Consider the following 72,089-nt stretch of genomic DNA (forward strand, 5'->3'; position numbering starts at 1 on the left):
CAAAGTTTGTAAAGCGGTGTCACTACAAAGTTTAAAATGTCCTTAACATTTTCTTCCAAGAATGGTTTGGTTTTAGAGGAAAAAGTAGGAAAAATGTGTGTAAATTTCAAAGAAATTCCTTACAGATTATTTTGAACAAGCAGATTTACCCCAGAGTGCCAATGGCTGGCCTTCCTCCTTGAAGTGCACCGGAATAACATCACTATGTTGGAATTAAGGTACAGTGTATCCAACTTTGGCTAATCAGAAGGAGGAGGAGGAGGAGGAGGAGGAGGAGGAGGAGGAGGAGGAGGAGGAGGAGGAGGAGGAGGAGGAGCTCAAAAGACTCTACCATAGGTTGGGCCCAAATAGGGCAAAGATATCACTCCTACTATTTTATCTTTTTTTTTTTTTAACCAAAAAAAAAGTATTTTTTATCATTTTGATGCTGCAATAATATTCCATTGCATTAAAAATACAATTTATTTAGTCCTTCCCTTCCTAATGGCTACTTAATTTCCATTTTCTGACTACAACAAAAAGTGTGTGTGTGTGTGTGTGTGTGTGTGTGTGTGTGTGTGTGTATTGTACATGATTCCTTTCACACAATCTTTTACTGTTTAGGCTAATGTACCAACTAATGGCACAGCTGGTAATGTCCAGTTTAGTAACTTGGGGTTTAGTTACTTCTTTTTTTCCAAAGTGATTATATTAATCCACAGCTCTACCAACAGTATATTACTGTTCCAGTCCTCTCAACCCCTCCTACAGTTGTCATTTTCATTTATTGTCATCTTGGCCCACCTGATGTAAATAGGCTCATGAGTTTTCAGCTATTATCTGAGACCTGAGTGATCCCCTTTTCCCATTTTGTCCTCACAGAGAATAGATCTTGATTCTTTACCAATAATTTTTAGAGCTGTTTGATGGATACACTTCTGGAAGGAGAAATTGAAATCCTTTTCAGATGTAAATTCTGAATCATCAGCTCATGAATCACCTTTTATGCAAAGCAACATCATTCATTCAACCTTCCTACATGAAGTGACAAATGTAGAAATGATTAAAAAAAAATATGGCTGGGAAAGAGAGCAAAGTTTTTTGGGAGGCAATCTGACACCATGAGAAAAAATTGGTTTTCAGACCCTCGGCTCTGCTTGCCCAGGGAGCCTTTCCATCACAGGAAGACATTTGGGCCATTCTAAACCCAGAGTGTGTAGTGGCTAAACAATCAAATATTTCAATTCTCTACCAAAGAGTGCTTTGACCTCTTAAATCTTATTCCAGTAGGTCAAGAGAACCAGTGTCTGGACAAAAGGATAGAGAAATAGGTGAACAAAAAATGGAGGAGGAAAAAGAGTGTTTTTGAAATAGTGGGCAATAAAAAATAATGATTGAGATAGACTGGTGACAGTCCCTTGATGAATAATTGGAAAAAACACAAAACTAGATGGTCCATAGGTTTCCTTCCAGAACTAACATCCTATAATTAGATATAAAGATATTTGACTATAAACCATGGAAATGTCTCATGGAAGCAGTTACTGTAGGAGAGCATCACAAATGGTCAAACAATAAAAAATTCATGTCATTTCACTGAATTTTCTGTCTAACAATATTAATACTAATACTAATACTAAGCAAGCTATGTAGGCTTGCTTTCCAGTCATTGCGTTGGTTGGTAAATCTTGGTGCATTCATTTAGTAAGCATTTGTTAAATTAAGAAATGGACATGTTATCACCTCTGATCAATAAATTTGAATGTCATCTTATTTCTTTAAATCCATTATAAACTTCTATGTCATTTAAAACTCTTTACAAATTGGCCCCCAACCTGCCCTTCTAGTCTTATTATTGTCCTTCATGTACTCATTAAGTTGGCCTTTTGTACATTTGGTTCTTTGTACATAGCAATTTATTTCTTCTCTTTGTGGCTTGATGAATCCCATTTTTAATGCAAATTCTCCCTTTCCCTGTCCCTCCTGCCTCTTGAAATCCCTTCCTGTTCCTTGGAATTATTTTAAAGAGTTGGCTTGTGGCACAGTGGATAGAGCACCTCCAGAAGCCAGGAGGAGATGAGTTCAAATCTAGCCTCAGACACCTAATACTTCCTGGCTGTGTGACCCTGGGCAAGTCACTTAACCCCAATTGTCTCTGCAAAAACAAAATAAAACAAAAAACAACAACAACAAAAACTTGGTTCCAGTACTACCTTGTACACAATACTTTTATGGAGCACCTTTATCCCGACTGTACCACTGTCTCTTCTTCACCTCCTGCCCTGGAGGATTTACTAGATCTTCAATAGTTTTTTGAAGCAATAATTGTTTTACTTTTGCTTTTTTATCACTGGCAACCAGGGCAGTTCCTCAAACATAACAGGCACTTTCTAAATATTTATTGATTTGTGGAAGCTCCTCCAATATTCTAGGTAGTGTGCTACATATTATAGAGGTGTAGATCAAAAAGCTTAACAAACAAAAACCAGTTCCTGTCTTTAATGAGCTTGTAATCTATTGAAGAGGGGAGCATCTACATGGGCAAATGTGCACACACAGAGACAAACCAACACACACATGACAAATGCAGAACAACTGCTAAAAAAGTTGGAGAAAACTTGGGAGATTAGGACAGTTAGGACTTGCACTGGTCCTGAAGGGAAGTTGGGCATTCTAAGGGGTAGAGTTGAAGAGGGAGCAAATTTGAATAAAAGGTCACAGACTATATGAGGCAAGAGGATATGATTTGTATAAAGGCCAGGAGATCAATCATCCAATCGCCTCCACTCCAATTTTAAAGGAACTGATGAGATGTTAGGAAGAAGCAGTAAGTCCAGTCTAGCCTGGCCCCCAACAACTTCTCCAAAGAGTCGGAAAGTGTACCAGAGAGGGCCTTAAAATTCAAGAAAAGAAAATAATAGTCATTTTTTTCCTGCCACAAGACATTACTAAAAATGTGGGGTCAGTTAGGATCACTCCAACAAAGCAACTCAACAAGGACTGAGACTTTAGACCAGACCAAGAAGTTCTGGAACCTCACAAAAACCTTAATCATCTACAAGGTGAAGGAAGAGGTCCCCGTTGGCAGTTTTGTTTCTTACTCCCCAGTTTATAGTCCTATATTCAGGGTGAGTGCTCTGAGGTGAGTGGTAGGATTTCAGGATTAGGAGTGATTACAGGCCCTAGGCCTGGAGGAATAAGAGAAAGGTTCAAAAAGAAGTAAAATGAGGGTTCTGGGGAAGATGGCAGAATTGGTTAGAATTTTTCAGGTTCCACAGATTTCCTCCACAAACAGACAGAAAACCACCACAAAATGAACATGGAACAGTCAAGGGGTAAAGCAATTGCTTTCTTGGGACATCTTCCAAGAACCTCAGAGAAGACTCCAGAGACTGAGACTTGGTCAGAATTGTCAACTCCAGTAAATCTCTAAACAGTAGGTCCTGAGGCAAGCAGACTAAGCTTCTTGAAATTTTACTGCAGGAATTTTTACCTCACAAACTTTCCTATAAAGATCCGCAGATGCTGAGAGAGGGATGCCTTGTTATTTCTGGAAGCCAGACCGGGCAGTGCTGATTATGTGTGGTCCCTGAGTATAGCTGTGGGTGCAGGGGGCAAGCACAAGCCCTCTATGTGCAGTATCACCTGGAGCAAGAACATTTTGGGGACAGTGTGGCTGGGATTTAATAGAGGAAAAGAGGCCGGGAAGAATCCAGACAACAAGAGTAAGAAGGAACTAAGACCTAGGACATTTTTCACAACGTGGGATTAAAATGTAATAATATTCATATTTTATATCAATAATAATATTAATGGATATAATAATTATATTATTTTATAATAAAATAATGGATAATAAAATTAAACTATTAAAAATAAAATAAGACTAATAAAATTTTTTTTTTAAATGAGTAAGCAAAGGAAAAAAAACAAGAACTATAGATAGCTACTTTGGTTTAAAAGAAGATCCTGGCTCATATGCAGAGAAAGATAGTGAGGTAAAAAAGCTGTTCCTTCCCTAAAGAGTAACATCAAATGGTCACAAGCCCCTAAAGAAATCTTAGAAGAACTTAAAAGGAAATAAAAAATCAAGTAAGTGAGAACAAGGGAAAATTGGGATAGGTAAAGCAATTCAAGAAAATTATCAAAAGAAAGTTAACCAATTGGAAAAAAAGAGATACGAAACCTTAATGAATAAAATAACTCTATGAAAATTAGAATTGGTCAAGTGAAATCAAATGGTGTTATAAGACATCAAGTTATATTAAAACTAGAGAAATTAGTAGATAATCTGAAACATCTTATTAGAAATAAAATTGCTCTGAAGAAAAGAATAAGAATCAAATTATGAATTGTCAGACCATATGAAAATTATGATCAAAAAAGAATCTGGATACAATATTACAACAAAGTATTAAGGACATTTTCCTGAAGTGCTGGAATAAGAAAGTAAAGTAAAAACAGAATTCACCAACCATCATCTGAAAGAGATCCTAGGAAGAAAACTTACCATTGTCATTGTCATTGCCAAGTTAACAAAAATTCCTAGGTTCAAGAAAAAACATTGCCAAGTAACAAGAAAGAAACACAACATTCTAAATACTGCAGAAAAACAATCAGGATTTCACAAGACATAGCAGTTTCTATATTAAGAGAGCACAAGTCTTTGAACATTAAATTTCGAAGAGCAAAGAGCTGGGGTTGCATCCAAGAATAACTTATCCAGTAAAGTTAAGCATAATCTTGAATGGAAAAAACTGACATTTGAGGAACTGAAATATTTTCAACTATTTGTAACAAAAACCTCAGAACTCAATGGAAAATTTGATAAAAAAAGGTCCAGAAGAAATATCAGGAAATCTTTAAAACAAATTGTAAAGTACTGGTTAAAGTCAAACTGTTTACTTGTGATATACAAAAATGTTATGAATATTGGTCATTATTAGTTGTTATTATTGTAATAATACTCTTAAAACTGTTATCATTACTAATGTAGTTTGAAAGAAAGGTTGGGACTGAATTGTTTATGATAAGGTGATTCTAAAAAAGAAAATTGGATAAGAAAAGTTTAAGGTGAAAAATTATCCCCAAAATGGGTTATGATAGGAAGAACTAATATAGAGGAAGCTGGTGGGGTGGAGGGCTAGTAATACAGGAACCTTCTTCTCATCTGAGTTGAAAAAGAAACAAACAATGTATACATCTAAAAAGATTTAGAAATCTAAATTTTTAGGTGAAAAAACTGGGAGATAAGGTGGGGAAATATTTTTAGAACTGCTTATAGATTAAGCTAAGGAGGTTTGGGTAAATAGATAAGGAAGGGAGAGTTAGACAAAGGAGAAAAGATAAGGTAATAGAGACTGTGAAAAGAGAGACTAAGAAGAAAAATAGTGAATAAAAATAAGATGGAGGAAATTCACACGTAGTAATCATAACTTTGAATGTGAAGAGGATGAACTCACCCATAAAACAAAAATGGGTAGCAGAATGGATTAAAAATCAGAATCCAACAATATATTGTTTATAAGAAACCTTTTTTAAAAATGAAAAATACGTACAAAGTTAAAATGGAAGGCTGGAGTAGACTTTGTTATGTTTTAACTGATGCAAAAAATACAATGCTGATCTCGGACAAAGTTATGGCTAAAATATATTTAATTAAAATAGATAAAAAAGTAACTACATTTTGACAGAAGGTACCAGAAACAATGAAGCAATATCAATTTCGAACCTATGTGCACTAAATCCTATAATATCTATATTTTTAAAAGAAAAGTTAAATGAATTATAAGTGGAGATAGTAGTACTGTAAATATTGAGACTTTAATTTTCCCCTCTAAAAATTAGATAAATCTAACCAAAATATAAATGAGTAGTAAGTTAAGGAAATGAATAGAATTTTAATTAAAAATGATATGATAGATATTTGGAGAGAAGTAGATGGAAATAGGAAAAAAAATGTACCTTTTTTTTCCTAGAAGTTAATAGTACCTTTACAAAGATCAACCATATTTTTTTTTTTGTGTAGTTAAAAGCAGAAAAGTAGAAATAATAAAAATATCATTTTCAGTTCATAATGCAATAAAAATTATATTTAACAAAGGGCCTAGGAAAAATCTATTAAAACTAATTAAAAAAACTGCTTATCTTAAAGAATGAGTGAGTGAAACAACAAACCATAGAAACAATTATTTCATTAAAGAGAATAACAAAATTGAGACATCAAAACCTATGGCATACAGTAAAAGCAGTAATTAGAAGGAAATGTATATTTCTAAAGGCTTACATCAGTGAAATAAAGAGCAGACTAATGAATTGGCTATGCAATTGAAAAAAAACAAAACAAATTGAGAATCCCCAATTAAACACTAAATTGGAAATCCTAAAATTGAAAGTAAGATTAACAAAATTGAGAGTAAAAAAAACACATTAAATTAATAAATAAAACTAAAATTTAATTTTTGAAAAAATAAACAATTGGTTAATTTAATTTTTTAAAAAAGATAAGAAAACCACATTACCAGTATTAAAAACAAAAAGGGTGAATATATGACCAAATGAAGATGAAACCAAAGCAATTATAAAGAGTTTTATTGCGCAATTATATATCAATAAATTTAATAATTTAAGCAAAAGGAAATAATATTTGCAAAAAATATAAATTGCCTAGATTAGCAGAAGAGGAAATGAAATATTTAAATAGACCTATTTTCCTTTAATAGTGAATTATATATAAAGAATTCCAAAATTTTCTTCCTCCTTATCTTTCTTCCTCTCTCCACAAGGCAGCAAGCAATTCAATATACGCTATACATTGACAGTCATGTATTTCCATCATAGTCATATTATGAGAAAAGAATCAGAACAAAAGGGAAAAACAAAAAAAAAAAAAAAGAAAAAAAACAAAACATTTTTAAAATAATAGTTTTTATTTACCAGATATATGCATGGGTAATTTTACAACATTGACAATTGCCAAACTTTTTGTTCTAATTTTTCCCCTGCTTCCCCCCTCCCCCCGCCGCCCCGATGGTAGGTTGACCAATCTATGTTAAATATGTTAGAGTATAAATTAAAAACAATATATGTATACATGACCAAACAGTTGAAAAACAAAACATTTTCAAAAGAGAAAGAAGTATGCTCTGATCTTCATTTACAATCCATAGTATTTTTCTCTGGATGTGGATGACATTTTCCATCACATCACACATCACATCACATATTGCCTTGGATCAGTGTATTGCTGAGAAGAGCTAAATGTTTTTGATGATTGCCACATTATAATACAGCTTTAGATCTGGTAGAGCTAGGCCACCATTCTTGCATTTTTCCTTATTAATTTCTTTGCTATTCTTGACCTTTTATTTCTCCAGATGAATCTTTTTCTAGGTCTGTAAAGTTAATTTTGGGTAGTTTGGTATGCTACTGAATGAATAGATTAATTTAGGTAGAATTATAATTTTTATTATATTAGCTCATTTTATCCAAAAGCAATTGATAGTTTTCTATTGCTTAGGTCTGACTTTATTTGTTTAAAAATGTTTTATAATTGTGTTCATATTTGGGTTTGTCTTGGCAAGTAGACTTCCAAATACTTTATTACTTTAAAAGGAATTTATCTCTTGATACTAGACTTTATTAGCAATATATAGAAATGCTTATGGTTTATGTGGGTTTATTTTCTATTCTGCAATTTTGCTAAATTTGTTAATTATTACAAGTAGTTTTTAAATTGATTCTCTAGGATTCTCTAAGTATACCCTCTTTTCATCTGTGAAGAGTGATAGTTTTGTTTCTTCATTGCTTATTATAATTCCTTCAATTTATTTTTATTCTCCTATTGCTAAAGCTTATATTTCTAGTATAATATTGAATCATACTGATAATGGGCATCCTTGTTTCACCCCTGATCTTATTTAGGAAAGCTTCCAGCTTATCCCTCTTAGATATAATGCTTGCTGATAGTTTTATATAGATGCTGCCTGTCTTTTTAAGGAAAACTCCATTTATTCCCAGGGCCTCTGGTATTTTTATAGGAATTAGTACTATATTTTCTCAAAAGCTTTTTTTTTTCCATCTATTGGAATTAATTATATGGGTTTTTTTAGTTTTGTTATTGATATAGATAATTATATGATAGTTTTAAAAATATTAATAATAATTAGTGTTCCTGATATAAATCCTCCCTAGTCATAGTATATTAATAACCTCATTATATATAATTTATCAAGCGCCACATGAAAAAAATGCTTTCACTAATAGATAATTCTGAGTTTCCATTTCATATTCTTCTGACTGACAAATATGATCAAAAAAGAGAAAGAAAATGAGAAATGCTAGTTGGGGTGTGCAGAATTTTAATTCCATTGGTGGATTTGTCAACTGGTGAAATAATTCTGGAAAGAAACTTGAAAGTATATGCTCAAATTATTAAAATTTGTGTTCCCCTTGAGCCAGTAATATTACTACTAGGACAATAGGCTAAACAAATAAAAAAGTGGAGGCCCAGGTATACAAAATATACATACATACATACATGCAAATATATATATATACATACATACATGCAAATATATATATATATATATATATATATATATATATATATATATATATATTTACACACATTTTGGTATTTTCCTGGCAAAAATTATTGAATGGTTTGCCATTTCTCATCAGTTGGGGATGGTTGATCCAGTTAGGCTATATGAATGTGAAGAAAAACTATTTTACTATTAGAAATGATGAAAAGGATGATTTAAAAAAGACACCTGGGAAGATGTGAATTGATGCCAAATAAAGTTAATGGATCCAGGAGAACAATGTGTATTGTAAAAACAATATTGAAAAGAAAACTTTGAAAAACTTAGAAACTCTTATCAACACAATGACCAAGTAAAATTAATATTGCTATCTGTCTGACCAGGGAAGCAGGGGAAAGGAATGAGAAGGGAGGCATGTGTGATACAAGGGAGTGAAGATGAAAGGAGTCAGTGGTCAAAAGGAAAGCATAAATATTAAGCGCAACCTTTGTCAATCATAATGTAATTGAAATTATATTTAACAAAAGGTTGTGGAAACATGATTAAACACGAAAACAAAATCATCTAAACATAAAGAATGAGTTAAAGAATAAATCAAAGAAACAATATTTTCATTAAAGAGAATGACAATGAAACAATATACTAAAACCAGTGAAATGCAGATGAAGCAGTACTTAGCAGAAAACATGTCTTTAAATATGACAGTAAAATAGAGAAGAAGAATATCATTGAATGGGGGTTACAATGAAAAAACTAGAAAATGGATAAATTTATAATCCTCAATTAAAAACCAAAATGGAAATCCTAAAGAAAAACTACAAGAACAAAGAGGTAAATAAAATTGAAAGTGGAACTGATTGAACTATTGAACTAATAAAACAAGAAGCTAGTTTTATGGGAAAAGAAGCCCTAATATGGTTAAATCACAAGTTAGCTTGCTTAGAAAAAGGAAAACTAAATTACCAGATTCAAAAATGAAGAGGACAAATACAACACCAAAGAAAATGAAGTTAAAACAATCATTAGGAGCTATTTTGCCCACATATATGCCAATAGATTTGATGATCTAAGTGAAATGGATGAATATTTATAAAAATAAAAATTGCCCAGATTAACAGAAGAGGGAAAAGAATGCTTAAAAACCCTGTATAAGAAAAAAAATCAAGTAATTCAAGAATGATCTCTCTAAGAAAAAATTCCCAGGACCAGATGTATTAACAGGTGAATTCTACTGAACATTTCGAAAAAAAAAATCCCAACATTATATAAATTATCTAAAAAGTCAGCATAGGAGTTCTACCAAATTCCTTTTATGGCATAAAAATGTTTTTGATACCTAAATCAAGAACAACAAAAACAGAGAAAGAAAATAATGAGCTCAGAATGTTCTGGCACAGGTGGGACACAAAGTCCCTATTTGGGTGGATTCTCTAACTTTGAGCATCTGGCATTTCTCCTGAGTTAATTCAATTCTGCTTTACTCATAAAGCACAGCACCTTCTCTGATGAGAACATACCATGCTGGGTGGTCTCTGTCAGAGTATCTCATGTCATACAATCAATTCTCAATTTCTTAAGAGAGATCTGGAGAATGTCCTTGGTGAGTTCTCCATGAAACAATCTTTTTGGCAAGCGTACATTTGGCATTCAGACAATGTGGTCAGTTCAATGGAGTTGTGCTCTCTGTGGTAGAGTTGGAATGTTTAGCAATTTAGTTTAAAAAAGGATGTTGGTGTCTGATATCTTCTCTGGACAGATTATCTTCAGAATCTTCCTATGTCAATTCAAATGGACGGAAAAGGAAAATGATAAATATCGGAGGGAATGGGGAAAATTGGACCACCAATGTACTGTTGGAGGAGTTGTCATCTGGTCCAGCCATTCTGGAAAATTTGTAACCATGCTCAAAGGGCAATAAAACTGTGCATGCCCTTTGGCACAGTAATACCTCCTCTATATTTCTATATCCCAAAGTGATCAAAGAAAAAAATTAGCATGTTTGTATGAAAATACTTAAAGCACATTTTTTTGTGTTGGTAAAGAATTGGAAGTTGAGGGTATCATTTGGGGAATGCTTGAACAAATTGTGGTACATGTTTGTGCTATAAGAAATGACAAGGGAATGGTGTCAGAAAAACCTGTCTTATATGAACCCATGCAAAATGAAGTGAGCAGAAATAAAAGAACATTATACAGAACAAGAATAAGGTAATGATGATCAATTGTGCAATATTTAGGATTTCTGATTAATTCAATGTTTTAAGATAATTCCAAAAAATCTATGATAAAAATGCTACACATTACTACATAGAAAACTGATCAACTCTAAGTGCAGGCAGAAGCACACTCTTTAAAATTTTTTCTCTCTACATATGTGTAAGTACTTTGCAACACGACTAACATGGAAATGTGTTTTGCATGACTTCACATGTATAATCAACATCATATTGCTTGCCTTCTCAAAGGGCGGGGGAGGTACCCAAGGGAGAAAATTTAGAATTCAAAATTTGAAAAGAGGATATTAAATTTTTTAAATGAAATAAAATACATTAAACAGACAATAATTGATAACAGAGTTTGATTTATTTTTGTTTTGATTTTTTGATGTTGAAAAAGGGCAATATAGTGAAATGATTATGTTATATGGTGTTGGTTAAAATTATCATTAAATCCAAGTTCCACTCACTACAGTCTCAGGTTGCCATTGACATATGGGAGCACAGGATTTTCCTCTGATATGTAGGAGGATGAATTTCTTTTTGCCTCTTCATTCTGACTTTTGGCACATCATTCCTAAGTATGAGATCTGATCACACTGATAAGAGAGAATGAGAAAGAATGAATTGTGACTGGATGTGTCAATTTGATAATAATTCCTATTTCATATCTTCAATGGAGAGCAACCAAAATTGATAGATTTCAAAAGATATCAATCTTCAGCTAACCATATCTTAGACAATTATAAGTTTATTTCAGACCATATATAGTTTCATGTTTTATGGACTCCTAGGCTTCTTTTAAGGACTTAGGCTGATAGAGGACACTGTGGAGATATTTAAGAGTGGGATATAGATAATAGGGTCAGGTAGAATAATGGTATCACCAATGGGAAATTAGTCTTCACAAGGTACTGAAATATTTGGACTTAATTTGCTGTTTTTTTTTTCAAATAAAATTTTTCATTTGGCTACACATATTTTAATTTATTTTCCTCTATTACACAACTGTCCTAATTCAACAATCTTACTTGATTCACTTATATTCAAATGACTGGGATTTATTTTTTTTAAATGCAAGTATTTTATAATTTATTTTTGTATTACTATTGCTTTTTCTCTGGTTGTAATTTTTTTTTAGTTCCAAATTTTCTCCCTCACTCTCCTCCCTCTTAACCTATTGAGAAGACAAAAATATAATATATATGCAGTCATACAAGACACATTTTCATATTAGTCATGGTTTTAAAAAGCAAGAAAAATTAAGAAATTGGAAGAATATGCTTCAATATGCACTCAGAATTAGTCTGTTTTCTCTCTGGAGATGGATAACATTTTTCATCATGAATTTTCTAGAATTATTCTGGATCATTTTATGATCAGAGTTGCTAAGTTTTTCACAATTGATTATCATTACAATACTGCAGTTCTTGTGGACAATCTCTTTGTTGTGATGACTTCACTTTACATTGATTCATATAAGTTTTCCCAGGTTTTTTTCTGAAGCCATCCAATTTGTCATTTTTTTTCTAGGACAAGTGTATTTTATCACAGTCATTTAACACCTTGTTTAGTCATTTCTCAACTGATGGAAATCCCTTCAATTTATAAATTTTCCACCACAACAGAATCAGCTACATCCAGAAAAGGAACACTGGGAAATGAGTGTAAACTGTGAGCATTGTTTTTTTTTTTATTTGTTTTTTGTTTTGTTTTTGTTTTTCTTCCCAGATTATTTTTACCTTCCGAATACAATCCTTCCTTTGCAACAACAACAATTTGGTTCTGCACATATATATTGTACCTAGAGTATACTATAAGATATTTAATATGTGTGGGAATGCCTGCCATCTAGGGGAGAGGGTGGAGGGAAGGAGGGGAAAAACTCGGAACAGAAGGGAGTACAAGGGATAATATTGTTAAAAAAAAATTACCTATGCATATGTACTGTCAAAGAAAATGTTATAATTATAAAAATTAAAAAAAATTTCCACCACAAAAAAAAGAGCTACTTTATATATTTTGGGATAAAAAAGTTCTTTTCCTTCTTTCATCCCTTTGATATACAGATCTTGAGATCGTATTGCTGAGTTTAAGGGTATGCAGAGATTTTGTAAAAATTATTTAAATTTATTAGTTCTTTCTCTGGCAATACATAGCCTCTTCCTCCATGGATCCTTTGTAGTTGATTTGAATATTTATAATATTCAGAAGAGCTTAGTCATTCATAATTGCTCTTTGAATAATATTACTGTTACTATATACAATGTTCCCTTTGTTCTGTTCATTCCATTCTTCATTATTTCATGCAGGTCTCTCCATTATTTCTAAAATCAACCTGCTCATCATTTCTTGCAGCACAATAGTTTTTCATCACTATCATATACCACGACTTTTTTTTAGCTATTCCTCAATTGATGGGTATACCTTCAATTTCTATTTCTTTGCCGCAACCAAGAGGGCATTTATAAATATTTTAGTATGTGTAGGTTCTTTTCCTTTTCGTCTGATCATCTTGGGAAATAGACCTAATAAAGGAATTGCTAGGTCTAAAAGTTTTATAGCCCTGTAGGCATAGTTCCAATCTGTTCTTCAGAGTGGTTAGAATAGTCCATAGCTATATTAACAGTTGACTAGTGTACCTGTTTTTCCACTCAAATATTTGTCATTTTCCTTTTCTTATAGGTATGAGGTATAAAGATGTTTTAATGTGATTTCCCTAATTATTAATGATTTAGAACATTATTATGTGACTATGGGTAGCTTTGAATTTTTCTTCTGAAAATCATCTTTTCATATTCTTTGACCATTTTCATTCTTTGTTTGTTTGTTTTTCCTGAGGCTGGGGTTAAGTGACTTGCCCAGGGTCACACAGCTAGGAAGTGTTAAGTGTCTGAGACCAGATTTGAACTCAGGTCCTCCTGAATTCAAGGCTGGTGCTCTATCCACTGTGCCACCTAGCTGCCCCTCTTTGACCACTTTTTCGACTTATTTATTTAGACTTAATTCTCTCTTTATTTGAAAAATGAGGTCTTTATTAGAGAAGCTTTCTGTTTTCCATCTAATTTTGGCTGCACTGGTCTTGTTTGTGCAATAAGTTTTAATTTCATGCAATCAAAATTATCCATTTTATCTCCTATAATAAGTCTATCTCTCTCTCTCTGTCTCTATCTCTGTTTCTGACTCTCTCTCTGTCTCTGTCTCTTTGATTATTGTGTTGTGTGTTTCTATAACCTATCCCACTGATTCATCACTCTATTTTTTAGCTGGTACCAAATGATTTTGAGGACTGATGCTTTATAATATAGTTTTAGGTTTGGTACTGCTAGATCAAAATACTATGTATTTTAAAAATTAAATCTATTGACATTTTTTACCTTTTGTTCTTCCAGATGTATTTTGTTATTTTTGTTTAGTTCTATCAAACTTTTTTGGCAGTTTGTTTGGTGTGACATTGAACAAGTAGACCAATTTGGGCACAATTGTCATTTTTATTCTATTAACTTGACCTACTCATCAGCAATTGATATTTTTCCCATTGTTTAGATCTAACTTTATTTGCTGAAAAGTCTTTTGTAATTGTATTCATATAATTCCTGAGTTTGTCTTGGTAGATAGACACCCAAATGTTTTATTTTGTCTACAAGTATTTTAAATGGAATTTCTCTTTGTATCGCTTGCTAGTAGGCTTTGTTACAAAATATACAGAAATACTGATGATTTGTCGTGGGTTTATTTTATATTCTGCAACTTTGCTAAAGCTGTTAATTGTTTCAAGTAGAGTTTGGGATTTTTATATCTTTATTTGAATTGCATGTGTTTGGTGGTTGCTGTTATATAGTTCCTGAGTCTGTCTTGGCAGATAGACTCTGAAGTATTTTATACAGTCCACTGTTATCTTAAAAGGAATTTCTATCTTTGCCTACTGGGATTTTTTAATAATATGCTATTGATTTAAGTGGGTTATTTATAGCTGCAACTTTACTAAAGTTGTTTTTAGTTGATTATTTAGAATTCTTTAAATACATCATCATATCATCTGCCAAGAAAGACAGTTTTGTTTCCTCATTGCCTGTTCTAATTCTTCAATTTCATTTTCTTGTCTTATTGCTATAGTTAGCATTTCTAGAGCAACATTGAATAATAATGATGATAATTAACACCCTAGCTTCAATTGTTATGATAACTGCACTAGCACCCTGGGTACCTTGGAATCAGCTGGAGTCAGGATAAGCAAAAAGTCTTTAGACTTGGTCTTTAATGGTAGAAGTGAAGAGAGTAGATGCGTGGGATCTCTGCAACCTCACTGCCTCTTCTCTCTCTCTCTCTCTCTCTCTCTCTCTCTCTCTCTCTCTCTCTCTCTCTCTCTCAGTAACCTTGGCTAGTCTCACTGCACCTCCTAGTCCCTCCCACAATTCTCTGTATACACCAAATGATTGGGCCAGCACAGGATAGTAGGAAGGGCCATTTTCCAAGCATATTCTTATAGAGTATTTTCCAATCAGTAATTAGCCTCAAGTGCTCTATTGTCTGACCCTAGTGCATTGATTCAAGAGTTTCAGCCCCTTACAATTCGTGATCTTATTGGGAAGGTTTCTAACTTATCCCCATTACAAATAATACCTGCTCATGCTTTTAGGTAGATATTATTTATCACTTAAATAAAACTTTATCCATTTCTATGCTTTCTCGTGATTTCTTTATTTTTTTTCTTTGTTTCCAATTTCCTTTTTAAATTTTTATTAAAGCTTTTTATTTTTCAAAACATATGCATGGACAATTCAACATTAGCCCTTTCAAAACCTTGTGTTCCAATTTCTCCTCCCCTCTGCTTCTACCACCTCCTCCCCTAGATGGTAAGTAGTCCAATGTATGTTAAACATGGTAGAAATGTATGTTAAATCCAATATATACATACATATTTATATAATTATCTTGCCACACAAGAAAAATCAAATCAAACCAGAAAAAAATGTGAAGCAAAATAAAATACAAGCAAACAACAACATAAAGAGTGGAAATGCTATGTTGTGGTCCACACTAAGATCCCATAGTTCTCTCTCTGGGAGTAGATGGCTTTCTTCTTCACTGACCAAGTTGAGCTGGTTTGAATCATCTCATTGTTGAAGAGAACCACGCCCATTGGAACTGATACTTATATAGTATTGTTGTTGAAGTGTACAATGGTCTCCTGGTCCTGCTCATTTCACTTAGCATCAGTTCATGTAAGTTTCTCCAGGCCTTTCTGAAATCATCCTTTCTTAGAGAACAATAATATTCCATAACATGTATATACCATAATTTATTCATCCATTCTCTGATGGGCATCCATTCAGTTTCCAGTTTCTTGCACATTTTTCCACATGTGGGTCCCTTTCCTTCCTTTAAGATCTCTTTGGGGTATGAACCTAGTAGGAACACTATTGGGTCAAAAGGGATGCACATTTTGATAACTTTTTGAGCATAGTTCCAAATTATTCTTCAGAATGGTTGGCTCTGTTCACAGTTCCACCAACAATGTATTAGTGTCCCATTTTTCATATATCCCCTTCCAACATTCGTCATTATCTTTTCCTGTCAACTTAGCCAATCTGAGAGGTGTGTAATGGCATCTCAAAATTGTTTTAATTTGCATTTCTCTGATCAAATGATTTAGAGCACCTTTTCATATGACTAAAAATAGTTTGAATTTCTTCATCTGAAGATTGTCTGTTCATATCCTTTGACCATTTATCAACTGGAGAATGGCTTGCATTCTGATAAATATGACTCAATTCTCTATATTTTAGAAATGAGGCCTTTATCAGAACCTTTAAATGTAAAACATTTTCCCAGTTTATTGCTTCCCTCCTAACCTTGTCTGCATTAATTTTGTTTGTACAAAAGCTTTTTAACTTGATATAATCAAAATTATCTATTTTGTGATCAGTAATGATCTCCAGTTCTTCTTTGGTCACAGATTCCTTCATTCTCCACCTTTCTGAGAGGCGAACTATCATATGTTCTTCTAATTTGTTTATAATATTCTTTATGTCTAGATCATGAACCTATTTTGACTTTACCTTGGTATATATGGTGTTAAGTGTGGGACAATGCCTAATTTCTGCTTCTGTTTCCAATTTTCCTAGCAGTTTTTATCAAATAGTGAATTTTTATCCCAAAAGCTGGAGTCTTTGGGTTTGTCAAACACTAGATTACTATAGTCCTTGATTATTTTGTCCTGTGAACCTAACCTATTCCACTGATTGACTACTCTCTTTCTTAACCAGTACTAAATTGTTTTGATGACCATTGCTTTATAAAATAGTTTTAGATCTGGTACAGCTAGGCCACCTTCATTTGCGTTTTTTCCCACTAATTCCCTTGAAATTCTTGACCTTTTTTTCTTCCACGTGAATTTTGTTGTTATTTTTTCTAGGTCTGTAAAATAATTTCTTAGGAATTTGATTGGTATAACACTAAATATATAGATTAGTTTAGATAGTATTGTCATCTTTATTATATTTGCTTGACTTATCCAAGAGCACTTGATATTTTTTTTTTTCAGTTGTTTAGACCTGACTTTATTTGTATGGAAAGTGTTTTATAGTTGTGTTCATATAGTTCCTGACGTTCCTTTGGCAGATAGATTTGCAAATATTTTATACTATCGACAATTATTTTAAATGGAATTTCTCTTTGTATCTCTTGCTGTTGGACTTTTTAAGTGATATATAAAAATGCTGATGTTTTATGTGGATTTATATTGTGTCTTGCAACTTTGCTAGGTTTGTGGATTATTTCTAATAGTTATTTAATTGATTCTCTAGGGTTCTTTAAGTATACCATCATATCATCTGCAAAGAATGATAATTTGGTTTCCTCATTACCTACTCTAATTCCTTTAATTTCTTTTTCTTCTCTTGTTGACAAAGCTAACATTTCTAATACAATATTGAATAGTAATGGTGATAGTGGGCAACCTTGTTTCACTCCTGATCTTACAGGGAATGGTTCTAGTTTATCTCATTACATATGATGCTTGATGATGGTTTTAAAGAGATGCTACTGACTGTTTTAAGGTCCATTTATGACTATTCTCTCTATTGTTTTTAATAGGAATGGGTGTTGGATTTTATCAAATGCTTTTTCTGCATCTAGTGACACTCATATGGTTTTTGTTAGTTTGGTTATTGATATAGTCAATTATGCTAATAGTCTTCCTAATATTGAACTACCCTGCATTCATGGTATAAATCCTACTTGGCCATGGTGTGTTATCCTGAGGATAATTAACTGTAATTTCTTTGCTAATATTTTATTTAAGATTTTTACATCAATATTCATTAGGGAAATTGGTCTATTTTCCTCCTATCTGGTTTAGGTATCAGTACCATGCCTATGTCATCACCTCTTTCACAAAATAGCCCTTCAAATCCTGGATGCCAGCTCTCCTATCCCTCTCTAAATATTTTGCAGGCTGAACATCCTCATCAATCCATCCTCCTATGCTTTATATAAACTCAATACTTCACTCTCATGGTTGCCCTCTGCTGGACACTCCAGATTATAAATCTCCTTCCTAAATTGTAGTATCCAGGAGTGAACATAGTCCTGTAGAAGTAGGCTGACTAGACACAGTAAAAACAGACTCTAACCTCTTTATTCATTGGTAGTGTGATAACTCTTGATACAATGCAAAATTTCATTTTTTTTCCTCCAAGGGGAGAAAAAGGCTGGGTGGGGGGAGTCATCACTGAGTTCTATTAAAATTGCAGTCTATTAAAACCCATAGATTTTTAAATTAAACTTGTTGGACAATATCTAAACTTATATTTATGGAGATTTTTTTTAATGTAAAATTCTCCATTCAGTCTTAATGAAAATCATCTCATTAGATTTATATGCTCTGGCCTTTCAAGATCTTTTTGGAACCTGACTTTATCATTCAATAGATTAACTCTCCCTCTCAGTTGAGTGCAAATTAAATAAGTATATCATATAAAATACCTTTATTCAAATCAGGTCAAAATATCAAGTGGTACAAAATCAAACCCAAATCCTTGGGGAAGCCCACTAGAAACCTCCTGTCAATTTGAAGCTGATATCTATGAATCCAATCATTCAAATTTTTTGAAATCTGATTAACATTGTTATCACTTAATCTGCATGCTTACCATTATGTATGTGTGTGTCTGTGTGTATATATATATATATATATATATATATATATATATATATATATATATATACACATACATATATATGTACATGTCTATATAATCCATTTATAGATACATATTTACAATATATACATGTGTGTATAAATACATATGTATATATATATGGGTATGTATATGTACACACATACTCTTCTGACCTGGGTTAATGATTTTGTCCTTTAAAGACGGTAAGTTTATTGTGATGTACTATCCTTCATCAAACCATTTTTGGGGAAGTAATTTGTAATTGTTACTTCTTTTTTCTTGCTATTTGGCCTTGATATTTACTGACCGCCATAATTTGTCCCAGGTTCTAAGTCAAGGTCACTATCCTGTGATTCATAAAATGTATTTTTCTTTTTTTAGACACTGGGGCAGTTGCCCTTCTCCTGTTCCCTTGTATCTCCACTGCTCTCCATGATCTTTCCAACATCACAGTAAGTGACTCAGCTATCACATCTGCAGAACTTTATGATCACCTTCATCTGTTTGAAGTTGCCAAGAACATCTGGAGGCTTTTTTGTTTATCCCATTCCTTATCATGGATGCCCACTCTCCAAAATGTCAACCACTTTTCCTTGTCCTTTCCAAGGTAAAAGTCATCTCCCTTGATAAAGAAAACAAGAAAACTAACAATCTCTTTATTTCTGTGATCTTCATCATCATCCTGTTTACCTTGAACCATGATCCTCCCTTTTTTTTTTTTTTCAAAAAATAGCTAAAACTGCTTTTTCATTTACCTGAACTTCCCTTCCCAGCCTTGACTCGTTCTTGGTACATCTGATTATGATACTGAGGACATTTTTAGTACTTCTGACTCTATTGTTATTGAATTGTGTCCAGGTCTTCCCTTCGTCCTTTGGGGTCTGCCTTTGATTTCACCTTCAGTTCATGGGAGAATATCATCTGATCCACATTCATGAATTTTCCCAACAGATAAATAGCAAAGCTGTGAGGATTCCTGGAGAAGCAGTTTGAGAATATTTCCAGCAGATGGCAGTGGTGGCTTGGAAAGGTGGGCTACCCTCAGCTCAAGATGTGGGAGAGAACTCTCTGTCCCTCTTCAGTGGGTAGAACTATTCTCTCTTCCTAATAGAGAACTATTTTGGGGAGAAAGGGGACAATGAAAGTGCTTCTTTTTCTGACCACCTGCAAGATGGAAACCTTCATCAAGGAATATCTAAGTCATAGTTTATTACCTGGAGCAATTGTTCTGGATAACAAGATTATTCAGGTGGTCTGGCCATTGGGAAACATTTAATCTCAGCAGTGATAACAGTGATGTGCTTATCTCTTGGGTTTATTCTCACAATGACTGACCTGTTCACTCCTCCTCCCCAATACCCTACAAGCCACAAAGCTGGAGCAGAGTCATAACCAGGAATTCTGACTTGGGCAGACTCCTCTCTTCTCCCACAAATCTTGAGCTGAATGTAGCCCATCTGGAGAAGGAAGTGGCAAATCACTCTGCTGTCCTTGCCAGGAGCGGACTCTGTGGGCCATGGGGTCATAAAGTGTCAGACACGGCGTGCAACAAGAACAGCTGCAATGCGTCCTCTCAGTTTTTGGGTGATGGCTCATCTCTGTGTTTCACTGGTGCTGGGCTGGCCCAATGGGCCCCTTTTCCTGAAGTCAGTGAAAGCTAAGCCAGTAGCCATGTCTGGAGTCTTTTCCTCCTGGGCATGGGATCAGTTCCCCAAAACAGTTTTGACAGCAGGTTCTCCTTGTGGGGTTTCCTGATTCAGACCCATTCTTATAAGGATCTCATCCTTTTTCTTTTCAGGAATTGCTACTGATTTGTAAATATGAGATGCATTTTAGGATTATGGGAATCTAAGAGCCAAAGACAAAATACTACTCAGTTTGTGAGCGCAATGGGAGCTATGCTTTTCTGGCAATGGATGACCCCCTACAGTCAGTTTTTAACAACATAATTAATCAACATGCATTTATGAAGCACTTGCTGTATACAAGTTACTGTCTTTATTCTGGGATTTCAAAATCAAAGTTAAAGAGTCCTTGTCTTCAAGGAACTTTCTAATGGAAGAGAAGACAACCTGTAACACATCATCTCTCTAAACAAAAGCTAGGTCTTTTGGGTAGGGAGGGTCCCAGAAGCTTGGAGAAGCTTCTTTGAGTGAAAGGAAATCAGGGATCGCAAGAGGCAGTGGAACATCCAAGGCAAGGAAAATAGCAAGTGCAAAGGCGTGTAGTCAGGAGGCAGAGAGGCGTGTGTAGAACAAGGAGCCCAGTGTGGCTGAACGTAGGATGCAAGGAGGGGAATGAAGTAAAAGGAGGCTGGAAATTCAGGAAGAGTCCAGCCTTTGCAGAGCTTTTAAGGGCGCAAACAGGGGAGAAATGGAATCTGATGCTTGGGGCTACAGGGAATCACTGTTGGGTGATTAAGTGTTGAGTAGACAAAGGGAGGGGGATGCCATAGCCAGACCTGAAAGCTGTGCTGACCAATTTGGTAGCTGAGGAGGGAAGGTGGATTTGGAAGAGATTGGAGACATGGAGATCCAGTAGGAGATCCTGGCTGTGTGAGCAGATAAGAGATTCAGATGAGCTCTACTGAAGAGCTAGAACTTATAAACTATGGCAATAGATTGGAGTGAGTGTGAGAGAGGAATTGGGGGACCCTGGGGTTATGAATCTGGGTGCATGAGACAATAGAGGCAAAAATACTGAGTTTGAGAGGAAGATAATGGACTCCGCTTTAAATGTGTTCTAGATGTATCTGGGACATCCAATGGCGAGTCAGTGATGGTAGAGGGAAGCTCAGGGGAAACATTGAGACAGGGTACAGAGATCTAGGAGTCATCTGCATAGAGATTATAATTGAGCCCTTGGGAGGCGATGGCACCACACAATTTGATGCCTAGTTAGCAGGAATAATTAGTTGAAATAGGTAGCTGCCAGATGCCAGATTGGCATGAGCTCCCCCTTTGCCATGTTCTTGTCCCTGAAATGAGGGTGTATTCCCTGCTGCTTGTTGTTACATTGCCATGGACCCCGACCATGGGGAGCTCTCCTTGGGCAAAGTGGATTTCCAGGAGGAGAGGGAGAGCTGCGGGCTTCTTTCTTGTGACTGGGGAGGAATAAAGGCTGTTTTCACCCATTCACTCCCTTCATTCAACATTTATCTGGTGATGAGCTAAAGGCCTTGATGGTTTCATGTGACCCAGATTTAGGAGGGGTCAGACTCATATGCTGAACAACACGCTCAGGATCTGATTCTTACAGATTGTCACCATCAATCCAAGTGATTTAGACAACGTGGAAAAAGGGTGAAGGCGGCTTCTTCCCCCTCTGAGTCCTGCTTCCAGGCCCCCCTCACTGGTGCATGAAAATGACAGGGGGCACCTAAAGACTGCATCAGAGGATTACACTGGCTGGTGGGTTTGGCTGGAAAGATCTTGAGTGTAGCCAGGGCTGCAGTTTCAGTCTCGTTGTCTGAAGGAGCAGGGAGCTTTGCCACGTTCACGATGAGGATGGCCAACGGGACAATATGAAAATAATTTCAAATTGAAACATTAGCACTAGTCACAATGGAATTCTACAAAATCCTTCAAAAATATAAGATTGAAATTGTTCCCCCAAATTCCCAACATCTTCATAATGTCTTCTATGCAAAGTTGTTGTGCCATTGAACCCGATCCAACAAGCATTTAAGCGTCAGTCATGGTCAAGACATGATGCTTCTATAAAATGATGATAAAATGAGAAGAACCAAGAAAACGCTGTATACAGTCAGAGCAACATTGTTTTAAGAACAACTTTGAGTGACTATAATAGGCACCCAAATTAACTACAAAGGATACTGAAAGGACGATGTTCTCTGCATCCAGGGAAAGAACTGAGAAGTAGAAATATGTATAGAACAGTCTTACATACATACACACACACACACACACACACACACACACACACACACACACACACACTAAGGTCTAATGGTAGAAATCTCTTGGTCAGGGGAGGAGGGAAGAAAAAAAGAAATTTATAGGAGAACATTATTATATTTTTAAAAAGGAATACAAGTTGTACACAAAAATTTGCATGTTCATGTGCAACTATCTTTTTACTATTCTATTGTGTTATGAAAATGCTGTTTTGTTTCATAAAGCTAAAATAAATGTTAAAAAAAAAGACATGCTAAGTGCAGCTAGACAGCAAAGTGGCTGGAGATCCAGGCTTTGGGTCTTCCTGAGTTCAAATTTTACCTCAGATACTTACTAGTGGTGTGATACTGTGCAAGTCACTTACTCCTATTTGCCTCAGTTTCCCCATCTGTAAATTGAGCTGAAGAAGCAAATGACAAACCAGTTCTTAGCTTTCCCAAGAAAACCTCAAATGGGACCTGAGAGAAAGGACTGAACAACAACTAGCTAGGTGACAGGGATACAAGAAACAACAAAATCAGGCCCTGCCTTCAAGGACTTTTCACACTATGGATACCTTGATACACAGTCACTTTAATGAGAAGTTAGACTAGATTAAATGGTCAAAAGGAAGCAGGGGAGTGGGGTTCAAGTGCAAGGAACAAGAGGCTCTAGTTTATGTCCCTGACTGGAGATCTCTCCTGGGCATGTGCCATTGCAGCTGCTTCTGGGGACCCAGAGGTTTGCAGGAAGACTTGCCACTCCTCCAATGGTCAAACCAATGAACATTTATCCTAGACACAACCAGCCTCCCATTTACTGAGAGACAATGTAGTGCAGTGGGAGGCAGCCTCCATGTCCAAGCCTGACAAGGAGCTCCTGCCTTTGACTCCCTACTTGTGTGAAAAAAAATTTCCAAATCTCAGTTTTATCATCACAGCAACTCAATTCAACAAATACTAAGCAGCTGGTGGGGCTATTCTGTGAAATAACAACATGGCACTGAACTATGAGTCAGGCTAGCTAGACCTGGATTCAATTCCTGCCTCCAATAACTTACTATGTGATCCTGGGCAAATCATTTATTTTCTTTCTGCCTCAGTTTCCTCATTTGTAAAATTGTATATAATAGTACCTCCCTCACAGAGTTGTGATGATTAAATGAGATAACATGTAACGTGTTTTGCAAACTTTAAAGACTTTATAACTGTTAGTTATTATTAGCACATAGACAAAATTACCAATTCCCATAGGGACTACATCATAAAACTTTCTTTAATGGAACAAAATGAGATAATAGACACCTGGTCCTTTGAAAACTTTAAAGGCTTATGAAAGCCAACTACTCTTGGGATCTGTGATCAATGAGAAGACTGATAAGTTGGTCCCAGAGGAGCCAGGGAAGAGTTCGTAAAGAGCTGGGATTTGAGTTGAGTCTTGAAGAATAGGAGGAGGAGCTCCAGGACTCCGAGGGGGAGAAGGATGTCAAGGGCCCAAAACAGTGACTGGTATCTGGGGGCCAGGAAGTGAGGGGTCTGGCTGGGTCTTAGAGCAATGAGGAATCCCTTCCGATATTTCCGTAGAGAAATGATCATGAAAGCCGTGGAGGAGGAAGTGGTGAAAGTCCTATTTTCTCCAAATTCATCTTGTGCTTGTGGAGAGAGGGAGGTTTGAGGAAAGTCTAGAAGAGGAGAGACTTTTAAGAGGCTATTAAAACAGTCCAGGAATGAGGTGATGGGAATCTGCTGTGGCAGGTTGGCAGGAGGAAAGAAATCGATGGGCCCCAGGAATGGCACAGTGACAAGGGGGTGGGATTGGGACTTGCGCTTAATTCCCACCATATTTAGGACCCCAAGAAAGTTCCTTTATATCTCTCTGGGCCTCAGTTTCCCGGGAGGGTTAGACATGGCAGCCTCCAAAGTCTCTTCCAAAGTCTGTGATCCTATGATCCAACAAAAAGGCCTTGGCCATCGATTGGGTGTGAAAGGCAAAGGAGAGAAAATAAAGATGGCTTCAAATGACTTCAAATCTTCCATCAGACACTTGCTGTGAGCTCCTGGATAAGTCACTCAAACTTTAATTCCCTCATCTGGTAAATGAGGACAATCACGGCCTCTCACTCCTGGGTTTGTTGTTAAAATCCAGTGAGATTATTTGACAGAAAAGGAAACTGAGGCTTAAAGTGGGGAAGTGACTTGCCCAAGATGAGACAGATGGCGAAGCAAAGAGCAAAGTCAGGATTTCACCCCTTGCTCTCATACTTATCATGACATCACACTCCTCCAAATTCTGTGACTTCTCCCCTTTTACCCTAAGATCCACAAACATCCCCTTGTCCCCATCTGCCTTGCACGGCACCCAGTAAAGATATAATTAATCTCACCCATTATTTGAACTATATTCACAATGCCTGACTACCGTGTTTTCTGTTTCCTTCCACCCAAACACGTTCACAGCCCAAATAACTGGGTGCAATTCAATCAGTGGATTATTCCCAAAACAATTAAGGTAGAATTCATGTTGCAGGTTTAGACCTGGGCTTTATCTTTTATCTTGCCTCTTCCCTTTCTGGGGCTATACATGATCTCTCAGTATTTAAAGCTTAGTGAAGATGAAACAGATTTAGATTAGTTTTCTCTCCTTACAGAATAGCTATTTCTAATAATCTGATAAATAAAATTAATAATTTAATTAATAAACCCTTTCATGTTAAACCAAAACCACAATCTACTATTTCTGATAAAAAGGAATTCAGCAAATTGATAATGAGCATTTTAAAAATTAATTTTTCTCACTCAATGAACTTCTTCTTTTTCTTGCTCTTGCCCTTTTTATGGAGAAAGAAAGAAAAAAACCACCATTGCCACCCCATTACAAACAAGTATAAACAAGCAAAAGAAATGGCCACATTGGCCACAGTGATTACCTCTAAGTTGGAAAGGGAGCAGCCTCTTTCTATCTTGAATCCCCTTGAAATGGCGTGATTAGGATCTCTTAGGCTCCTCTTATGATCCAGGCTCTGGGCTAGCTGCTGAGATTTACTTTTTACTAGAGCTTACAATTTACTAGAAAGGCAAGGACAATAGCAAAACAAGGTGGATGTAGTGGGAACAGACTAGCAGCTTCAAGGGGGCAGTTTCAGGAATGACTCGGGTAAGGGGCCATGTTTAGTCGGACTGGTCAGGTTTTGTTCTCCAAACAACAACTTTGCACTTGAAATAATGATAAAAATACAGTCCAAAATTGACCTTCCATCCCCAAGCCTTGGTAGGGAGCATGGGAAAGAGCACCAAAGCTGGAGACCAAGAGTTTCAGTTTAATTTCTCCATTTCTACCTGTGTGACTCTGGCCAAATCACTCAGTTTCCTCATCATGAAGTAAGTGAATCGGGCTAGATAATTTCTAAAATCCCAATGTCTATGGTCCCATAATCCTATAATCTCTGACCCCATTCCCTGTTCCTGGCAGGTGCTTTCTGCTTGTCTTTGACTCACAGCTCCCTAACTTCCTCCAAAATAATGTCCAGGTGGAATCTCCTCCACTAAAGACTGGGACAAACACTGTCTCTCTCCTCAGAAACTAATCTTTTATTTCTCTATCTATGGCCATCCTCAGAATAGAAATCTAGATTACTCTGCATTTATTGTGTATATTTCTTGAATGTATTTCTATATATGCAAATTGTCATCCCAATAAAACACAAGCTCCCCAAAGGTAGAGATTGTGTCAGTTTTCTCTTGTAAGCCCAGTGCTAAGCTGGAAACATTAAAGGAGCACTTAATCCACGTTTGTTGAGACGTGCTCTTTTCCCCTAAGGAACGGAAGCTCCTCGATTACAAAAACGGTCTCATTTTTTGACTTCGTGTCCCCAGTGCCTAGCACAGTGCCTGGCATGGAACAGGCCCTTAATAACTGGATGGATGAATGATTGAATAAGGCTTTATTAAATGCTTACTCTGTGCAAAGCACCATTCTCAGCATTGGGGATCCACGAGCAAAAAAATAAAACGTTGAAATGAATTGAAACAAGCCATTTGTGACTGCTCACTGGGTTCAGTTATTCACCTGCTTCCAAAACAGGGTTGTAGAGCTGAATTCTACTGAAAATGGAAGGCAGAAATGTGTTTTCCTCTGGCCCAGGTAGAGAGATCCTTCACCCAAGCTTCCCCCCTTCCCCGGCTGGCCCCGCGCTCCAGGAGGGGCTCCATAACGCGGCACAGTTACAAGTTATGGATGTGCCTTTGCTCACAACTGCCCCCGGATGGTTTGCTAGTCTGTGTTTTATTGCCGCATTCCGGCATGGAGCCGCGGAAGCCCGGCTGAGATTTGGCTCCTGCTCGGCTCCAGGAGTCGTGGGGGACTTCATTGCTGTTCCACAGGCGTGGAGGACGTTCCAGATTGAAAGTGTAAACATCTCATATTAAAACCCATCCATTACCCACACACATGCACACCACCTCCCCGAGTTAAGGAGGGGGGCCTGGGGCTGGTCAGATGCATGGATGTTCACACCTAGGAGACCCCAGGAGGAGAGGAGCCATGGGATCTGGGGCCTCCTCCAGAGAAGGGATATGAATTAGGTTTGGGGAAGGTTAGTCCTTCTGGACTGATGGCAACATGGAAAGACCTCAGAGCAGAGCAGAGTTGTGTTTTTTTGGCAAACACAAGCTTTGCTCATATTAGGAAAAAATAGATTTTCTAGGATATTGTATTCTTAAATCCCTCAGAAGAGAGACTGTTATAGATTTGGACAAAGGGAAAAGTCAGTTGGGTGGGCCAATTATTGTTGTTGTTATTATTACCAAGACCATCATTACGCCACTAAGATCATGGTGGCGATGATCAATATTATTATTATTACTATTACTACTACCCTTCTTCCTAACTCTAAGATCCCTCCACTAATCCATCCCAGCCTTGGTAGAATAAGGGCTGAAGGACGGCTGCTGCTACTCTGAGGGGCTGAGGAGGTAACCCTGGTAATGATTGTCCTGAACTAGTCCCTACCAATGTGTAGCCACAAAATAGCTTAGATCAGTTCCCGGGAATGGCAGGGGGAGGCTAGTGTTATAAAGCTTTAAAGTAATCTCCTCCAAACCAGGGACACACATAAATACACACTCATTCATATGGGGAGGGGGAATCGAGTATAAAGTCAGGAAAGACAAGGGAAGAGAACAAACATTTAAACAAAGCATTGGTGTCTCGCTAGCATTTGTCATTTTTATTTTTCACTCCTGTTAACCAATCTGAAAGGTATAAGGTGGTACCTCAGTGTATTTCTCCAATAGTGATTCAGAACACTTTATGTGACTATTGATAGCTCTGAATTCTTCTGAAAACTGCCCCTTTTGGTATCTTTTAACTCCTTATCAATTGGAGAATGGCTCTTATTTTTATAAATTTGGCTGATATAAGATATTTGAGAAATAAGATTTTTGTTAGAAGGAAACTTGCTGTAAACCACTTTCCTACTTTACCTTGAATTTTGACTGCAAAATAGATTTCATGTAATCAACTTTTTTTCTTTTTACCCCTTGTGATCCTCCCGATCTCTTGTTTGGTCATAAATTCTTCCTCTATCCATGTATCTGACAGTTAACATTTTTCCATGCTCCTGAGTTTGCTTATAGTATCTGCCTTTATGTCTCAATCATGTTCTCATTTCAATCTTATTTTGGTAATTAGTCTAAGTCAAGGTTCTTCCAAATAACCTTCTAGTTTCCCTAGAAATTTCTGTCAAATGGTGAGTTCTTTTCCAAAAGCTTAGACTTTTATTCATCATTCTGTTCTATGGTCACTATTTGTCCTGTACCAAAATTATGTGTATATATATATATATATGTATATATATATATATATATATATATATATATATATATATATATATATATATATATATATATATATATGTGTGTGTGTGTGTGTGTGCATATGTGCATATACATATGCACACACATATATATATATTATTTGTTGTATACCAAATCTCTTTCACAGATCTACCTATTTATTAGCCAATACCAAATTGTTTTGTTTATTACCATTTTGTGAGATAGTTTGAAATCTAGTGCTGCTAGTCCTCTTTCCTTCATTTTTTCCATTGATTCCTAGTCTATTCCTGGATCATTTAATTGCTATTTTGTTCTCCCAGATTAATTTTACTATTATATTTCTAGTTTTGTAAAATAATTTTTAGTAGTTTGATTGTTATAGCATTAAATAAATTAATTAATTTATATAAAATTGTCATTTTTATTATAATGGTTCAGCCTCTCTGTATGCAATTAACATTTTCAGTTGTTTAGATCTGTCTTTATTTGTATGAGAAGTATTTTATAATTGTGTTCATATAATTTCTAGGTTTGTCTTGACAGGTAGAATCCCAAGTATTTTATAATGTCTACAGACATTTTAAATACCAAGTTCTTTTCTATCTCTTCTTGCTGGGCTGAATTTTTTGTTAGTGAAAATGCTGACTAGAAGTATTAAGGCTCTTCTTTTAAAACAAAAACAAAAACAAAACCCTGAAATTTTCTGTCTGGATACTTATCAAAAGAACAAATGTTTTCTCTTATAGGGAAAGAGGGAGCATTCCCCTGAGGAATAGAGCTAAAGTTCATTAGGTACTGATAGATAATATAAGCATGGAAAAGTCTTAAAATGTCCAGTGCTGAGCAGGATCAGTGGAAAATTAAATGGAATCAATACAAATGAAATGACCTTACTAGATACTCTGAGTGGCTTTGCAGTAACACAGATACAAGTTGCCTCTTTACATGTGTAACCTGACCATATATATTCCCCATGAACATGGAACCCATAATTCCTATGTATATTAACCATAACTGATGAATTTGTGGGAGAAAATGATCCAATTTGTGACTGGGAGGGTTATGTTAATACTGCTACTTTTTTTCTTACTATGCTATTTCATCAAATGTCTTTACTTTGAACTGATTTGTGTTTATTGACTAGAAAAAATAAACACGAGATAAGATTTTTACTATTAAACTATGGAGTATTTTTTTTTTAACCTGGGAGTGGGGAGCAGCTTTTCTGAGGGCTCAGCATGAAAGATAGGGGCTCTCAGAGTGCTCCTTCAGCAAATAAAGAACAGAATTATGAAGTCGATAAGCTTATGGTAAGAGTCGAATTTGCAAAGCCTTTCTTAAGAGAGTGTTTTACAAAACACGATTTACATTTTGTATTTTCCCTCCTCCAAGGCTATATCTATGGAATATAGGAATAATCGCCCATTCTTCTTGCACATAGCCAGAAGAGCATGCTAATTGTTGGTCTTTTGAAAAAAAATATTCTTAAAACATTCATTTAATACTAGATTTAAGAATAATACTGAATTTATAATCTACACTGTCCTTCAAGGAGTCAGATTTTGTTGGATGGACTCATTTGGTAAATAGAATTGGTTCATCTGGAGTCCTGTATCGCTGGATACTTTCGAGTTAGATCAAAAGCTCTCTCACATGATCAGTAATGGAACAGGGCTAGTTTAGATTTATATATTAACTGTGTCTTTGATAATATACGTATCATGGAGTTTTCTGAATTCTATTTGCACATTCATGACTTGTAAGGGGTCCGAGCACATCGTAGGTCCAAAGGTAGCCTAGAATCTAGAATATTAATTACAAAAGGGCAACTTTAAGTTAACAGAAATAATTGCATTCCATTTTCCAAACCACATGCTCTCCCAATCTATCCCGGTTTCAGATCACATCAGCAACAACACAGGCAGCTAAAAGAAATTGCATTTGAAAGAAAACTCTGCTTGAGTCCTTTATGACGCTCCTTCCAAATTATCCCACAATAACTCCAGTCTGCCTAAGTGATAATTAGGCATCAGAAGTCTGCTGCTGTGATCTCTGCCAATGGCTTTGAAAGGGGGCTGGGATTCAAAGGAGGGCTAGAACGTTCCCTGGCATTTTTGAAGTACAGCAAAGTCTCACAAATTTCCTGGCTCTTGTCCTCATGGAAACCCAAATTTGGTGAGCAGTTTCCTGCTGCAGTTGGCCAATTAGAGTCGGGGCCCCTTTCATTAGGGAAATGGCTTCTTTTGGGGTGAACTAGTAGGTAGAGTTTTCTTTGATGTCTGTGGGTGTTCTTTTCAGGAAATGCTGCCTCTAAAATGAAGGCGGAAATTATCTGAGAAGGTCCCACTAATCCTTAATGATGATAATAACGATAACCCATATTTATATAAAAATGCCTTACCCTTAATTCCATCTGTCCCATTATCCTGAATGGTATATGGCACATTGTAAGTGCCTAATAAATGTTTATTCATTCATTTTCATTATCCAGAAATGGATAACCAATGGGCAGAAGCAAATTCCCTTTGGTTTACAAGGCGCAGGGGAATGTGTAGATATTTCTTCCTTCCCTAAACTTTCAGAGCACTCTGTTTCTCTCTCATTAATTTTTTCACACTAAAACTTGCTTTATGAGTTCTTTTTGTAGATTTCTTTTCTTCTCGTTAAAGATATTTCTTACTTTCCTCCTTATCCCTCAGCTCTCACAGAGCCATTCCCTGGATGAGGACAAGGATGTGCTAGTGTATCCCCAAATGTAGTACATAATCTCTGGAAAGGAGTAAGAGCTCAACTGATATTGATTGAATTAATGGTGTCATAAATCACGGGAACCTCTTTGTGCCTTTGACGGATCAAGAGTCTCCTCTTGATGTGAATGTAATTATTATAAAGTTAGTTGCTTTATGAAGTTCATCGAATATTGTGTCATTTAAAAATCATTTATTAAAGCACCTATTATGTGCCAGACATTGTGACAAGCCCTATAGACACAAAGGGGAAATATAGTCCCTGCCCTCCAAGAGCTTACATTGTAATGTATGTACAAGATGTGTAGAGAGTAGTCAGAAAGTAACTCTAGTTAAAACTAAGGATACGAAGAAGCTGGGGTGAGGAAAAAGAGCATTCCTGGTAGTAAGGACAGTGAGAACAAAGTTCTGTGTCTGTAGGGTTGTGTTCTAGAGTCAAGTGATGTTTTCTGATCATCCCAAAGTTCCCATGGATGCTCTGGATGAGATATGTGGACTCACCCCATTGTTAAAACATGAATCCAACCTCTCACAAGCATGTCTTAGCAAGCTCTGTGGGTCCATCACATCCGTCTTGTTATTTTGTATATTTTTGTATATTTGGCTGATGGCAGGTTGGTCGAATGTTCTATGCTCCAGCAGCAACCTGGCCCTAAACTGTCAATGACACTATCAGAAGTCACACTGATTAATAGGGTAATTAATAGTAAGTGAAGGTTGAGTTGAGGGGGATTGGAAATCAGGAAGGGGATTAAAAGTGATACTTATCATTGATCTACACAATAGTAAGAAAATACTAATGAGGAGTAAGATAAAAAAATCAGAATTATTTTTGATCTGATATATATGTATAAACATACATATGTGTGTGTCAGAATTACTTTCCATCATATGTGTATATGTGTGATCAAAGAAGAGTAGCTCTAGAAGGTTGACGATGGGAAAACAGGCTTAGAAAGACATGTTTGTACACTGGGTCTCTATTGAAAACCATTCTAGCCAATTCACGAGAAGTTTTAGAGGGAAAAATACTCTAGAAAGGAAGCTTTTCTCCATCCTTTTCTTCATCTTCCATAATCACTTTATGTCTTTCTTCTTGGAGAAGCCTAACACCTATAAAACAAAACAACACAAAACACAAATCTGGGATTAGGGATCTTTTTTGAGTAAATTAGAAAATTTCTGAGATGTTACATGAAATAACATGTAAAAATGAAATCAGTCTAGGTCTGTCCTCTTACTAATGGGATAACTTAGGGCAATGGAAAGAACTCTGGATTTGGAGCTGGAACTTCTGAGTGTGAATCTTGGTAATGAAAAAGATCAAGTGTTTTTCTCCTTTTAAGTCACTTAAACTTTATTTGGACCTCAATTTCCTCATCTGTAAAATGAGAATTTGTACTAAAATTAGTTCTAAGGTCCCTTTCAGATGTCACTCTGGGAACTGATTGTCTAGCATTAATATTAGCTAGCACATCGTGCTTTGGGATTTGAAAAATAATTTATAAATATCTCATTTTATCTACACAACAATCTGGAGTAGAGGGCCACTGCCAAATATAAGGCAGGATCTGAACCTGGATCTTCCGAGTTCCAAGTCCAAAAATGCATTCGCTAGACTATCTTGCTGCCTTCATCTAAACAAGTTTCTTTGGTCCTTTCTCTTCCAGCCAGCTTGCAGAGATGAATCTGATACATTTAGTCATCTGCCTATAAAAGGGTGAGGATGAGGGAAACTAAGGAGCACGGTTACCATTTCTCTCTTCTCTTTGATTTTTAACATCTGCATTCTTTTAAAACCTTCAGGATCACTTGCTTTTTGAAAAGATGGGGTGATTCTAACCAGAGATTGCGCAGGGCTATTTATTGCCTGTGTGGGTACAAAGATATACCAGTGTATTCCCTGACCCAATACATGATCTCGAGAAAGAACTGAGAGCTAAGTTGTTATCAATTGAATGAATGGTTCCATAAATCAGGGGAACCACTTCGGTGCCTTTGACTCTCAAAGGGCTTGAGCCAAACTGAACTTGCCATTGAGAAAACCCAGCCTTCTGGAGTCAGGAGACCTAGGTCCTTGGCTTGGTCAATCTAAGTTCCTGGGAAAGTCATCTGTCCTCTCTGACCCGCAGTATCTTCATCCCGAATCAACAGTTGGCTTGGTGTAGATCATCTTTAACCGGCCTCCGAGTACTAATTCTATGATTCTAGCTTTTATTGTGCTAAAACATTTCTAGTAAATGAGAAAAATGCATCTGAGCTCAGGGGAAGGGAAAATGAGCAAGGATCAAGGCTCACCCTTCCATCCCCTCTGCATCACAGGCTGCCAAATCCCTCCTTCTCCTCCACCTGCACTGCTGCCTTTTCCCCTTCTCTCTTTTATGATTCAAGGTCTTTTAACACTTGGAGCATCTCCCTGAGATCTACAACTGAACAAAGAAGTTGTAACCCCCCCCCCCAGAGACCTTCCTTCAGGACTGGATCCCATTCAAAGTGGAAGCAAATTAATGAACCTGCCTGGCCGCCTTAATGACGAGTCATTTGATTCCATCCCTGCTTGGTTTGTGTGGGATCTTCACCAATTAGCTCATATTTGTTGGAGAAGAAAAACAGTTTCAAAAGCCTAGTTGAAGAGAAAGCTTTCACATAATTCACTTTTGGAACACTGTGGGAGGTAGTTCCCATCGGTGCCAGCTGAAAAGTGGTTCAGACTTTCTGTGGAAACCAGAGTTGAGAATGACAATGATGAAGATGATGATAATAACTTACATTTATATAGTGCTTTATGATTTCTAAAATGCTTTTATAAACATTATTATCCTCCCAACAACCTGGAGAGGTGGGTGCTATTATAGTCATAGTTCCCATTTTATAGATGAGAAAACTGAGGCTGAGAATGATTGCCTAGAGCAAACTAGTGAATGGCTGAGGCAGGATTTAAACTGATTCTTGGTCCAGAGCTCTAATAATTAGCCATTAGCTGCTTCTTATAAAGCTTACCTCACGTTTCTCCTATTTTCTGGACTCTCCTCTTAGTTGAGCTCATCATTTGCACAATTCCAGCTGATACATCATAGAGGAGAGGTCCTAGATTTCTGAAGGCTGACACCTGAATTACCCCCAAAATCCAGGCTTTCCTGGGGTGTGTGTATGGAGGTGAAGCTGAAAACTTGCTCCCCAATATCTGGGACTTTGTCATGGATCCCTATTGTATGCAAGTGTGTCTGACCCTGGGCCGAGGAAGGCACAGTACTGGAGAACGGTGCTGAATTTGCACCTGAGACAGTCACACCTGAATCTGATCTCGCTTCTGCTTCCTATCACCTGGACAACCTTCAGGTAGAGTGTTTAACATGATTAATTGGGCTTTGGTTTTGATGATCTAAAAAACGAAGGGGATGAACAAAAAAACTCCAAAGATCCCTTTCAGCTCCTAGAGAATTCTATAACTCTATGATTTTATAAGCTTTTCCAATCCTTCTCTCTTGCACTGGGCGCCTTGCCGGTGATTATTGTCGTTGCCACTCATATTGAGCCGTCACAGAATCGGTCTCAGCATGGGAAGAGACACTAACCCCCCTTCTTCTAGCCTTCCTGGTTGGCCATCACCCAAGCCATTCCAAAGGGGAGGAAGTCAACCTATTCCCTTCTGAGGCCGCTCATTCCACCCGTCGATTGCTCTCACCCTTAAAAGATTTCCTTACAGTAAGCCAAAATTTCTTTTTTCACCATAAATTTAGAGGGAAAAGTCTTTCAGAGGTCTTCCCCTTTGTAGATAAGAAAATGGAAGGTAATCAAAGAGCTTAAGAGACTTGTCCATTGTAGCAGAAATGGCCCAACTTGAGTTTCCTTGACTCCCAATCTTGCCTCCTTTCTAAGTGTCCCAGAGTTCCTCCCTACATGATGGAAAACAGCCCATAGTCTTCTGAGTAGTTAGTAGAGTTAAAGGACAACCCATTTTATTTCATCCTGTTGTTTAATGGAAACCCAGAATAATTCCTCATGACATTGTAGAGAGAATACACTGCACATGAGATGGAAGACTGGTTTTAGTATTAGTCATGTGATCTTGGGCAAGTCATACCACCCTGAGTTACAATTTCCTAAAATGTAGTATTTGTACTACTGATCTCCTGGGGTGACTGTGAGGGAAAAGTCTTGTAGACTCTAGACTTCAGCTGTATTTATGGCAAGTGCAAATTGTCTATGCTGATATGGTAACCTACTTACAGAAGACAATTTAAGGTAATCAAGACCCAATAAATGTGTAGTCAAAGGCTGTGACTAGGTACTTTTCACAAAAGAAAATACAAGGGCAACTAGGTGGCAGAGTGGATAGAGCACCAGCCCTGAAGTCAGGAGGACCCGAGTTCAAATCTGGTCTCAGACACTTAACACTTCCTAGCTGTGTGACCCTGGGGAAGTCACTTAACCCCAATTGCCTCAGGGAAAAAAAAGATAAAAAAGAAAATGCAACTTCTTAAGGTATGAAAGAAGCTACAAATTGCTAGTAACAAGACAACTATATATGCATATAAATTCATATATGTATATTTATATATATTTCAATTTTCAATCATCTGATTAGTAAAGATGGAAAACCATAAAAATAGTATAAATACTGATGGGATTGTGGGAAGACAGAGGCAACAGCGTTGGAGCTGTGAATTGGTTCAACCATTGGGGGGGGGAGGAACCAAGCAATTCACATAGGAATATGCCCTGATATGCTCTTTGATAATATGATAAATATATACCCAAAGGAAGTCAAAGAAGTCCAATATGCACAAAATATTAAATCACCTATATCTGCACACATCAAACAAAGTTGGTTTCTATCCATCTATCCATCCATCCATCCATCCATCCATCCATCCATCCATCCATCTATAGAAAGAAAGCTGTCCAAATAGTGGTATATGGCAATATTGGAATGTTATTGGGCAGCTGGGTGGCAGAGGAGACAGAATGCTGGGCCTGGAATCACAAAGACCTGAGTTCAAATACAGCCTCAGAAACTTACTAGCTGTGTCTCAATCTGCTTGCCTTAGTTTCTTCACTTATAAAATAAGCTAAAGAAGGAAATGTTTCCTTCCTTCACTGTTTCCAAAAAAAAACCCCAAATTGGGTTAGGAAGAGCCTGACATGGCTGAAACAATTGAATGACAACATCATTTTGCTGTAGGGACAAAAAACCAAACAAGCATGAAGAATCGGGGGAAATATAGGGAGAACTGTACAAACTGACACAGAGCATAATAAGGAGAACTAAGGGAGCAAGTTCTATAGTGAGCACAATAATATAAAGGGAAATAACACCAAAGACATTAGAACTATGATAAATGATCAGCCTTGCATTCAGATGTTAGTCTTGGTAAAAACAAACAAACAAAAAAACAAAGTAATAAAAAGATAAGTATAGAATTATGATGATAAAACAATTTTGCTTTTTCATGTGATCATAAATTTATATGTGATCCTGACCAGAGCCCTAGAAGGCAAGTGCCATGGTCACCCCCATTTGATAGATGAAGAAACTGAGGCACAGAGCTGTGATGTGATCTGTTCGGGGTCGGACAGGTAGTAAATGTCTGAAGCAGAATTGAAACCCAGATCTTCCTGGCTCCAGCTTCAGCACCGTGTCCACTCTATAAGCTGCTTCTAATAAGACCCACATAGGGCCAAGGTGTTAGATTTATATCCTTACTATGTGTCTTTGTTATAAAAGAAAATTCTATCATGGGAGGAGGAATCTTAAGGAAGTGATAAAGGCTATTTTTAAAGGCTCAACAAAACACTGACTTAAAACATATGTTAAAGAAGTTCTAGCTTTCCAAGTGAGAGGGATGAAGGAAATTCTAAGCTTTCCGGCGGAGATTTCTGATTTCGCTCTTACCCTCCTAGAGCTCAGGGAGGACTTTCATCTTGGATCACTTCCTTCTGGCCCAGCAAGAATAATCCAAGGACCCTCAGCAGGCTAGATTGTATGAAGTGCTCCTGCTCTCTAAGAGCGGGCACCATATGTCTTATTCATCAGGATGGGGAGCGGTGACAGCTGGAGGCCTTTGGGGACAGACCTTGGCTTGGCCCGGGATCTGCAGACAATCTGTGACTGGGGGAGGGTATGGTGGGGAGGGGAAGGGGGGCAGAAGAGGATGCTGGGAGGAAGGTCCTTGGCCCTGGAGGATAAGGGTACTTAGCGGGAGATTTATGGGTGAAGGGAACCAAGGCCCTGTTTTCAGGCTGTTGAGGGCTAATGAGGAGGGGCCATCTCTAGAGTGTTTTTGCTTATGAGTTCTCCTTTGCACCCTTATTAGAACCCCTGTCTAACTCTTTGAACATCTGCCTCAGGCCATTTTCTGATCATTATCGCTGGCAACTCCACTCCTGCCAAATCTTCAGCTACTCAGAGGCTCTTCAAAAATACAATACTTCAGTTAATATGCTAATAAAAACAAGGATCATAGAACAATGTGTATGGATAAATAAATAGAATTGGGTCTGCCCGTGCATACAAATGTGCTGGAGCAAGGGATTTTGTTTTATGTGTGTAAATGGAGAACTAAGGAAATCCAGTGGTTGGCATCTCAGGCTTGCATGTATTAAGCCTTAGCCTCCTACTCTAGCTCTGGTGCTTCCTAAGCACGTGGCCCTGCACCAGTCCCTTAATCCCTGTATGGCTCAGGGCTTGTCTACTAGATACCTTCAGAGCTGGAAGGGACCTGAGAATCATAAAAACCAACATTTTCATTAAAATTTTTTTTTCAAATAAAAAATTCAATTTCTCTCCATTCTTTCCTCTTTCCATTCCCACTGGGGGAAAAAAAGGAAAGAAAAAATATCCTTGCAGCAAATATCTCTGGTCAAACAAGAGAAATCCCCCAATCTGCCGTATCCAAAAAACATGGAGTCCATCACCTCTTGGTCAGAAAATAAACATTCTGCTTTACCACAGCTCCTGGAATCAAGCTCTCAAGTCTTTCTAAACTTTTTCTTTATAAAACTGTCCCAAATCCTAAGTTTGAGGCCTAAGGTACCCCCAAAATGTCAGAGACACCCAGATAGGTGTCTCAGGTATGGTGAAAGAAATTTGCAAGCTCAATGTGTCTCCAAGTTTAGGGACAAGGATTCATTTATGCAAAAGTTAGCAAAGAATCAGAAGCAGGAAGGTAAATTTAGAGGAAAAAGTTAGAGAGACCAGGAGCTTCAAGTTAGTGATATACTAATTTTAAGGCTTAGAAGTGATGTTGAAGAGTGGTCTGGTTCTGACTTGGAGCAAAAGGGCAGGACCCATAGTCCTCTGGGCGGAACTCATGGCGGACCTTCTGGTCCTGAAACATCACTAGGTCCACTGGTGGGCATTCAATTTTGTTCTGCACCTGTGTGAACTTTAAGAACCTCATTATGGTGGCTCATTAGTGTCAGAAACTCAGTTATCACTGACCGATAGGCTGTTATCTGACAGCCAGCTATATTTGTGGCTTCAGCATCTGGTCAGAGAGAGTAAATTGGGGCCGGTTAGCCTGAGGGAAGCAATATATCATTTTTAACTACAACATTCCCAAGGCCAGGTAGTCTTAGGGTTATCAGTACTTCTACCCAAAGAGCTGTACCAGTTCACCATTCATTTTAAAGCTGAGGAATTGAATCACAGAAAGGCCAAGAGGCTCGTTCAGAATCCTACCCTCAGCTTTTCCTGACTCCCAAATCCAGCACACTGTCTACTATATTATCGAGGCACTTCTAAGTCTGGGTTCTTAACCTTTTGTATGTCTGACCCCTGAGGCAATCCGTGGGATATAGACTATGGAAGTCCATGAAAGACTATGGTCTTCTTAAAATAATATTTTAAATGAATATTATAAAGTACCTAAAATTAAAGGAAAACAATGATGTATAGGGAAACAGTTTTCAAAATATTAAAAAGAAAGAAAAAAAAACACAAATGTTTGTACTTCAGGTTAAAAACACCTGAATTAAGCTGTAAATAGCCTGAGTTCTGTATTGACGGGTGGTATTTCCACAGTGGGAGTTCCCAGTGTGAAATCATTAGTCTCCTTCATATCTTATATACATAAATATAAAGTAGCTCTCTGTCTGTCTGTCTGTCTCTCTCTGTCTTTCTTTCTCTTTCTATTCATTTATCCATTCACCTGTCCTATGCTCTCTCTTTCTCTCTCTCTTTCTCTCTTTCTCTTTCCATATATGTGTAGATATATGTATTATATATACATAAATAGTTTAATATATATATTTATGTATATGACTATAGTTTAGAGCTAGTTTCTATGCTTTATAATCTTATCTGATCAAGTCACCGGGGCAATATACATACAAAAATGTGTGGGAATGTTGGCGTAGAAGGAAATGGACACTATGAAATTCTATGAATTGACAGATTTTTATAATGAGAGAAAGAGAAAAAATAAATAATGGGCAGCAAAATCTCAATCTTTGGAAAGGGGTTGACCCTCTGTGACAACACCCAATTTCTCCTGCCCTTATTTGTACACTTGTTGACATGCTGACTCCCCCATTAGACTGTGAGCTCCTTGAGAGCTCTTTGTATTCCCAGAACTTACTAAGCACAGTGCCTGGCACATAGTGGATGCTTTAAAAATGCTGATGGACTACAATTTTAACTTATCTATAAATTTAAGGATTGGATCAAATGATCTTGAAGTTGCTTTAGATATAAATCTATCACCTTGTAACAGACAGCCAGATAAACAGATAGCTGGATGATATAGATAATTAGATAGATAAATAAATGAATATATAGATAGAAATAGCATTTTTAATGCAATTACTCTGTATCCATCATTATGCTTAATGGCTGGGGTACAAATAGAAGCAAACAAAACATACCCTGTTCCCAAGGAGACAGGAAGAAGATGCCGCATAGGAACTATGGGTTATAGAAAGCCAAAGCTGGCCAATCAGAATCCAGGGTAGTTGGAATGGGGTTCCCACTTTGGGGATATGATCCTTTGGGGAAAAAGTTGTTTCTTAGAATTCTATTTGTTTTGCTTAAAGAGAACGCAGAGACACAATTTAGTATAACATTGGGATTTAGAGAGGGGAGATTGAGTCCTCTAGATCCCAAACAGAGTTATAATTTTTTTTCCCATTTCATATTCCTTCCCTTCACATCTTTTCCCTTCACAAACTAACCTGCTAGCTGCTCCTGAACAAAATGACAGCCAAATTTCCACCTCCTGACTTTTGCCAGAGCAGTCTCTCTTTTCCTTCACCTTGAACTTCATCAGTCTGTACATTAACCTTTCCTGCCCCCCCCCCCCAATACATAGATGTTCCATCTACATTTACTTAAATTGCATTTTTTTTCCAGGTAAAACCTGAGTTCTTCAAAGGATGGACTGCTTAGTTCTGGTTTCTGCATCTTGAGCTCTGAGCGCCCAATATTAAACACCTCGTGGGCACTTACTAGATAGTTGTTGCTTTGTATTCTATTGAGATAGAGAAACCCCCCCCAGAAAAATGGCCAGCTGTGTGGAGCCATTGGCTATTGATTATATAATGTGTGTTATAAATAATACATAGTGTGTAGAATTAGCTTAATTTTCCCCCCTACTGGGGCTTTTACGTCACCTTATAGAAGTCAAGAGAAGCTTTAACTGTGTAAACAATGTGATAAAGAAATCATATGAGTGCAGGGAGGGCTAAGCTAGTCCCAGAGCAGTATGTTCTGGGGCCTGGAGGAAGGAGGGAGAAAGGCCATTTGGTCTTCTGCTTCAACTTACTATCATTTTTCTGAGGAGAGAGAACAGGAACAGCGCGTGTTTTCATTTTGGGGGAGCACTGCTGGGAGGAGGCAATCCTATGGTGTCAGTACATCTACCCTCCCCACCGTTCTTCCGGAGTTTTTTATCAGTAACATGGAATGCAATTCATCCTTAAGCAAAACCAGGGAGAAGCAAAAAAGGGTAATTTCAAGTAGAAGCTGAGGTACCTCAGACAGCATGGTGTGATGTAAGAGCATAGTACTGACTGGGGAATGAGGGAGGCCCATAGTTCTACAATAATAATAACTAATATTTATATAGTCCCTACTCTGTGTAAAATCCCGTAAATACTTCATAATTATTATCTCACTTGAAGCTCACAACAATCCTGGGAGAGAAATGCTAGCATTTCTCATCCTCATTTGATAGATGAAGAAATTGAGGCAAAAAGAGATTAAATAAATATATATGCCCAGGCTTCCGTAGCTTGTAAATGTCTGAGGCTGGATTTGAACTCAAGTCTTCTTGATTCCACTTGAGAGTGCTCTGTTCACCATGGAACCACCTGGCTGCCTTTGACTGCCAATCCTTTGAGTCTCCATTCTCTCATCAGTGAAAGGGGAATATTTATGTGTACAGGAGGGGTAAAGATTAGAGATGAAGGAAGAAAAGGATTTTGAAAATCTTAAACTGCCATGGAAATGGGAGATACTATTGTCTTTAGTCAGATCTAATGTGTCATTTCTTATCATTTTGGACATTTATTTATGTCTTTGTTCATCCCACAAATATTTATTTTTAGCTTTCTTTGCAGGAGAGGAAGACTAATATGGCTCTGTCAGTGCTCCAGGTAACTTGCTAAGATTTTTAAGTTGGAGAAAAGGCACAAGGTTATATTTATTTGGTGCTCTGAATTGTATGTCTGCTCTGTTCCACTGATCTACCTTTCTGTTTCTTAGCCAGTATCAGATAGTTTCGAAAATTACTCCCTAGTAAGATAGTTTAAGATCTGGTACTGATAAACCTCCTAGAATTACATTTTTTCTGTTAGTTTCTTTGATATTCTTGACTTTTTACCCTTCCAAATGAATTTTTTATTATTTTTTCTAACTCAATAAGATAATTTTTGATAATTTAATTGGATGAAATTGAAAATATAAATTAGTTTAGTAAAATTTTATGTTATTGTCCCTGTCTACCCATGAACAATGAATATATCTCCAAATCTGATTTTATTTTTATAAAAATGTTTGGGTTTTAAAATTTTGTTTATGTAGTTATTGGGTTTGTTTTGGTAGGTGAATTACCGGGTATTTTATGTTATCTGCTCCTATTTTAAATGGGTTCTCTCTTATTATCTTTTCCTGCAAGATTTTGTTTGTGATATATAGGAATAGCCTTCTTTCAGAAATGATTAGAGAAAAAGAAAAATAACCCATATGTTTTAATTTTCTTTGTAGTGATGAAGAATTGGAGATTTCAGGGATGTCCATCACTTGGGCAATAATTGAACAAAATTGTGATGAATACTATTGTTATATAAGAAGTAATGAGCTCAATAATCTAGGAAAAAACATGGAAAGATTTGCATGAAATAATGAAGAGAGAGATGAGAAGAAACAAGAAAACATTGTATACAGTAATAGCAATTATGTTCTAAGAACAATTTTGAGATATATATATATATATGTATATACAAGAAAACATTGTATACAGTAATAGCAACTATGTTCTAAGAACAACTTTGAGATATTTATATATATATACATATATATATATAAACAATAAAACATTGTATACAGTAATAGCAATTATGTTCTAAGAACAACTTTATATATAAATATATATATATGTGTGTGTGTATATATATAAACTATAACACCTTATAGTTGTGTGACCCTGAGCAAGTCATTTAACTTCCCTAGAGTCATTTGGTGGCTAGAAGACTAGACTTGGAGTCAGGAAAATTTGGTTTCAGACCCTGCCTCTGCTGCTAGCTGTGTGACTGTGGACCTCAGTTACTTTACCTGTAAGAAGAAGATGTCTCTGAGTCTGACACCCCACCTTCTCTTTCCCATCAGTATCTAGCACAGAGCAGAGCACTTGGATAATAAAGGTTTATTGGTGGATGGGGCACTAACCTGTGTAGCTTTAAACCATGAATTCAGAGACAAACACCCCAGATATGGAGAAGCCATCTGAGAATCGTGGGAGTACCGTTTACTGGGCCCTTTGCAGGTGGTTGGTTATCATTGTACCACGTAGTGAGATAATGTACAAAAAGGTCAAGCAACAAGAACGTGTGTAAGTCCCTGGCGAAGCTCAGCTTTTAGACGCTCGCTGTTGCTGTGAGCAGCGGCCGTCACAGGATGTACAGAGCAGGTAGCCACGTGGAGGATGGAGTGCGGAACCTGGAGTCAGAAGGGCTGAGTTCAAATTCATCCTCAGACAAAACTGATGTGGGGACCCCTGGCTGCCTCAGTTTCTCATCTGCAAAGTGAGCTAGGGAAGGAAGGGTGCCCACTTCAGTATCTCTGCCAAGAAAACCCAGAGAGGGTCATGGGGACTTGGACATGACTAAATAACAATAATGAGAGAACATATGTGTGCACACATGCAGGAAGTAAACACTCTCGGGTTATAGAAAAGCGAGCTCCTTGTCAAGCTTTTCCTAAACGTATGTGTGTGTGTATAGATATAAGATATATAATGGGGATTTTTGTAAGCAACTTTATAAGGAGGAACCTTCCTACTACACGAGAAGATCCTAGTCAGCTGTGGCCCACAGAATCAGAGCCAGACTCTGTCCATCACAAATCAACAAGAAGTGGAGAACCTGCTCCAGGGGTCAACCCCTGACCTCTGCCCTGCAGGCCGGATAGAGGCCTGAGCCCTCAAGTGGGGAGGCGCTTGACCAGCTGGTGCCTTTCACCCTCTAGATCTCTCTTTTACCTGCTGCGAAAGGGGACATGTGCAGAGCTGGCGTGTCCTTTCTCCTCGGCTTTTTCTGCTCCAGGTCACCGTTATGAAGTGCCGGACTCAGTTTACTCTTGGGTGGGTTCTCGTTGATGTCGCATCTCTGTGTTAAGTGCTCAGAAAGCACACCTGCATGGTCCAGGGGCAGAAGAGGAGAAGAGATCAAACACTGACATTTGTTCCCACAAATGAGCTCACAGACACATTCAGAGTCTGGTCCTGATGAGCTCACTCAGCTACTTCACATACACTCACACACTCACACACACACACACTCACACACACATACACACTCACACACACACTCACACACATACACGCACACACATGTTCATACACACTCAGCAAATCATACATGTAGAGCTACAGACCTAGAAAAAAACTCAGCTCAGGGGTTTTTAACTTGGGGGGGTTTTGATATAATTTTAATTTCAATAGTATTGATTTTAATTTCAATATTTCAATAGAATTGCTTTCCTTTATAATCTTATCCATTTAATTTCTGAACTTAAAACATTATTTTGAGAAAAGTTTGAAAATTATTGCAAAAGGGATCCTTAAACACACAAAAGACTAACACTTTTTTCTGTCTTCCTTTTCTTTCTCTGTCTCATTGTTCTCTCTCTTTCTGTCTGTGTCTCTCTTCTTCTTTTCTCTCTGATTTTGCCCAACACTTTCATACTGTGGATAAGGAAATGGAAGTTAAATAACTAATTCAGGGTCACCCCTCTGACCTCGAATCGGCACTGTTTCCATTGTTTTGTGCAGAATGGCATCATGGATAAAATTCTGCATTTGAGTCAAGAAAAACTCGATTTTAATCTTGCCTCTTACTTTCTGGGTTAATCACTTAAGCTTTCATTTCCTCATCTGTAAAATGATGGGGCAGGGGACTGACCTTTAAAGTCCCTTTCAGTTCCAGATTCAGGATCCTGGGATCGGCTGCACAAGTACTGGAGCTTCACCCCAGCCTTTTCCCTCTCTCCCAGTCCCAGAAGCACCTCTGGCTCCTAAAGTCTGAGCCAAGACATAATAAAGCTGCCTTTTTCTATGCTTCCCTTCTTTTTTTTCCCAGTACCCACTTAGTGCCCACACCCGTCAGAGCTGAAAACCGAAGACTGTTTTTCCATAGCATCACGTAGGCTCCATTTCACAGTGTTGAATCACCTGTCATAAAAGGAGGAATGTGTATTGCAGGTGCGTCTTTTCTCCTTGGCTTTTTTTGCTCCAAGTCAGGGTTTGGGGCTCCCTGAATGGTTTTTCCCTTCCTGGGCTTCTTTTTAATTTCACAACTCATAATGAACTGCTCCGAAATGTCATCTGCATTTGACAAAGGAAGGAAAAATTGGAATATTGTAAAACCCTGTTCACAAAGTGAAAACTGGCAACGTGGGACAGAAAATCTCTTTTAGATTGCTTTTGGGGGGATTTGGGGGGAGGGAAAAGGAAGGGTATAAAAATCTATGATTGGAAGATGCAATTGAAGCTGTAATTAACTGCATGATGAAAGAATGGTTTCCAGTATTTATGTTCACTTTCTGCCTCTTTATCTGGTTGTTATTCCTGCCTTCTCTTGAAGCAACCCTCAGGGCTCTCATTTGGCATCTTCTTTGCTATAAAAATTTACTCAGAAGGAAACACAGATGAGCAGGACAGCTTTGAAAGTAACAAGGTGAATTTGTCATAGGCTTTTAAAAAGCATTAGAGATTCATGTATTCATATACAATCACCTTTTTGTTGTTATTGTACTGTGGATTTAGAAAATATTTTTTTTCTTTTTGCATTTGTGAAGTGAAGAATTTAAATCATTTAAGAAATAAAGCCCATAAAAGGCCTAATACATAAAATCACCTTATGTAATCTATAAGGCAAATACATAAAGTATAAATTTCTTTCTAATTCATTACTCATAAACACTGAATCCTGTTTCTTAGGCTATCCAGGTCAAAATTCATACTTTACAGATGTGGAAACTGAGGCCTAGAGAATTAAAATAACTAGCTCAATTTCCCAGAATTAGTTTAACAAAGAATTTATTGGGCACTTATGTACCAAGTACTGGGCATAAGTAGTGAGTGTCAAGGGGAGGATTTGAACCTAGGGCGTTTGATCCCAGATCCACTCTGTGCTTAATAAAATAGCCTATTTTTTGTCCTATTATATGTGAGGTTTCCTCATTAGTTTACCTTTAGTACAAATGGGATGAGAGCTCACTTTCACAGAGTTTCCTGAAGGCAAATCTGACTATCTCAGGTAGTTCTCAAGCCATAATTCATATTTCCATATTCATTTTAGTTCACAATTCATAGATAGTTGATATTAGGGAGCTGTTCAGAGTCTGTCTTTAAAAATATATTTTATTGTATGTTAATACAAAATAAAACAAGGTTTTTAAAATTTGAATTAATTTTAATACAGTTAAAACAAGGTTCACTTTACTCAGTAGAGTCCCCAGGGACAACACAACACAAAAAGGAAGGAACCTCCCTAACCACAAATGGAGCCCTGGACTAGGCCCCAATTAGTGCCAGCAACTGGACCCAAATGGATGCTCACCCGTTTTTAACCTGGCCCAATTCAACAGGACCTTAACAATGACAAGCATCCACAGTTTGCGTAGAGTTGTATTTTTATCTTGATATTTCATAAATGAGATGTTAATAGGGGCAATACTTCTTCCACTGATGCAGATTGTGGTTTTATGAGTCCCAATGAATGGTTTTGTGGCCTGTTTTGGGATCTAATGACAGAAGGGATAGGAGCAAAATAAATAGGGACAGGAATGGGATCTCTGATTTCAGTGGTAGAATGAACTCCAGGATGAGGAAACCATGGCTACTCATTTTTGCTGACACGTAATGCAGTTGGGAGTTGTGTAGCCCACCAAAAGTTTAAATAATTTCCCCAAGATCACACAGTCAGTGCTTGACACAAAATAGGTGCTTGATAAATGCTAATGGATTGACTCTCAGAGGTGAGATTTAAACAAAGGTTTTTCTGATTCTGAGAAGGTTCTATATTTGTTACACTCTACCACCTCTGTAAAATCAAAACAAAACTATATTTAATCAATATATAATAGAAGTGAAAAGAGAATTGAGGCAAAGAATTCAAGGAAATTTGAGGAAGGATTGATGGCATTTATCTCGACACAGAAGGTTGAATCTGAACTGGATCTGCCAGAATATGCAGGATTTCATCAGGCAGAGATGGGGAGGGGCATTCCAGGCACATAAAATAAGCCAGAACAAATAAATGGACAAAAAGGAGAGCAAGGTGAAACTGGGGGAGTAATGAGAAGGCCAGTGTGGCTATAAAATAAAGCGAACAATAGGATGAACTGGGAAATAAGGGGTAGCATGGCCTAGAGACAGAATGGGGACAACCTTGAATGCTGAAATAAGGAGTTTGGATTTTATCTCCCAAGCATTAGGGAGCCATTGAAAACTATTGAACAACAGAGGGTGATAGTCAGACAAATGCATTAGGAAAAATGACTTGGCAGAGATGTATAAAATTGATTAGGGAGAGCAATGATAAGAGCATTTGTCAAATGCTTTCAGAAAAGCAAATGATGAAGTCTCTCATGATACCGATGTGGACAAGATGGAGAAATGTGGGCCGGACAACAATATAATTAGACAGCTTTGGAATTGGTTGAATGACCTAACCCAAAGTGTAGTTATTAATGGAGTGATGTAAACTCTGGCCAGCGGGGACCAGGAGGAAGAATGGAGGGAAAAGATCTATAGAGAAATGCTCCAGGGATACATCCTTAGCCTTGGGCTGTTCAACATTTTCATCAGTGACTTGGATGAGATCATAGACATCATGTCTGTCAAGTCTGCGGATGGCACGAAGCTGGGAAGGACAGTAGATGGGAACCTTTTTGTACTCCACCTAATTGGGAAGGACACATTAATCAGGATCCAAAAAGATTTTGACAGGCAAGAGCAATGGGCAGAATCCTGAATATAAATTGTCATGCAAATAAATATCATAAGGATAATGGATGAGAGAAGGGTGGGATTGGTGGTCAAAAGGTCACCCCAGAGAGCTGATAGAATTTGGGAGATGGAAGTCAGAGTGCAAGTTACTGAAGAGGGGGCTTGAGGAGATGGAGACCTCAAGTCAAGATTTGTAATGAAAGGGAGGACTGATACAGCTTGACAGGATGGTGAAATCAATAGATGACTTTCTTTCTTTCTTTTCTCTTCTTTTTGTTTTTCTTTTCTTTCTTGTAAGATATTCCAAATCTGAAGATTTATATATATATATATATATATATATATATATGTATATATATATATATATATATATACACAAATATATATATACATATATATGTGTGTGTGTATCTCTATCTATCTATCTATATACATATATATGTATATGAAAAAAAAATATATATATGTAGGCAGACAAGGAGTCAGTAGAGAGAGAAATGATTGGTAAATGTGTGGAAAGGGAAATAGAGATTACGGAGATCCAGCATGGAGGGCTTAATCAAGAGTAAGGCATGACAGGCTAAAAAATTATTTTTTTCCACTACATAGATTTCTCCCAAACCTTTGATAAAGACTTTTTTGCTATTCTCGGGGAAATGATAAAGAGACATGGATTAAGAAATGGTCCGATGGACATACTCAAAAAGTTGTCATGAATGCTTCAACATCAATATCAAGACAACAATTATTTATTAAGCACTTAATATACACCAGGATCAAGTGCTACAGATACAAAGAAAGAAAAAAAGAAGCTTCTCACTAAGAGTTCATAGATTAATGGAGGTTTCTAGTAGAGCACCCCAAAGATCTGTGATCGACTCTGCTATTAGCATCTTTATCTTGGATAACAAAAATGTAGATAACTTGTTCATCCCATTTGCAAATGGTCCAAAGCTGAAAGGTTTATCTAATCATCTAAATCAGGGGTTCTCAAACTACAGCCCACGGGCCAGCTGGGACCCACTGAGGATGTTTATGCAGCTCATCTGGTCCTCCAACAGTCTGAGGGACAGAAAACAGGCCCCCTATTTAAAAAGTTTGAGGCCCACTGATCTAAATGATAGAGTTAGGGTACAAAGAGATCAGCATAAGCTAGAAAAGCAGTTCTCATAGCTTAGTTTGGGGACTACTGAGACTTGCACAGGGCTCCATGACTTCAATATGATTTTCACAGTAATACTAAGATGTTTTAATTTTAATTAGCTATTACCCTTATAAAGAGCCTTTCTTTGGGCAAGGTCTTCAATAATTTTTTGAGTGTAAAAGGTCTTGAGATCAAAAGGTTTGGGAACCATTAGGCAAGAGTTCTGGGCAGAAATGGAAAATAATTAGAGATAAATATAAAGCCTTATACTTGGGTATTAAAACAAACAAACAAACAAACAAAAAAACGAACTCCGTGGATCCAAGATGGAGGCAGCATGGTGAGATAGCGATTATTTTGGGAAAAGATCTGAAGGCTTAAGTGGAATACAAAGATCATTCTGAGCCAGCAGTGAGATGCAGTCCCCAAAAATGGCTGCTTTAGGAGGGGAGGAGGAGAGAAGCTTTCAGATATGGTCCTGTCATAGTACTCAGCCCCAATCAGACTTCATGTGGAGGATTGTGTTCAGTGCTGCTACTGCAGCTTCCAAAGGGCATCGATAAGCTAGGGAACAACCAAGAAGGGCAACCAGGTCTTATGAGGACTGACTGAAGAAACTGGGTATAGTTAGCCTGGAGAAGATTGTGGAGAGACTCTAGAACTGGCTTCAAGTCTTTGAAGATTGGATATATGAAGGAGAGATTGTTTGGTTTGAGTTCAGATAATTGGGAGCCATGGGTAGAGGATGCAGTGAAAGGACAAAGAGATAGAGAAAAAGACAGACAAAGACAGAGAGATAGAGACAGAGAGGGAGGAAGAGAGAGAGAGAGAGAGAAAGAGAGAAAAAAGAGAGAGAGAGAGAGAAAGGAGGAGAGAGACAGACAGAGAGAGAGACAGACAGACAGAGACAGACAGAGAGACAGAGAGAAAGGAGGAGACAGAGAGAGAGAGACAGAGAGACAGAGAGACAGAGAGAGAAAGGAGGAGAGAGACAGAGAGACAGAGAGAGAGAAAGGGAGAGAGAGACACATAGACAGAGAGGGAGAGAGACAGACAGAGGCAGACAGAAAGAGAAACATAAAGATAGGGAAAAAGAGAGAAAAAGAGGAGACAGAGACAGAAAGACACACAGAAAGAAAGAGATAAGACGGAAGAAGGATAGGGAGAAGGAAACACCCAGACAAATTCTTGATATCAGAACCAGAAATAAAAAGTCCTAACTACAGCAGTATCCCCAAGTAGAGTGGGTTTTCTGGGGATGTTCCGGGCTCCCAATCTCCAGAGGCCTTGCATTCGGGAATGCCCTTGTAGGAATTCCTCTTGGGATTTGGGTTGCACTAGCTGGCTCCTGCACTCCCTCACACTTTCAGCTTTTGTGAATCTGTAATTATTAGAAAAGTCAACGGTGTGTCTTGTGAATAATGCTCAAGACTGCAGCTCTCAGCCAGTGGTCTCAGATGAACGAGGACCACAACCCCATCATTGGCTCCTCCTGGAGAGCACCGACCCCTATGACCCCCATCCATGGACTATCTCACCTCCATGATGTTTTCCCCAGAGCTCGGATTTTGCTTCAATTTTGACTTTTACTTAAATTGCGCCTTTTGTGGTTTCCAATTTTGGAGAAATCTCTGAACATAAACTATCTTGACGGCAAATGGGGAGGGGGCAGAGGCATGTAATAACCAAAGAGGAGCATAAACAAGGACTATGAATATGCAAAAGGCACATCGATCAAAAGTGGGAGCATCTCATTTTTAGAAATGGGTAGAGGCAGAGATGCTTCTGGTATTTTCATTACAAAGGTTATGCAAAAAGTCAGTTCTGGAAAGGAAACAGATTGACAATAAAGCTGAAAAAAACTGCTTAAAATTCTGTCTTGATAGGCAAAAAGAGATATTTGAAATATTTTATTGAAACCGCACATGGGGAGCATGCATACAAGTAAATACTGGAAGCGGGCTATAATGCCACATTCGGTTTATTGCTTTACAAATGCTGAGACCGTGACTCTTTTCTGATCAGGGAGGAGAACAATGCTTCCTTCTTCTTTTTTTGCCTCTAATTAATTTCCCTCTAGAGCTTCAGCTAATATTTACATGCTGAGCCCAGCAGGAGCAAATACTTTTTGTCTGTCCATCTGGCGATGGCTCTGTCACCAGAAGGCGCAGTCTATCAGGTTTCACGGGGTCTCACTTCTCCTCTATTGAAAGCTGCCAATGGGCAGCATTTATTGCCGGAGAAGGGTCTACTTATTCCCACGGTGGCCCTTGACATCAGCCCCATGACATTTACCCAAGTGGTTGCTGAGTGTGTCCCTCTTGTCCAGTCTCTCTTCCGGGAGCTTGCGAGCCTGGATCCGTTCAGTGGACATCATTGAAAAGGGGCTTATCCGAAGCTGCAGAGGAGTGAGAAGCAGACAGTCCATGATTCATCCATTCCCTCATTAAATCATCCCCTCAACAGACATTTAGTAAGCAACTGATATATCGGTTTCCTCACCCTTACCCAGAGTCCTCTATGATAAGGAATTTATAGGTCTGGATTCGCCAGTCCTTTGCTCTCCAAAAATTGAAGCACATTATGCTACGTGGTAGGAGAGACAAAAAAGGAAATAACATGGAAGAACGGTGTCTTGGAGGTCCTTGAGTCTTACCCTGTCCTTGTTGGACGAGACCAAAGATCTTGCAGGGAATTGGAATAATAAGGGGTATTTATATAGCACCGTAAGATTTGAAAACCCAGTTTTACACATATCATCTCATTTGAACTTCACATTCATCCGAACTTGAATTTGATTCCAAATCCTGGCCTCAGCCCATTTATCACACTGTCTTCCCACAGTGATCCCTGAAGTTCCTCATGTTTACTGTAACAACCAAGGCACAGTAAGTCTCTAAACTCACAAGTCCCATGTTTTTATAGACTGAAGGTGTTGTCTATCTCTTTGTCTCTGTCTCCCTCTGTTTCTGTCTCTCTTTCTCTCTGACTCTCTATCTCTGTCTTTGTCTCTGTCTCTTTCTCTGTCTCCCTCTGTTTCTCTTTTTCTTTGTCTCTATCTCTCTCTTCTCTCTCTCTCTCTCTCTCTCTCTCTCTCTCTCTCTCTCTCTCTCTCTCTCTCTCTCTCTCTCTCTTTCTATCTCCTGTGTGTGTGTGTGTGTGTGTGTGTGTGTGTGTGTGTGTGTGTGTGCTGTATGAAAGGATGATCAGAATTTCAAGAGACTATATTCCTGTAAAGCCTTCACCTCAGCACTTCCCCAGAACACAGTGGGCACTTATAGATCCTTGTTGAGTAAGTGAATGCCCTGCGGAATCTGCCTTTTTAGTTTAATGGCATCATTTTTAGTGGAAGGTCATTTGTAGGGAGTGGGTCTACTTGGAGTCATTTCAATCTTGTTTCAGGCACTTGGTAGATATGCAACTATAGATAATCCACTTTAATAAGAGCAGTAAGGATGAAGATGATATCAGCTAACATTTATATAGCACCTACTCTGTGCCAGAAACTGTGCTCAGCAATAATAATTGTGATTTCATTTGATCCTCCCAACTTTATATCTTTTAGTCTCAATTTCCACATGAACAAAAAGGTGGACAATAGATACAGAACCTATCTGTGTGTGCTGATCAATGGTTAATAACTGCTTCTCAATAAGAAGTCTGTTCCTGACATACTTTTAAGCTATATTGACATGAACATTTTCTCCATCACTCACTTGACTCTAGACAACAGACAAAATAAGCGATCGTGCCCTGATTTGGTGCCTTTGCTAATCTTACCCCTTCCCCGAGCATTTAACCATCAAGGTGAGTTTGTTCAAGTTTATGCTTCGACGTGCCACCCAGGGTCCCACCCCGTCAGGCTTTAGTGAGACCATGTATGTGAAGAGCATTGCAAAGGCAGCTCATCTCCTGTTATTCCTGTTATTCAGAGGGAAAAACAAGGTCATAAGCGATTCAAGGGCTGCATTTTGGGAGGCCAGGAGGCTCCCATTAAAAGTGGAATTTTTACTTTCTTTTCTTCAGCATCCATGGTCAAAGAGAAGAAGGGCTACTCCATCTTGGGTCAGAAAACAGTTTAAAGTTTCATTCCATTCATTTAAAACCAAAAAGCATCCTTTTCCTGTCTCAATAGAGGTTTCCCTCTTCTTCCCTCTGAGCCATCTCTTATAACAAAGATTTAAAAAAGAAATAGAAAAAAATAAAGTTACAAAACCAAAACTCTCCACCCAACAAACCAAACAACTGGTCACTTGCATTTGATGGGGTGCGCCATCAGAAAAACACTAAAAATAGCTAATGTTTGTAAAGTACTTACTATATGTCAAGAACTTTGCAACGAGCCTCATAAAAGCCCTGGGAAGTAAGTATTAGTATCATCTTCATTTTAAGACGAGGAAGCCAAGGCAAACAAGTAAAGTGACTTGCCCAGGGTCACACTTCTTTTTTATTTTTTAATTTTTAAAATTTTTTTTTCAGGGTCACACTTCTAGGAAGGATTTGAGACTGGATTTGAATTCAGGTTTTCCTGACTCCAGGTCAGCACACTGTGGTACCATCCCAAGAGTCCATCCTTGTAGTTCTCTACCTCTGTACAAAGGGCACATTTTCTCAAGTTTTCTCCAGGGTTCCTCTTATAATTTATGTGACCTTGCATACTTCATGATCAGGGACTTTGTTTCCTCAATAATTAAATTAGGAGATTGGACTAAAAAGGCCCATAAGTTCCTACGAGCTCAAATTAAAATATGGACTTGAGAACTGGGTTTTTCTAGATCTTTCCTTTTCTGTAAAGTGAGGCAGGTGGCTGGGTGATCCCCAAGGCCTCTGATAAGTACTAAATATTGGGATGTGGGTTTTCCTGACCCCCACCACACCCCAAGCTCTTAGCCTGTATACTTAGAGAGGAAGCCTGGGGGATGTTCATGAGAGCTGAATCCTCCACACTGATGGAGAACTGTGGGAAAGCTGACATGGAATCTGGCCAGATTTGGCCTCTGTTATTTTCCCAGGCCTGACTTCCATGGGTACGACTGCTGCAGTCTCAGGTGGGCAGGAGGAATGAAGGAGAGCTGTCCTCCCCACGGCATCATGTTAGTGGGTCAGAGGACCACAGACTTGGTGGTCCCACCAAGGTGGAGGAACAAGCCCAGCAACAGAGTGGTCCTTCAGGACCAGCCTATCCAAGGCCAGAGAGCTGTACCCACAAGAGTGGGATGGGGAGGATTTTTTTCGCCCGTCTACATCACAGAGAGATTGTGCTCTGTTTGGCCAGAAAAAGGACATACCCCATGAAAACCCAAGTCATTGAAGAGCAGTTTTTGGATATCAAGTGACCCCAGGGCTCTTCCACTAAGGACCACAGCCTGTCCTAAGTTTCCTTGACAATCCAGACGGACTCCCAGCAGCCTGATGAGGTCCACTCCAGGCCCTTGGAAAAGCTGAGTATCCCCCTGAGATGAGAGGGCTATGAGATCATTGCAAAACAGATGGGATCATTAACTGGTCCCCCCAGTCAACCTTAGCCAGCCCGCCAGCCCCAGTTACTCCAACAGATTTCACTTCAGGCCTCCATTTTCTGTTAATACAGTTTCTCCCAACTCAGGAATCTGAATGGCAGCCATTGCTGGAACCCAACGATGGGCTAGCCCAACTGGGGAATCAAGAGAGCAGTAGCATCTTAAAATGTTGTCATTGGGGGATTAGTGGATAGGATAGGAAGGATGATGAGAGCATCATGGTAGTCACGCAGTCCTAGTTTTTACATTTAATACTTGTGTAGTAATAAAATGAAATCACTTTACCTTGATGCACCTCAGTTTCTTCAACTATAAAGTATGTGAGTTGGAATAGAGGGTCTCTGAGGTCCCTTTGAACTTTAACTCTACGATCTTAAAACAAGGCCCTTAACCTCTCTGGGACTCAGTTTCCCATCTGTAAATGAGGGAGCTGGACTAGATGGTTTTTGAGATCCTTTTAGCTCTAAATCTATAAATCATACTTTGAGCTAATGGTTAGAGCAGAAACTGCCAGAACTTTCTTTCAGTCAATTGACAAAACCAAAGTAAAGCAAATTTCCTCTAGTAGGTATGTTTATCCTTCTATCTGCCTAGCAGTGAAATGAAATAAACTGGAATTATCACCTACTGTGCACTATGCTGTGCAGATATCTGAAAGTGGATAAAAATTCAAGCTCTAATTTACAGCCCAATTCTAACATGTCAAGTAAATGAATGATTAGAAACAGAGCCGTTTTGGAAGAGTTTTAAGCTTTCCCAGTTTTCATCTTTTTTTTTTTTTCTTTTCTTTTTCCCCTGAGGCTGGGGTTAAGTGACTTGCCCAGGGTCACACAGCTAGGAAGTGTTAAGTCTCTGAGACCAGATTTGAACTCTGGTCCTCCTGAATTCAAGGCTGGTGCTCTATCCACTGCGCCACCTAGATTCCCCCCAGTTTTCATCTTTTTCAACAATGGATCCACAAAACCTTTGAGTCAAAGCTTTTATCAAGTGTGTTCATTGAAAGGTAACGATGTAGTGGATAGAGAGCTTTCCACAGAACCAGAAGACCCAGATTGAAATTCTCCCTCAGATACTGAATTACCTTTGTGACTCTGTTCAAGTCACTTAATCTTTCTGTGCCTCAATTGTCTCATCTGTAAAAATATTTCAGGGAGTCATTGAAAGGATCAGCTTAACAGATAACATAACACAGGATTTTGCAAAACTTAAAAATGCTATAGAAATACTAGTTATAATTATTCGTCATTCTTTATGGAGCATTATCTAATCATGTTCATGTAGGATTTGATTGTTCCTCAATAGATCAACTCCCAGATATTTGATGCATTTTGTTGTTGTTTGGAACGGATCAATTTTTAAAAAATTTTTCTCCTGGATTGTGTTATTGCTACATACAGTAATGCTGTTGAATTTGATGAGCTTACTTTATACCTTACTGTTTTATGGAAAGGACATAATTCTATATTTCAGAATTAAATATTTATTATTAAATGTAATAGAAATAAAAATTGCTAGTTGACAATTATATGAAGAGATGTATATCATCAATATAGTTTCTTAGACTGTACTTTCTAGTGCAGTATGGGTGAACCCTCTGTCTCATGCCTCTGGTCAAAGCAGACTCCAACCAGTTAATAAAAATCCTAACACATAGATACTAATCTCCTAATCAGAGTAATATTTGCACTCATTTTAAGTCTCTTCCTTACAAGGAGGGCTGTTTAAGGCCTACTGTGAAACTGAGAGCTTGATGGATGTTCTTAGGAGCTCTAAAGAGCAAACAAGGTATAGCATGGAGATTACAGCTCTCAGATTTCTTCCAGGACAGTAGAAGAACAATCTATGAACAAAGACTTAGTTTGAGCAACAGATCTGTGCAGAATCTGACAACGCTCAATTGTTGACTTTTCATAAAAATGAAGGGTTCAAGACCCTGTTTCACCAAGAAATTACTCAGTTCTATCAGATTTTTTTGAATAGAGTCTCTTTCCTAACTGACAAATGCAATTTGATAGAGACTCGTTCTTTATTAAGAGGAAAATGATTATCTGCATATATTACAGATATCTATCTATCTGTTTATCTATCTATCTATTTATCTATCTATCTATCTATCTATCTATCTATCTATCTATCTATCTATCTATCTATTTAGCTATCTATTTATCTATCTATCCTTCTATCTGCCTTAAGCAACCAGGTGGGGTTTAGTAGCAAAATTATTGGACTTTGAGTCACAGAGACCTGATTCTGGATGCTGATTCAGGCACTAACTAGCTATGTAAGCCCAGATAAGTTAATTCATCTCACTAAACGTCAGTTTCCTCCTTTATAAAATGAGGACAATTATTATAACTTCTTCATAAAATTGCTATAAGAATCAAATGAGATAATTTGTGTAAAATATTTTCCAACTTAAAAGAGCTAGATATATTATTCTTTTTCCTACATTCTCTCACAATCTCATTATTGTAAACAATTGCACATACTTTGAAATTAACTAACAGGAGATATGGATGTCATCTATTCAGAAGGGAAAAAATGACTCCTAATAAATAAGAATAACAAAAGCAATACAATTAATATTATAAATATTAATATAATTATAACAGAAATAATGTATTTTTACTTAATTATATTTAATTTTATAGATTATATTTTTAAAATAATAATATATAAGCAACAAATATATATGATATATTATACATATTATAATGGTATTTATTGTATCATATACTATAACATGTAAAATATTATAATAAAATGTTAATATAATTAATACAAATGTTACTCTAATAAAAGTGACCTCATTCCTTCTGAATAGCTGATATCTTCACTTCGGACCCATCATCTTTCAAATGTGTATGACACAAAGGAGACATTTTAAGAGAATGTGGCTGGGACTGAGATTAAGAAAAAAGATCGAAAAAAATTGAGGGATTGAAAACAAGCAGGGGGCTTTTGGGAGCTGAAATGGTCCCTGACAAACAAAAATCTTCCAGAGTTTCATGGAGTCTCAGATGTGGAGATGGGAGCCTCCTCAGAGGTCATAGATTGCGAGATGATCTTGAGAGATAAAAGAATTTATACAAGGGGTCACAGATAATGATTGGCAGATAACTGTCCCAACTTAGAGAGCTCAGAGAGCTGGAAAGAACCTTAGAGACTGGTTGAACTGACTCCTTGTTTTACATGGAAAAGCTGAAGCCTGCCCAGTACCACACAGGGAGCAAATGGAAGAAACAAACACCCTCCAACCTAGTGTTCCGACCAGTGGGCTACATGGTCCTAAAAGACCCCTTCCTGGGGCTGCTCTGGATGGGATGACTGTCCCGGCATGAGCTCACTTAGCTGAAGTGAATGGAAAAGAAAAAATTATCAGATTTGGAATGTAGAGAGAAATGGGTTCTAGTCCTTGGAAATTTTTTTGGAAATTTGGAGCATTGTGATTATAGACAAATCACTCAGACTTTCTGAGTTCTACTTTCCCAGTCTATAAAATGGGAAAGGTATTTTCTCTATGCCATTTTTATATACCTTAAAGTACTGGGAGGATCACAAAAGCTAATCTAGATAAAGTTCCTCGTGAACTCTGAAGGGCTACATAGAAATGCCCTCGCCAAGTCTCTCTCCACCAGGAGATTCTGTGACTGGCAGTTACAATAATATCACAAGTCGAACATTATTTTCACATTGGTTTTAGGCTTGTGCTTTCTTCTGAGGCATTTTAAACAAGGAATTATGCAGTAATTTTCAAAGGATATTTCTCCTAAATTTCATATTGTCTATGAATACAGACATTAAATGCAACCCAATTCAATCCCAAATGACCCAATGTAATTTAATCTGCACAATAGAATCCAAAAACCACCGACTGGATGCTCACCATGCTCCAGGCACTGGGATAAGTGCCATCATGACAAAGACAAAAACTAGTCAGTTCTCACTCCAAAGGAATATCTGTCAGCTAAGGGGTTTCTGTGTAATTAAGCTATCATGATAGGGGATGACAGATAGAAGGCTGAAATGGACCTGAGAGGTCAGTGAGTCCCAGATAAACTGAGGCACAGAGGAGTTGACTACAAAGCCTCCCATTCAGGAAGTGACAGAGGTAAACCTAAAACCAGTGGCTCCAAATACAGTTCTCTATGTATTGTGCCATTCTAGAGATGGCCACCAATGGAACTTCTATTTCAAAAAGAAGTTTGTTCATTTTGTAGCTTTGAAATTCACGGTTTACCTGGAACAAGCTCCCCAGTGGTAAGAAATGATGAGCACATAAATAATCATTCGTTATCCCTGGCTAGTAGACTGGTTAGAAAAGCTCTTCTATACTTTGGACACTCTGTCCCATCAAGAGTCATGTCTGTCTCCCTCTGTTTCCCTTTAGGATGACACGTCACATGAACAAATAAGCAAATAAAGAAAAAACTTTTAAAACAGAAACTTTTCAGCCTGGGTCAGCCCCTTGCCATACCCTTAGCCTACCATCCCTCCCAAGGACATATTTGGGCTGCTACCAGCTCTAAATGTTCCTCGTAAGCAGAACCAGCGTGACTCAAGTAAAGAATGTTTTTCTCCACTATGAAAGTTGCTGAATGAAAAATTATGGTACTTACCAAGCAATCCTGGGACTGGGTGCAGAAGCAGAGGGAGGGAGACAGAGCTCACTCAGCCAGGTCCCTCTCTGGATGCTGTGGCCACCCTGGGCTCCTGCTGCCTTATCTAGAGAGCAGCCCCAGCTGTTGCCATGGGGATACTAGGTTTCAGGAGCAATCTGGTGAGGGGCTGAGGGACCAAGAAGGGGAAGAAGAAGAAACTGACCTTAACCTTGCTCACACACTAGCTGTTTACAGTGGTTTGGGGGCTGCCCTTCCAGTGATTAGGGGGTGGAGACAGAATAAAATTACAAAGAGACAAGATCCCCTTTCCTGAGCCCCATGGGGAAGATATTCTTCAAACCCATCAACAAAACTCAGGGAGAAGTCCTATTTAAACCCTTTTTGAATCTGCCTCCAGTCTAGCTTTTCTAAGAATTGAAGGAGTTGAAAAGAGATGAGGATGTTCTCTATTCAGAAGGAATGATGACATTTTATAAAATAATAACAACTGCAAGAATATGAATAACACAGCCATTAACAAAATTAATTTAATTATAATATATACATATAATATAACATGCCTAGATTATATATTTAGTGTAACATGAATAATATATTTAAATGTTCATATAAATATTACTTCAATAATGTTCCATAATTCCATCCTAGGCTGACAATTCACTCCCCCTTCCAAACACACACACACACACACACACACACACACACACACACACACACACACAGAATCTATGTCCAAACAAAAATGTTCTGCTTACCATTTCTAATACATTCCTCCCCATGCTTTTGGAAAAGTTTTCTTCTACACCTGGAATACCTCCTTCATCACCCACTTCTTGGAACCCCCAAAACTTATATTCTTCCTACATAATTATAAGTAATACATACAGTGCAAATGGAAGTAATTGTGAAAGAAGAAACTTGTACCTGGAAAGGATTTAGAAGGATTCCAGAAGATGGGATCTGAATGAGTAGCAACTCATTCAAGAAACCTCTTATAATTTTCAGTTGTTGCGGTCTTCTCCCCTTCTGGAAATTATCCTGCAGGCATTTTTATTGATTCATTTGTATACCTGTGTGTGGTTTCTCTACAGTGGAAAACAAGCTCCATGATGACAGGACTCTTTCCTTTTTGTCTTTGAAACCCTAAAGCCTATCACAGTGTACAAAGCATGTTATACATTCTAATTTTATGTTTGTATATTAATTTTAACATAATCTTTATTTCCAAATATATTCTTCCCTTTTTTCCCCTACCTATACTGGCATGCTTTGTACCAAGAAACAGAGAGAGAGACACACACAGAGAGAGAGAGAAAGAGATAGAGAGAGAGACAGAGAGACAGAGACAGAGAGAGAGGAGGAATAATTCAGTAAATTTGAACTATATATGAGGCTATCTGCAATACTCTACATCCATAATCTCCAGCCTCTGCCAAAATGGGCAGATGTATTTTTCATCTCTTCTTCATTTACTAACTCTGTCTTCATTTTTGAAGATGCACCCCCCCAGCATTGAAAAGGGTAACACTTTCAAAGAGGGAAGGACACAAATGTCATATTTCCCCAGTGGAGGGGAGGTCTCTCCTCTAAATCCTGGTCTTACCATTGCTTTTTAGCAGAAGACTTTCCATTGCTTTGTAGTGCAAGCAAACAGATAGAAAAGATAATCTCAATGGCAGATGGTGATGTAAAAGCATACCTTGGAGAGTTCCAGAGAAGGGCTGAGCACATGGTCAGAGCTCTGGCTCCTTTGCTAGTAGAGCTCATGTTAAGGAGCGGTGAAAATCGCCACACCAGTGATGTGACGGCGCTTGGGAAATTTTCTCAAGCTATATGGATCAATTAGCTTTTTGCTTCGGTTCTGATTACAATGCATTTACCATTGGCTTTTAAAGGAACATGTTTGAATGTTAATCTGTAATAGTTCATTATTAGAGGTGCAGTAGATAGAGTGCAAGTCTTGAACTCAAATCTAGATGCAGAAATTCACTAACTGTGTGACCCTTGGCAAGTGACTTAATCTTTGTGTGCCTCAGTTTCCTCATCTGTAAAAGAAACCGGAAAAGGAAATGGCAAACCATTCTAGTATTTTTGCCCAGAAACTCTCAAAAAAAGGGTCACAAAGAGTTGGACTTGACTGAAAACAACTAAACAACAATAAGAATAGTGCAAATCTATGGATAGTTTATTTCATTTAATCAATGACATATCAAGCATTAAAGAGATATTTCCTAAAACTCTTCTGGCCGGGAGCTTCTTTAAGGGCAAGTCTCAAATCTTGGCTTTATGTTGCTCTCTCATTGCTCAAAGCCCCAAGACAGTCCATCAGTCAACAAATACATATATATATATATATATACATATCCATAAATATATATTTTAATTCAATAAACAATGTATTTTAGACACTGTGCTAAATGCTGAGATACAAATAAGAAAAAGATAATCAGTCCCTGACCTCAAGAGCTTAGAAATAAAAATAAATCCATAGGAGCTGTTTGGGTAACTAAGAGAAATAATACAAATGAAAAGAGGTTCTAGGAGAGAGGGCTTGAGAAACACTCAAGAGTAATGAGCACTACATGGGTAAAGAACTAGCTAATGAGCCAATGGAGTTACTGGGCAGATAGAAGGAAAACCAGGAGAAGCAATGCCATGAAAATTGATAGGAGAGAGTACAGAAAAGTATGGTAAGAATGTCAAATGCTTCTGAGATGTCAAATTGGATCCTATCTGAGAAAAAGTAATTTGATTGGGCAATGAAGAAGTCATTGATAACTTCAAAGAGGTCAATATCATTCTATTGAATGATTAGTTTCAAAGTGAAAGAGAAGATAGGAATTGGAAGCACTGGTTGTAGATGGAATTTTCAAGGGGCTTAACCATGAAAGGAAGGAGAGACATTGGATGGTGGTTAGTGGGGTAGGTCAGATCATGTAAGGGGATTTTAAGGATGGAGGAAACTTGTTTGTAGGCAGTTGGAAAAGAGTAAGGCAATAGAAATGGAAGATAAGAGAGACTGGAGTTGATACTGGAGGTAAGAGATCGGATCAAGAATGTACATGGAGCGGTTGACCTTGGCAAGAAGAAGGGTCACCTCCTTGTCTGTGATCGGACTCATTATTTCCAATTTAGGTCATCTTCCTTCTTTAATAAAACAAGTCAATTATTAAAACTATTGTTTGATTTCCTAATTCATGAAAGGCAACAGGGTAGAATGGGGGAGATTGGTCTCAGAATCAATATTCATGTTCTATCTCTGAGACATGTCTGTGTAATCCTGGAGCCTCTGAGTACACTGGCCAGCTCTCTATGAATATAAATTATGATGTAATGGCTAATATGCATTTGTGAAGGAGTGTCACAAAGAGAATATAATAGAAGAAAATATTAGACAAATAGGAGATGGGGAGAAACAGCAATTCTTTGGGAACAGTCTCAACTTTTTCAGTGAAATTTGAGGCAGGGCCCTTGGGTGAAGTAGTGATAGTAGAGGTGCTATAGGAGGTTAGAAGAGAAAAGAGGAGATTTGAGATGGTTATTGTGTTGAGTGGGATAGTAAATAAATGAGAGAGGAACACAATATTTGTCTAGCTGCGGTTAAGAACCAATTACAACGAGATAGAATACAAATTCATCCACAATAATAAGCAAAGAAATGCCCCATTACAAAAAACAAGATGGGGAATAATCAAAAATCCTCAAAAACATCTAAAAAGGAAAAGAAATTGTCAAGCAAATGAACAAAGGTAGAAAAAATAAAATCAGTAAACATCCTCCTACACGCTGAATGGCAGAAGGAAAAGAAAAAAATAATGAACCATGATTAAGGATGGCCCCAGAAACAACCTGGACTCTTCCCAAGACATTTCAAATCAGAAAACAAACACTCTAAGGAAAATAAGGAAAGTGAAAAATAAGGTGTCATAAAAAAATCAGCATTTGCTGTTGGAAAGGAAAGATCTGTCATCAGTAAAAAATAGAATGAGGCAAAATGATAATAAAAACTCACGGCATAGACAGAGATTTGGGAAGATGCAAAATTTTAAAGTATCAATCAGTGAAAAATAGAATTTTTGTAAAAAAAATAAAAACAACAGAATGACAGACGCTGCAGAATATAAAGTGACCTTAAAGGTTAATTAGACTGGAAGAAAGGTTGCTAACTCTCCAAATAAAAATGATAGAACTGGAGGGCATAGAGATCTCGATTTCTCCCTAAAAATAGGATGAAGGAACGTGAGCACCATTATCTCAGGAAATCATAAAAATGTCCTAGAATTATTGAAATTAAAGGTTAAAGAGTGGTTTGATATAATTCAGTGGGAGCCAAGAAGAAAATGTTAAGAGTCACTTCCTGGCTATTTCTTAATTATGTCTTCTGCTTCCCAATTTTTTGGTTTGTTTTTTTGCTAGCTCTGTCCACTTGCCTAGGATTCTTTCCTTTATCATCTCCATTTCTTGACTTCTTTGGTTTCCAGGTTAAGAATCTGCACAGTTCTAAACTAGGCTTTTTTCAAGGTCCCAGCCAAAACTGTTATCTCAGCCCTTAGGTTTCGCTGCTACCAAGTGCTGGCAGGTGCCAGGTGTTTTATGAGCTAAGACTGAGCCACCTGAACCCTTCAAATTTGTGCAGACCAGATGCACGGAGATGATTTGAGTTAGAGAACACACGCCACTTACAAATAAAAGATAGACTGTGTAAAAGCATTAACGATAATGGTTCCTTTTGCTTATGACCTGTGATTTCCAGCATGGAAAGTCCCTTCACAAATGCATATTAGCCACTACATCATAATTTATATTCGTAGAGAACTGACCAGTATACTCAGAGGCTCCAGGATTACACAGATTTGTCTCAGAGGCAGAATGTGAGTCTTGATTCTGAGGACAACCTTCTCTATTTTATCTTCTTCCCTCTCAGGAACTAGGAAATCACATGTTAGCTTTAATAATTGACTTGTTTTATTAAGGAAGAAAGATGACCTGATTAGGTTGGAAATGGTGAGCCCAGGCCCCTGCCCGCCTGTCTTGGGTCCCTGCCTGGCAGAGAGCCCCTTTTCTTGACATTTTTCTCAAGCCCTTCTCCAAAAACAGAGCAGCCAGGAGCCTCTGATTCCTTTTCTCTTGGCTTTTCTCTCTGGTAAAAAAAAAGGAAGGGACATTGCTCTGCCATGTACTCCCAATGTACTCCCATGTATTGGTATGCCTCATAATTTCTGGGCTTGTCTGACTACTTGCCCATCACTTTTGTGTATCTCTCTTGTATCTCTCTTTTTCCATGGCTAACCTTGTGTCTTTTGTGGTCTCTCAGTGACTGTATCAGCATTTCTCCTTCTCTCTCTCTCTCTTTCTCTCTCTCTCTCTCTCTCTCTCTCTCTCTCTCTCTCTCTCTCTCTCTCTCTCTCTCTCTCTCTCTCTCTCTCTCTCTCTCTCTCTCTCTCTCTCTCTCTCTCTCTCTCTCTTATCTCTGTCTCTGTGTGTATGTCTCTCTCTGTCTCTCTGATTCTCTTTCTCCTTTCCCTCCCTCCCCCTTTCTCTCTCTCTCTCTCTCTCTCTCTCTCTCTCTCTCTCTCTCTCTCTCTCTCTCTCTCTCTCTCTCTCTCCTCTCTCTCTCTCTCTCTCTCTCTCTCTCTCTCTCTCTCTCTCTCTCTCTCTCTCTCTCTCTTATCTCTGTCTCTGTGTGTATGTCTCTCTCTGTCTCTCTGATTCTCTTTCTCCTTTCCCTCCCTCCCCCTTTCTCTCTCTCTCTCTCTCTCTCTCTCTCTCTCTCTCTCTCTCTCATTCTCTCTCTCTCTCTTTCTCTCTCTCTCTCCCTCTCTCTCTCTCTCTCTCTCTCTCTCTCTCTCTCTCTCTCTCTCTCTCTCTCTCTGTTTCTTTTTCTGTCTCTCTCTTTCTCTCTGTCTCTCTCTGATTCTCTTTCTCTCTTCCCTCCCTTCCCCTTTCTCTCTCTGTCTCTTTTTCTATCTCCCTCTTTTTCTCTGTCTTTCTCTGTCTCCCTCTTTCTCCCTTCCTTCCTTTTCTTTCTCTCTTTCTGTTTGTCTCCCCTTTTCCTTCCCCCTAACTTCTTTGTTTCTCTCTTTCTTTCTGCCCATATTTTTTATTTTTTCTTTGTTCTCTGCCTCTTCTCCCTCCATTTCTCCATTTTTTTCTTTCAAGATGAGCTTGGAATAAGGAAAAGTTCTCAATTCCATTGTATTTCTAGGAATCCAATCAGATTTCACATGCTCTAAGCATCTGCTATGGAAGGTGCCAGGGATAAGAAGAATGAACGGAACAAACCTTGCCCTTGAGATGCTTGCATTTGTATGGGGCATTATTCATATGCACAAATAATAAATATAAACAATATGCAGAGTAACACAAAGTGATTACAAGTAGGAGAGAGTGCCAATAGTTGGGGTAGGGGCTAGGAGAGGTTCAGAGAAGACTACCCAACCTCTAAGGTCCCTTCTTATTAGATATTCTGTGATTCTGCTATAGCAGGTGCGGTTGGAAAAACTTAGTCTGCTGGAACCCTCCCTTGTGCCAGTCAGACACACTTTGGCTCTTTGGAGAGTAGCCCATGCTTTACCATATCCAGAATTCTGATTCCCATTTAGAAAGGTCTGGGTAGAAGCAAACACCTGAACTGTTGTTTTGAGTGAAACAAGAAATGCTGTGAGGTAGTGATAAGAAGGAAGGGCAAAATAGGTATGGGGCACAGCTTGAACAAAGGCATAGTGGAAAGGAATGCTGTGTACAGGGATTAAAAAAGAGAGTGACATGAAATATTTACATTACAGTTAATTTTACTGATCCCTTCCTCTTTTTGTTATAAGGAATATCTCTCTAGAAAGAAGGGAGGAAATGGATATTTTGAGAAATGTGGTTGATGTAAAAATGAAGAATATCAGTATAATTATTGAATGATATTAAAATCATGGTACTACTTACCAGTTCTTTAAAATGGTTATTCCTAATTCAAACAGGGATTTTTCTTGCATAATTTGATTTTTTTAAATCTAATTTTAAGATCTGAACAACAAAAAAGGAAATATGATGGGAAAATTACTTGTGAGCCAGATTGTGGGATGTTTTAAGGTCAGGCTGAAAAGTTTATGTTTCAACCTAAAGGCAATAGGGAGCTATTGAAGAATTTTGAGTAGGTGGGTGACATGTTCAAATCATTTTTTAAAAAATATAACTTTGGTAGCTGAGTGTAGGATGGGTTGAAAAATAGGGATGACCAGAGGCAGAGATAGACGCTATTGAGAGAAGTGATGAAGATTGAGATGTGACAGTCTGGTGCAGGGAAAAGTGAGGTTGGTGGAGAAAAACAAAGTGAGATATATTGGAAAGTTTGGCAGTTGATTGGATATGGGGGTCGGGGGGGAAGATAAAGGAAGGGGACTCCATAGTTAAGAACCAGCATGATAGAATGTTAGCCTTGGAATCAGAACAATATGGATTCTAATCTTATTTTAGCTTTACCCTGAGCAAGTCTCAACCTCTCTGAAACTCATTCTTCTTCATCTATAAGACGTAAATGGAGATAATCACAGTACTTCTCAGGCTTGTTCTGAGGGCCAAATGAAATAATAAAACACTTTGTAAATCCCAAATTGCTACATAAATATTACTATTATTCTTAGAAGGATGGTAGTGGGGAAGTTTGGAAGAGGGATGAGTGGGGGTAAAATGTAACAGGATTTATTTTTAGAAACGTTCAATGGGAGATGCCTTTGGGACAGCCAGATGGAGATGACAGGAAAAGTTGCTGCTAGTTAAGAGAGGAGACTGGGATGAGACAAAGCTGTCTGGGAGTCATCTGCAAGTGATAAGAACTAAACCAATGGGAGCTGATGGGGTTACCAAGGAGAGAAGGGAGCACGGTTCAAAGCCTTCCCTTGGACGGCCAAGGAATCCCATGATTTCTTTGTCATAATCAGGTTTTTAAATGCATGCGTTAAAATGTATAGGATTGATGTGGAACTTCGATAACTCTAAATGGGTGTTCATCAAGTTTCCATGGTCACATAGAGATAAACACATAACTATCTTAAGATAGTTTGGTACTTAGTCAAAGATCCAGGTCCCTTCATGACACTTCCCCGACTCCTCCCCAATCCTTCCTCTTACTTCCTGCCCCCTGCCCTTCTCCTCCTCCAACATTAGAAGTTCCCACACCTGCAAACATGTTGCTAAATCATATATGATTCAGTTTTGCTCAGTCATGTGGGCTTGAGCCCAGGTATTTATGTAACAAATGTCATCCTTTGTTCTGTGAGCAGTGTCTCTCTTGTGATTTCTTCATGTCTTGAACCATGATACTAAAAATAGTACCACTTCAGAATTACAAGGAAACCAATTATATTGAAATAATAGTTATCAGAAAAAAAAGTATTAGTTCAATGACCCCAAAAAGAAAGAAAGAGAAACAGAGAGAGACAGAGACAGAGAGAGATAAACACATACCAGGAGACACAGAGAAATAGAGACACCAAGACAGACACGGAGAGACATTCACACAGAGAAAAACAGAGACAGATAGAGAGACTGAAACAGAAAGACACAAAAAGAAATAGGCATACACACAGAGACACAGAGAGATAAAGAGAGAGAGATACCAAGAGAGACAAAGAGACAGAAAGACAGAAAAAAGAGACAGAGAGAGAGACACAGGAAGAGGGAGACAGAAAGAAACACAGAGACAGAAAGAGAAGAAAAGAAAGATACACAAAGAGACAGGGAGATAAAGAGAGAGACACCAAAAGAGATAGAAAGAGACAAAAAGACAGAAAAAAAGATACAGAGAGAGACACAGGAAGAGGGAGACAGAAAGAGACAGAAAAGAAAGATACACAAAGAGACAGAGGGATAAAGAGAGAGACACCAAAAGAGATAGAAAGAGACAAGAAGACAGAAAAAAAAGATACAGAGAGAGACACAGGAAGAGGGAGACAGAGAGAAACACAGAGACAGAAAGAGACAGAAAAGAAAGATACACAAAGAGACAGGGGGATAAAGAGAGAGACACCAAGAGAGACAGAAAGACAGAGAGAAACAGACACACAGATAAACATACAGACAGAGAGAGAGAGACGCTGAAAGACATAAAAGAGACATAAGAGACAGAGACACAGAAAAGGGGCTAGCCTAGCTCCTGGCTGTCATGTCTTTATGTTTATGATTATGAATTATGTTGTTCACATCCAAAGTCATTGTGATGGATTGGGTGCCTGTCCCCCAAGCCTCCCTTCTGTCTGCACCAGTGAGGAGAGTCCCGTAACTACAAAACCCAGGTGAGCTCCCCCCAAACCAAGCACGCATGCGCCTGCTCCGTTCCGGTGGCTGCTGTCCCCACAGGCGGTGGGGTTCTCAGCCTCGCTGGAGCTGACTTGACTTGGAGCTTGCCGTCTACTGAGTCAGCCCTGGAGGAGAGGAGGATCCTTAGGGCACACCCTCCAATTTAACACTCCTTTTTACCCAAAAAACTGACAAACAGCAAATGTGGAGTGAATCCACTTATCCAAGCCAAACAAGCAGTGGGAGAAGTACTGGGGGGAGAATACACCCAATAATAGCTACAAGTGAGCTCTTCTGATAGAATCCAACTCAAACAGGGAGAGAGAAGGAACTCTCTTTCAGAGGAAGTCCCATCCAGTCAAGTGGAGCCACGATGAAACCTAATTCCCGTTTGTCTGCCATCTTACCTTCTTTATCTCCTCCCTGGAGGGTCTGTGGTCCTTGTGCCTATTTATCCATGTCAAAACTCTTTAACCGTCAGTAAAACCGTCAGGCTCAGCATTCTTCGGATAATCAAGAGTCATGTCTCCCTCCCTCCTTATTAGGTAGTTGAGATGGGGAATGACATACACATATATATATATGTAGTAAGGGAGAGCTTGTCCGGACACCCCAGGAGGAGGGAAGGAGACAAGCATTTATTTAGTGTTTACTATGTACCAGACACTATGCTAAAGATTTTACAAATATTATTTTGATCTTCCAACCAACCTTGGATATTATTATCTTCATTTATAATCAAGGAAACTGAGGCAGACAGAGATTAAGTGATTTTCCAGAGTCACAAAGCTGACTGGTCATCCCGATCCCAGTCTCAAAGCTCTACCCCCTGCATCACTTTGTTGTCTCTTATATTTTGTCCTTTGGGATAACATGGATTATTGGGAACTTACTCTTTTTGTCATATTGGATAGTGATGCTTCTGTTCCGTGGTCTAGGAAGGAAGCCATCTCTTTCCAGCCTAGTCACTCATCTCCAATCACTCTTGAACATTAATTCTATCAAAGCTTTTCAACGATTCCATTAGATGAAGCATCATAAGGATGAGCAGCACTTGAAAATATGCTAATGAATGCAGTGCCCATCATAGAGCCAAACATCATATGTCCAACAAATGAAACAATAATTGTAAAGTATTTATTTAGCACAGTGCCTGATACACAGTAAGTGCTTAAGCAATGTTTGTTGATTGATTAATGATGGTAATTTTATCAGTAATGACTGCCAGTGCTTGTGAACCTGAAGTGGGATTGAGGATGTGCACTTCTCAGGACTTCCCAAATATGATTCTTAGAAGATTCTAAAAACATGAGACTGTTGAGCTCATGTTAGACATTTTCTTTAAAGCTTTTCCTGAAGTACTCCCCAAAATTATGACTCTTCTCTCTTTATTCTTCCTTACATTTTCTTTCTTTCTTTTTTTGTACATGTTATATCCCTAGAAATACTAGTAGAAAGATGTTTATAGCACTTTAAGGTGCTTGGCAATTGGTATCTCATTTGATCCTCACAAAAACCCTAGAATGTAGAATGAATATTAACTCCACTTTATAAATGAGGAAACTGAGGCAGACAGGAGTTGATTGACTTCCTCAAGGTCAAACAGTTAGTATCTGAAACCTATTTGAATTGAAGTCTTCCAGGTGATAATTCCAGCACTCTAGCCATGAGTCACCTAGCAAGAAAATGGAATCACCATACTGATGGTGATCTTGGGCAAATCAGTCACTTCTTCATATCCCAGAAAGTACTCTAAAATGATAAATTAAAGAGTAAGTGTTGATCTGAATTGGTAGAATAATTTGCATACCAATGGCTCCTTGGATTGATGCCATCTCAAGTCCAGTCTAAAGTTACTAAATTCTATTAATAGACACTTTCATGTCATTTCAACAAATGGCTTCTTTATAAGCCTGCTGGAAAACAGATTTAAAAAAAAAGTTTCTTTATGCCCATCTTATGGGAGAAGAAACTATGTTCAGAGGGTTTTTTTAATTCTCCATGGTCACTCTGTCCTTCATGGTTGCATTCTTTGTTCCTTGTCCTTCATAAAATAATAGAATTTTAGAATTGAAAAATCATAATAGACCATTTAATCCAATTACTGTTTGAAAAAGAATAAAAAGCATGTCTGACAAATGGTCATTTAACCTTTGCTTGAAGACCTTCATTAAGAGGGAAGCTGTCACATCCTTTAGTAGTAGATCATCCTTTTGTAGATCTCAAATTGTCAGGAAGTTTCTCTTGTCATTCAACTTATATATTTTTTCTGCAACTATTACTCATTCCTTCATATTTTCCTTTTGGGGTCAAAAAGAATAAGCAGATACAGGAACAATGTTCACCACTCCCACCCAAAGTCTTCTCTAGGTTAAACAACTCTAATTACATATTAATTTCTGCTAAATCCAAAGCTTCGTGTCACCTGTGACATTTATTTTTTTATGTTCCAATTCCAATTCTTGGATGGTGTTGGAGGAAGTCATACAATAGTAGTACTACTACCTGGGTTCATGTAAAGTTTATGTGGAAAACTCCATGTATCTGTATTAAAAATCATCTTATTCACTATAGTCTGATATTCTCTTCTGTCAAAATCTTTAGGCTCCTCAGCTTGGTCATCTGGGAGTTAGCTATATATCCCAGTTTTGGATCATTTCCAAATTTGTCAAACATGACATCTATACCAGAGACAAGCCATTTATAAAGATGTTAAATAGCATTAAATAGTATAGAGCAACTGCATAACTTTGGGGTACTCCACTGGACGCTACATTCCAAGCGGTTTGTTTTCTGTTTTTCATGTTATCTTTGTCCTACTGCTGTAAGCATTGGCCCTAAACTTTCTTTGATTCTACTCTTTCCCCTAAACAGCTGAATAGGACATTTTGTTGTTTTAAGATTATATATTTAGAACTGGAATCTTTGAATGTCTCCTCTCCCATCAAAAAATGAAGAAATTAATATCTAGAGAAGTGAAATACCTTGTCCAGGCTCTCAAATATTATCATCAAGATGAAACTAGATGGGAGCTTGGAGTCAACTAGTTTGATCATTTCAGTTCAACTATTTCAGTTTATTAATGAGGAAACGGAGATGCAGAGAAGTTAAGTGTCTTATCCAGGATCACAAAGGTCAATCACTCAGTGAACAAATGAAAAAGTGAATTAGGTACTTACTATATTCTGATTGCTAGGGACCCAATAAAAGACCCAAACAGTGCTCTTGACCTAAAGGAGCTCTGAAAATTTGATCCCTGCACTAATACATTGCTGGTGGAGTTGTGAAAGAATCCAGCCATTCTGGAGAGCAATCTGGAATTATGCCCAAAAAGTTATCAAACTGTGCATACCCTTTGACCCAGCAGCGCTACTACTGGGATTATATCCCAAAGAAATACTAAAGAGCGGAAAGAGACATATATGTGCCAAAATGTCTGTGG

At 37.9% G+C, this 72,089-nt stretch overlaps 1 protein-coding gene across 1 annotated transcript; it reads right to left on the reverse strand.

Annotated features, from left to right (window-relative positions):
* Window positions 1-31,100: 31,100 nt before the first annotated feature.
* Window positions 31,101-59,572, reverse strand: PPP1R17 (protein phosphatase 1 regulatory subunit 17). The gene is made up of 5 exons (XM_074289193.1): window positions 59,357-59,572; window positions 51,514-51,616; window positions 45,294-45,446; window positions 44,103-44,255; window positions 31,101-32,517 (listed from the first exon to the last, which is right to left on the reverse strand). The coding sequence occupies exons 2-5, from the start codon at window positions 51,593-51,595 to the stop codon at window positions 32,438-32,440; spliced, it is 468 nt and encodes a 155-aa protein (XP_074145294.1). The 5' UTR covers window positions 51,596-51,616; window positions 59,357-59,572; the 3' UTR covers window positions 31,101-32,437.
* Window positions 59,573-72,089: the final 12,517 nt, after the last annotated feature.

The sequence above is a fragment of the Sminthopsis crassicaudata genome, chromosome 1 (genome assembly GCF_048593235.1).
Source record: "Sminthopsis crassicaudata isolate SCR6 chromosome 1, ASM4859323v1, whole genome shotgun sequence".
NCBI lineage: Eukaryota > Metazoa > Chordata > Mammalia > Dasyuromorphia > Dasyuridae > Sminthopsis > Sminthopsis crassicaudata.

Bases quoted from the DNA above. Each gene is read 5' to 3' on its own strand.
- PPP1R17 (XM_074289193.1), bottom strand. From the start codon at position 51,595: ATGATGTCCACTGAACGGATCCAGGCTCGCAAGCTCCCGGAAGAGAGA. The intron at 45,447-51,513 runs GTAAATGTCATG...TGTCAAATGCAG, and splicing joins CACACTCAGCAACCACTTGG to ATGACATTTCGGAGCAGTTC. The intron at 44,256-45,293 runs GTGATTCAACAC...TGGACCATGCAG, and splicing joins CATTCCTCCTTTTATGACAG to GTGTGCTTTCTGAGCACTTA.